We start from the raw sequence: 72,089 nt of genomic DNA, 5'->3' as shown, positions 1-72,089 counted from the left end.
AGATTTATAATCGTCATAACCCGACCACGGGCCTAGTCATGACGGGTATCTCAAACCAATCGAGGACCAGAAACCACCCCATAGCCTGTTCAATCGAGCAAAACCTAAATAGTAACATAGGAGAAGACAACTAGAGAATAGAGATAAAACAGTTAATGTAAGAATAAGATCTAAGAGTCAACAACACCATACAACCCACACATATCCACAAAAGCCTCTAAATAAATTCAAAAATCAAACTAGGTCAGGACATGCTCCCGACCATGATAGTGACAATGAGGATGATAATGTTAATGTGAACTCTTCAATTCTAAATTATGGAAAGAAACCGATAGAATGACCAAGCTTTCCAAAATATGGAAGCTCACCACTTCACCATGAACCAATAGACGGATTAGATCACCTAACTCTACATAGGGTAAATGAAGTATCTTCGGACCCTACATTACTCAATATAGAGATAAAATAAAGCTATTTAGAAATTAAGTCCAAACTCAATGTACATATTCACACGCATGCCTACATACATATATACAAGATGCTGTGACAAGGAACAAGGTTTAGCATGATATTTAAAACCATTAGCCGGGATTGTGTAGCTCTAAGCGTCCTAAAACACCCATGGGCTATATGGGTCTGGCTCCCCCCACTGAAAGGGCCCCAGTGTGTGTTAGCCACACAAATTGGAGAAATCCAAGGAAGGGCCAGGGAATTTATGACCCCAACCATTCCCAACATATATATATACATATATATATATACATACATATATATATATACATACATATACATATACATACATACATACATATATATATATACATACATACATATATATATACATACATACATATATACATACATACATACATATACACACACACACACATACACACACACATATATATATATAAAGTATGAATAATGCACATGGCTACCAAGGCTCCCACGTCGACAAATGTGGTTTATAGTATTAGCCTCCCCTGGGACCTCCCCCTTCTACGTCCAGCTACACAACCCTTTTTAAGCCCAATTTAAGAATTTACACATAACCCATCCATTTAACCAAGGAGTCATCCATTTAGGCATTTATCGAATGTTATCGTCATACTAATTAATTATGCTTGCAACCCAATTCCATTATGCCAAACCAAACCAATTAGCCATATGACTCCAAAGTTCTAATTTTAAATTAGTCCAAGGAGACCAAGGCCTTTCAAAACCATTTTAATCTGTTTAGCCATTAATTCAATATGATAGTTTAGTAAAGTGTGCAAAACTATGTAATTACCCATATTTCAAAGCCAATTATGAAAGTGGGTAGAGGATAGTACCAATTCCAACCATAAACCATAGTTTTGGGGGAATCCATGACCTCTATTCCATTCACCATGCCCATGCACCCAATGAGTTCCAAAATTCACCTATTAAGCATAAACAAATGCATGTAAACCATAAGAATACCATTTAAACAATAATCATCCAAAACTCTCAACCCAAATTTCCAAACCAAACTTTAAAACCGCATGAATACCAAACCATTGCATGCCAAGGTAGAATAAAAGTTTAGGGAAGAGACACATTCCTAAAAGCACCAAGAATTTGGAGAAGAAACCACACTTTGAGCCTTAGATGACCAATCCCTAGAAACCCTAGCTGTGCTCTTGATTTAGGAATTTGAGAGAGAAGATTTGTTTATGATTATGTTAATTGGGTGGAAATAGGGCTAAGGAAAGGTTGTAAGTCATGGGAGTAGTGTACAGGAAGGGAAAAGATAGAATTACCCTTAATGAAAAACGTGCAGGAAAATAACTCTAGTCGCTATGAGTCGGGTAATGACTCGTAGTCACTGGTTAGGAGTAGTCACCACGACTCTTAGTCTGGGAAGTACCCAGGACCACCCGCACTGGTTTGGTCACGAGTCACGCCCTATGACTCAAGACCACACCATACGACTGGTAAGGTCATAGTCGTGATCCGTATAAAAATGTGGGTAATCCTCACTGGTTACGCTATAATTAGCACTATACGACTCGTGAAGAGTCTTTATGATTCATCACCCGAGTCTTAATCTGAGCAATAAGCACAATCACTAAGGAACCCCCTTCCCCCAGGATCATTCATCCGCAAATGAGGATTTAAGGAACCCATTAGCACGATAACAAGAAAGAATGTATACATACCCAAACGACAAATTTAAAAGGCCACAAGAAAGAGAACATAACTAGTTCTCCTCACCCTTAAGCATTTTCATCGAACGAGGGGAATAGGAATGGATATTTCGACTTTATATCCTCCTCTGCTTCCCAAGTAGCTTCTTCTACCTTATGATTCCTCGAAAAGACTTTCATTGAAGCTATATCTTTAGTCCTCAACCTTTGAACTTGCCTATCAAAAATATTGACCAGGACTTCCTCATAAGACAAGAAATCAGAAATACCAATGCCCTCCATAGGGACACCAAAGAAGGATCACCCACACACTTTTTCAACATTAACACATGGAAAACTAGAACAATAGAACCCAAACTCGCATGCAACTCCAATTCGTAGGAAACATTCCCAACACTCCTCAAAGTCTGATTTAGACCAACATAATGAGGACAGAGCTTACCCTTCTTCCCAAACCACATCACTTACTTTATAGGAGAAACTTTCAAGAGCACCCAATAATTAATCAGAAACTCCAACTCTATTCACCTTACATTTGCATAGGACTTTTGGCTATTCTGAGTGGTCTTAAGTCATTCTTTAATTGTCTTCACTTTCTCCATGACTTGATGAACTAAGTCAGGACCAAATAACCTAGTATCACCAACCTCAAATCAACCAATAGGATACCTACACCTCCTACTATAAAGCACCTCGAATAGAGTCATCCCCATACTAGAGTGTTAACTGTTATTATATGAAAACTCAATTAGGGGTAAGTGATTGACCCAACTTCCTCCAAAATCAATCACACATGCCTTCAACATATCCTCTAATATCTCAGTATTCCGTTCTACTTGTCCATTTATTTGAGGGTAGATAATAGTGCTAAGGTTTAACTTAGTCCCCAAACCTTTCTAAAATGAACGTCGAAAGTGAGAAGAAAATTACATACCTTGATCTAAAAGAATGGAAATAGGGGCACCATTCAATCTAACTATCTCCCCAATGAATAACTTAGCATAATCCTCTCCAGAGTAGATAGTCCTTACCGGTAAGAAGTGAGCAGACTTAGTCATCTTATCCACAATGATCCAAATCTAATCATACCAATTACAAGACCGTGGAAGACCCATAACAAAGTACATATTGATTATCTCCCACTTCCACATGTGCAACTCAATCTCCTAAGACATGCCACCCAACCTCAAGTTCTCAATTTTCACTTGCAAACAAACCATACACCTAGCCATAAAGTTAGCCTCATACCTCTTCATATTGTTCCACCAATAGATATCCTTCAAATAATGATACATCTTTGTCAAATCTGGATGAATTGTATACCTCGACACATGAGCCTTAGCCAAAACCCTTTTTTGTAGCCTATCAAAATTAGGAACACACAAACTACCTTGGTACCTCAGGATACCATCACCACCACTTTCAAAGGCAGTAATCTTCTACTGCCCCATATCATCCTTAATATACATAAGAATGGGATCTAAAGCTTGCTTCTTCTTCATCTCAACACTAAGAGATGATTTAACCACTTTGTGAGCAATCACCCCTCCATTCTCAAAGTCCAAAAAGAGTACTCCCAAATTAGTTAACCGATGAATATCCTTCACCAATCCTCGCTTCTCCTTATCCACATAAGATAAATCCCCAAGGACAACCTTTTAAGAGCATCAGCAACTACATTAGCTTTACCTGTATGATAGTGAAGACTCATATTACAGTACTTTAGCAACTCAAGCTATTACCTCTACTGAAGATTTAATTCCTTCTGAGTAAACACATACTGCAAGCTCTTATGGTCTGAATAGATATCTACATAAACCCCATACAAATAATGGAGCCAAATATTTAAGAAAATACCACAATCGTCAACTCTAAATTATGAGTCAAATAATTCCTTTCATGAAACTTTATCTACCTAGAAGCATAGGCCACAACCATGCCATGCTGCATTAAGACACAACCCATCTTTTTAAGCACTTCCACTATTGGGATTGCACATAATATCTTATTTTCGTCCTAAAAAACAACTCCTGGTAAGTGATTAAGAAAATCAAAATTTGAATTCCTCCCACATAGGATGCATTACAATACACCACAAATCCCTTTATAGCCTCAGGTAAGGTCAGAACTGGCACAAAAGTCAACCTATCCTTCAACTTTTCAAAGTTACCCTTACAAGAAATGAACCACAAGAACTTCACCTTTTTCTGAGATAACTTTATCAATGGAGTAGCAATAGAAGAGAAACTCTATATAAACCTCCTATAATACCTAGCCAAGCCCAAAAAGCTCTAAATATTGGTTGGAGTCATGGGTCTTGGCCACCTCTTAATCGCCTCAACTTTCTGTGGATCCAACTTGATCCACTCACTAGAAATAATATGCCCAAGAAAAGTCATAACATTCAACACAATTCAAAGATAATTGAAATGATCCTCCTCACTCTTAGAATACACCAAGATATTATCAATGAAGACTCTAACAAACAAGTCCAAGAATTGCCTAAAAACTCGGCTCATAAGATCCATAAAAGCAACCGGAGCATTAGTCAATCCAAATGACATAACTAAGAACTCGTAGTGACCATATCGAGTTTGGAAAGTAGTCTTGAGTATATCATCCTTCCTATTTTTCAACTAATGATCACCCGAATGAAGGTCAATCTTAGAAAAATATCTAGCTCCCTAAAGCTGGTTAAAAAGATCATCAATCCTAGGAAGAGGATACTTATTCTTAACTATCACCTTATTCAACTGTTGATAATCTATACATATCAGAAGAGATCCATCTTTCTTTCGCACAAAAAGCACAGGGGCACCCCATGGGTAATTATTAGGAGGGATGAAATATTTATCACGAAGATCTTTTCACTGCTTCTTTAGTTCCTTTAACTCAGCCAGAGCCATTCTATACTAAGGAATAGAGATAGTATGGGTATCCAGTAGATGATCAACCCCAAAATCTATCTACCTATTAGGAGAAATACCAGGAAGGTCCTCGAGAAACACATCAGGAAATGCATTGACAACAAAGATATATTACAAGGAGGGAACCTTAAAACTAGAATCTTTAACCCAAACTAAATGATACATACACCCCTTAGAAATCATCCTATGAGCTATAAGATAAAAAATAAACCTCCTTTTAGACACTAAGGACTTTCCTTCCATTTGATTATCGGTTTACTAGGAAATTAGAAACTAAGTTTTCTAGTCCTATAATCCAAAGAAGTGTAGCGCGAATGAAGCTAATCCATTCCCAATATTACATTAAAGTCTACCATATCAAGCTTTACTAAATCCATCAAAATATCCTTAGTAAAAATACACACCATACAACCCCAATAGATCTTTATAGCCTCAATAGAGTCACCCACTAGAGTAGACATAAAAAAGGGTCAAAAAGACTTTCAAAAACTGAAACCAAAATGCACAACCACATATGAGATCACATAAAAAAGGGTGGACTCAAGATCAAGCAGAAAATACACATTATAAGAGAAGTGCTTTAATGTACTAGTGACAATATTAAAAGATGCCTCAGATTCCTAAAAGATGGCAAGAGCACAGAGATAATTTCATCTAGCGCCAGTACTAGAAGTAGTACTCTTTGGTACTGAAGCTGAAAAAGTGGCAACCGAAATTGTATTTTCCCTAATGGCTACCTTAGCTGCAAGGCGATCCTACTGTATGTGACCAAGATGACCATAATTAAAGCACCAATTTATCCCCTTATCACAATAACCTAAGTGCAACTAACTGTAAAATTTACTAGAAGGGTATGATGGGCCTGACTAAGATCCACTATCCTGAGACTTGGAACCCTATGCCTTAGGGCCACACATCTAAAAATAAGGATCACTGGACGACTTTAGAAAAGGAGTACTAGCTAAAGAGTATAAACCAAAATTTTCCTAGGTCTTTTTCTTGATCCACTATCTACCATCTCTCTCACTAGCTTATTGACCTCCATCCTATTCTGAATGCCTAAACTTCTTATTTTGCTTCTCTCCAATCTTTGCCTATTTTCTCTTTTCATCCTCTACCTATTGCATATAAACCACAAGTATGGAGTTGTCCATGTCATTGTTAAACATTTCAGCCCAACACTCTAAGACTAAGTCTCAAGATAACCTAGAAGCAAACTTCCTTATCCTGGATCTCATGCCAGATACTAACTTCAGAGCATGGAGAGACAACTGATGGAATTTCAAGGCGTATTTCTTCACACTCATCTTACCATGACTCAGATTTACAATCTCAATTACCTTATCCTTCTTTAACTTCTGAGAATAGAAATGTTTAAGGAATGTACCAGAGAATTTCTCTGACATAGCCTACTTAGTATCCTCTCCCTTCAACTACTCCCAGTCTTTGTACTACTAATATGCCACATCTTTTAACTAATATACAATAAGATCCACACCCTCTACATTAGTAGCATGCATCACTCTAAAAATATTTTCCATCTCATCAATAAATCTTTGAGGATCTTCCTCAGCTATAAATCTAGTAAAGGTTAGGGGATTTAATCTCATAAACTGGCCAACTCCAGTAACCTCGAAAATAGGAGCAACAAAACTAACATAATGCGACTGATGAGACTGAGAGGTCACTAACTAAGTAATCAAATAAATAGGCCAATAGAACTCCATATTAGAGATGTCACCTTGGGGCGCTAGGTTATAAGCATTATCAATCTAGAAAGCCCGAGAAGGACTAGTGGGAACCAGTGTAACTCCATCAGGGGTAGTATAATTAGGAGTAGGGACCCTAGACCAGTTCTGTACTCCATACACAGGGTGAGTTCCGTCCATAGTGCCTTTAGGTAGGACAAAAGGTTTGATATAGTTTCTATGAACATTAGATCTTTGAGAAGGCATGATCTGAAACACGAGTAAACCAGAGTTAGGGAAATTTAAGGCATCAAACTCTATAACCTAACATAGAACACAAGAAAGTGAAATATTCCTAAATTCCTTGTAGCCTTTCCCTTATAAGTGTTGAGCTCTACGTACCCCTAAAGGAGACTCTACTTGACATGGCTTTATAGACAGCTAACGACCCTAAACTTGGCTTTGGCATCAAGCTATACCCAGATTCTTACAACCCATCCCCAAGCATAGTCATAATGGGATCTCAAGCCCATCGAGGATCGAAGACCCACCCTATAGCTTGTTAAACTAAGCAAAATCAAATAGTAACAAAGTAGAAGACAACTAGAGAATAAAGATAAAATAGTTAATGTAACTTAAGAATAAGCTCTAAGAGTCAACTACACCATCCAACCAACACATGTCCATAAAAGCCTCTAAACCAATCTAAATATCAGGCTAGGTTGGGACATGCCCAGACCATGATAGTGATAGTGACAATGATAATGTTAATATGAATTCTTCTATTCTAAAATATGGAAATACCAAGCTTTTCAAAATATGAAAGCTCACCACTTATCCATAAACCAATTAATGAATCAAATCACCTAACACTGCACATAGGTAAAGCAAATATCTTTAGACCCTACATTATTAAACAATGTAGTCTTAGAATAGTTAGTGGGGTGAGAGCTATCATGTAACTCAAGATAGGGATAAGATAATGTCCATTTCAAAATCAAGTCTAAACTCAACGTATATGTTCACATACATGCATATATTGATATATACAAGATGCTGGGATAGGGAACAGGGTTTATTATAATATTTAAAACTATTTGGCTGGATTGTGTAGCTTTAACCATCCTAAATATACCCATAGGCTACAAGGGTCTGGCTTTCCCAATCAGAAGGGCCCTAATACGTGTTAGGTATGTGAACTAGAAAAATCTAAGAAAGGGACATGGAATCCATAACCCCAGCCATTCCCAATATATATATCAATTGTGAACTATAAACATGGCCACCAAGGATCCCACACCAAAAAATGTGGTTTATAGTATCGATCCCCCCAGGACCTTCACCTTCTACAGTGAGATACATAACCCCTTTTAATCCCAATTAAAACATTTAGACATAATCCACCCATTTAACTAAGGAGTTATCCATTTGGGCGTTTACCGAATGGAATTGTCATGCCAATTAATTATGTTTGCAAGCCAATTATGCCAAATCAAATAAAGTTAGCTACAGTACTATAAAGTTCTAATTTTAAATTAGTCCATGGCCAACAAGGTCTTTCAAAACCATTTTTATACATTTATCCATTAATGCAATGCAATAGTTTAATATAAGTGTGCAAAACTATGTAATTGCCCTATTTTCAAAACTAATTATGTAGGTGGGTTAAGGTTAATACTAATTCCAAACCATAAACCATAAATTTAGGGGAATCCAGGACACCCATCCCATTCACAATGCCCATGTACTCGATGAATTCCAAAATCTATCCATAAAGCATAAACGAATGCATGTAAACCATAATAAAACCATTTAAACAATAATCATCCAAAACTCTCAACCTAAATTCCAAAACCAAACATTAAAACCATATGAATACCAAATAATGGAATTTCAAGGTAAAATACAAGTTTAGGAAAGAGATACCTGCCTGAAAATACCAAGAATTTAAAGAAGAAATCTACTTTCAATCCTAGATGACCAATCCCTAGAAACCCTAGCCTTGCTCTTAATTGGGGAATTTGAGAGAGAAGATTTGTTTATGATTATGTTAATTTGGTGGAAACAGGCTAAGGAAAGGTTTTAAGTCACGAGAATAGTGTAAGGAAGGGAAAAGACCAAATTACCCTAAATAAAAATATGCAAGAAAATTACTTCCAGTCGCTATGGGTCAGGTATCGACTCATTGTCACTGGCCATAAGTTATCACCATAGCTCATAGTATGGGCAGTACCCAGGACCACCCCACTGGTTTGGTCATGAGTCATACCCTACGACTTGTGACTATACCATATGATTGGTAGGGTTGTAGTCATAATCCAAATAGAAACCTGGTCAATCCTTATTAGTTAAGCTATGATTAGCACTATACGACTTGTGAGGAGTCTTTATGAATCGTTATCCAAGTTGTAACCTGAGTAGTAAGCACAATTATTGAGAAAAATTTAGAGTCCAAAATCTAGGGTATTACAATAATGATTGTTATGTGCCTTGGTATAGGGTTCATGATTATGTGACTACCTATATAGGTGATTATTTTTTGTAGTAGATAGAGTGGACCAGAATTATTATTTTTCCTAGGGGTGTAACATTTGGGTTTGAGTACTATTTACTTTGGAATATTGGCTTTTTATGGACCTATATTGGTACTTGTTGATTTTATTTTGGTACCACCTATTCTTTATACTGGTGTATCTATTGTCATTTTTTGTGTTGATTGACTCTTGTTTGATTGATGGATAGACTAGCATTATCCAAATAAAATTTTATTTCTCACAATTCTTATTTGTTGGCTTAGGAGCTAGTTCAGTTGGATGGTTTCTCTCTTGTAAAGAGGTGAGGTTAGTAACTTTTATCTTTTTATGGCAAGTTAGGTCAATTGTTGAGTGGCATATGAATGGGTAGGTTGAATTTCCTTGGTTTTGTTATAGTTCTAGAGTTGATAATTTAGTTTTATGGCCTATATCTAAGTTTGAGGTCTAAGGCTTGACTTCGAGTTTGATGAGATTTTAGCTTTGGTTATTATTTTTTTATGGTCCTTTTTTGAGATTAGCCAGATTGGGATATGATATTTTGATTTGTATATTTCAGTGCCCGATATTCATCTGATGGTTGATGTCGAAAGGCTTTAGGAATTTCTTTTAGATTAGTTGGGTTCATCTTTTGGTGATAGTTTGATCTTGGTTTTAGTTTGGAGTCAAACACTCTGTTCTTAATGTGATATGGTTATTGTTCTAGTGGATATATAAAAAGTGGAAATAGGTGATCTTTCCTATGATTAATTTTTATGTTGGCAGATTGGGTATTCATTGCTGAGATGGGGTATTGGATTGACTAGTTTTGGCTAAGATTGAATTTCTCTAAGCTACTAGATTTTTGGTTATCTATAGTACCACTTACAGTCTTGATGAGTTTGTGGTTATGCTTTAATGATTCATGCTTTCTACCAGATATAGATTTGATGGCCTTTAGCCTGTGGTTTATCCTCTATTGTGATTTTATTCTTTAACTGTATTTCAATTTTGGCTCTGGTAGGAACTAGTAAGAATATGCTTGATATTTGATAGTAAGATCAATTTGGGTAATTGGTCTTAGTTCAAACTTGTTAGCTTTAATTTTGGATTTGGTGCCTTAGAATAGTGGCTTGAAGGTTATGATATATTTAGAGTATGAATGCTTACCCATCTACAGGATTGGTTTGGATAGTTATGATTGAGCGGTTCAGCCTTGGTGTTGAGATTTCAGCTGAGAGTTGTACAACTGGGGTGCAACCTTTATTTTTAGACTCAGTTGGGGTTTCACTTATAGGATGGCTAAGCCTACTTTTATCTACCGATTTGGACTTCTTCACTTTGGAGGAATTATGTTTGATAGGTGTTCAAATGATATTCCATTGGTATAATGTTAGTTTTCTCTACTCTTGGTCTTGATTCTCAATTTCTATAAGAATTTTGAATTATCTACTCAACAGGAGTAGTATGCTTAGGATGGTTTCATCCTCAGTTAGTGGAACATCTTGCAGCGGATCATTTAGTGGTGAGTGTTTATGCTTTAGACTCTCGACTATTAGTTTCAAGAGTCATATAGATTGGTTAGAAACTTTTTCATTGATTGCAGACATTGGTCATCACTATTTGTGCGCCCAAGTAGCACCCTTTGGGCTTATCTTATGCTTGCCATTAAGCATTTTTGGTAGATCAACTTTTTTTCCTTGAGTTTAGTATGATGGGATTGCACGGACAGGACTCAGGTGACCTTCTTTTTGGTTCAGAGTGGTTAGCAAGTTTTGGAAAGGCAAAAAATGTTATATTTGGATATATGAACTAGTTTCATGATTTATTCCTTGGAATGCCTTTGGCTTGGATGAGTTTTTGCTTAGTTATGTTGGTATCATTGTGGTATCAGTGTGTTATGGTTTGGTATTTGTGTGGATTAGCTATTCTGGGTTTATTTGGAGGTCAGTTGGTTGTTGAGGTTGAGTTTTGGTAGTTTGAGAAGTAAAGTAAAGGATGTTTGATGAAAAGTCATACCTATGGCAAAATCCCTTGGTAGTATTGTCTCCTTATGAAGGTTATCTAGGTAGTTGTTCTTGGATCATGTGGGCCAGTACCCCATCCCTTTGAGCGTTTACATTCTTTCTATCCATTGACTTTCGTAGATAAAAGTCCTTTTAGTAATGGATATTGTACTGAACCACTAGTTCATTTGTTCAATTTAGATCTATTTTTTGAATTTCGAGCCTTTCAACAATGGCTATAGGCCATTTATGACATTCTTGAACTATTGGTTCAGTTATCGAATAGTTTATTTAGGTTTTAGCTCATTTTCTTATTAAGGAATTGGTCTTGGACTAAAACTCCTAGTAAACAACCCCGAATAAGAATTTGGTCAGTTCCATCAGTTCTGGAACATTGATTGTAGGCTAGGGGCCTTTGGTTCAGGTCCCAAGGTATCCAAACTTGTTTTGGGATATTGGGTGGATAATATGAAAAATGGAACTATAGGTGTGGGCCCTATATTTAGTTGAAATGATCTTACAAAAAAGTTTTAATGGAACCATTGAGTCTGAAATATCAAATTTTGTATAGTAGCATAGTTCATTTGTGCACATGGGATTCCAAATGAATCCCAAGCATCAGTTGAAGACCATTTTGGATGTTGCAAAGTCTAGTGCCTGATATCTAGTATGATCGCTTTAGCAATCATGGAGATGCTTAAGTGGCACACACTTTCACGTCCATGAGCCATTTTAGTGGACCTAACCATTTGGCTGAGGTCTGCTTTTGTAGTAAGGCACCACTTAAGTGGGCACCATTTTAGCGGTTAGTAGTGCGCTTTAGCGGTACCTGCAACCCTGGTGCATGACCACTTTATCTAGCTTGTACTGCTTAAGCAACAGTCGCATAAGAGGACTAGAATTGCTTTAGCAACAACTGGGGAATGTTAAATGCCCTTTCTTTACCCAATTTTCCTCGTCGTTTCTCTACCATTTTTACACCATTTTGGGAGTTTGAAGAGAGACAAGAGTGGGGAACCATCCATTGAAGCTAAGGTAAGGTAGCCTAGTATTCCTTAGTCATTTCCAGATAATTTTCTCATCAATTCAATCCTTTTTTGTTGTAAATTCTTAGAAATTAGATCTTTAAACCTTAGGAACTAATTTAAACCTCAATTTATACATCATTTGTGCTTAACTCTTGAGCAAACATTCATTTTCCTTTGATGGACCTCGTGATGGATTCAATTTTGGATTCTATTTGCGGGCCCCATTAGGATCATTCTTGACTCAATCCTTTATATATCAATATGGATCTCATTTTACTTTTGATGATGTGCAGCTTAGTATTTTGATAGTTGTATCATTTCAGGATTATAGAGCAAAGGTGGACGATTTATGGATGATTTATGACTTGTGGTTCAGCATCAAAGTAGGCATCGGTCTATTCTTTTTCTCGAGATAGTGTATGATATTTATTGCATGCTAGGTAAGCATTTTAGGATATTATTATAGGCAGAACACCATGACTTAGTCTAATTTTGGAGTTAGGGATAGAAGGGTGAATAGAACCTTAGGATAAAATACTTGTTATGACTGTACAATCATATTACCCTAGGTTATTAGCATGATAAGTGTAGTTAATGCTAAGTACCATTTAGTATAAGGTTTACTACTTGGTTTGGTGGATTATCATAGTTTCTCGAATTATGGTATTGATATTATGCTAGTTATGTACTATTGGACTGGAGGCTATTGTTATAATACCAGTTGGACTCCAAGTGAGTATTCTACCTTCACAAAGCATGTGGTGTTAGTCTATGGACGCTTAGATTCTTATGATTTTATTTTTTGGATATTGGTGATGGAATGTATAGATGATGGCACATTCATAGTCACTAAGTGATACAATTTCAATTAAATTCTTGGTTTTGCTACTATTTTCCTAAAAAGGGATTTATTCCCGCTATTCACTTTTAAAATTTATTTCTTTCATAACGTGAATCGCACCACGTTAATGGATGATTTATGATTTTTTGGAACTAAAGATTGTGTTTTATAAATTTGACCGAGATAGATTCTGGTCCATGATTTTACCACTAATTTTTACTTTGATCGTGAGAGATTTTGACCCTTTATACTGTTTTATGATGATTTAGTCTCGGAGTTGACCTCAGGCAATGGATTTATAGACTTACACTCCGTTAGTCACGATTCGAGTTTGTGCATTTATTATATATACATCTCTCCGATACTATACAGAGTAGACTGATGATATAATGCTTATTAGAAATCTGGGATTGAGACTAGTCAGTGTATATGGGCACTCTCGAATACCCTAGGGTCCCTTTTGTCTGTGAGCATTTGTGCCGGAGGAGAGGTCACCGTAAGTACTTCTTTAGCGAGCCATCGAGCTGAAGGATGTGTGTACACTGGGTTACTTTATGACACTTGGATTGGTTATGGTATTATGAATTTAATTTTTATTCATTCATGCATGCGCAATGACTATCACCAGTATATTTTTGGTTTCTATATCTATCATCTTTATGGGGGGTTGCATAGGTATAGGTTATGAGCATTATTTTCTATGTGTTGTGTTCTGATCAAACCTTCCAATTTATGGGACCTGATTAAGGCATGGTTAGTTCATGGCAGGTTGATTATGGGTTGGTTCTGATAGTTGAGGTATGATTATTATTCCTTTCACTTTTATGGTTATTATATTACAAATAGTAATCTCATGGTTAGACATTGTGACTATAGGCCTAAATCATTCTAGTATTAGCTTAACTACTTGATTAGGATTCCTTGAGATGCTAGATTGATTACCTTAGATTGTTACCTTTGAGTTAGACTTGTATACCTATATATATACATATATCTAGCTATGATATTACTATATATCCATATATTTCGTTGTTTGTTCATATTGGATATGTCTTTCTTAGCATTGTATTGTACTAAATATCCTTCTTCTACTCTTTATTTGAATATTGGTTAGTGATATATGATATAGTTCTTTAGTTCCTAAATATAGTTAGAGTAGGATAGTTTATCCTCTTTGCCTTTTCATTGGGTTTAGCATCCTAGATAGTTGCCTGTAGTTTATATTTCTTTTTGTATGTGGTTTATATTTGGATTATCGTTGGATCTTAGTTGGAAGTTGCATACTGAGTACCACGTGATTGGAACTCATACTACACTTCTAACCTGCAGATCATAGTATGGGTTCTCACCATTTTTGTGTGCATCGTGCACAATAGTTATGGATCAGAGTTGAAGGTGAACTCCTAGCTTTCAGAGTACTACTATTCTTCCTCTTGTGGTTTAGACTGATCTCTATATTTTACTCAGAGATGGGTTGTATTTATATATTTATTCAATATTGAACTTTGTACTCTTGTTGTATTAGAAGCTCTTGTACTGATTTCACCATGTTCTACTACTGTCTTATATATATATATAAATTTTATTCTGCTATCTTCATTCATTTATCTTGATAGTCCATTACTAAAAGTTTTGGTTTATGGGTTGGATTATCTACTGGTGGGTTATTTTCATGACCCGAGACTGCTCACTAGTTGTGACATGGTGCTTAGAGTCACAAGTGAGCCAAATCTAACCTATAGCCTGACATAACACCAAGAAAATTGAAGAAGTGACAAAATATTGGGAGGAAGCAAAACTAAGATAATCTGGTAATAATGATAAAAGAATCATTAATGAATATGAACATCAAAACTAGAACAGTCTGACAAAAACCACATGTTGAAATATAACTAACAGTCTTTCTGAAAGGCTATACTCATATGAGTTGTTGGGACATGCACCCAACTAACTCCAACTGACTGAAACTAAAAGAATACCTAAAATAAATACTGATAACTAGTCCTCGAATGCTGAGGACTCACCAAACACTATTACAGAATGTAGTGCTGAACCGTACTAAGCGCGATCTAGATTCTAAGCATCAAAATCTATATTAGAACACAATATAGCACAGGAAAAGTATACGAATACTACTTTGAATGTACTGAGTATTTGAGATGGGAAAAACTAACTAGTATAAGCTGAACATGAATGCATGAAACATGGTAAACTGAATGCAAGACCAAGTATAAAAATGCACTGAATGAAAACTAAATAACTGAATACAAGGTCATGCAAAATCTGAAACTAAAACATAAATTAAGGACTGTGAGAGCGAACATTAACTGACATACCCCAATCTAATCAGTTAGGGTCTAACCTATAACCCCAGTTGGATGGGTATTCAGTACCTTGAAAAGGGTACAGACACTAGCAGGCATGGATCTACTAAATTGATGTCCCAAAGGACTAAGGTGCCAGTTCTCAACTAGATGTCCCAAAGGACTAAGGTGCCAGTCCTCAACTAGCGGGTGACCTCTTATAACCTACGGTGACATTGTAGTTCTGGAACTTAGGGACTTCTACTAAAGGTCTCAGTCCTAATTGACTGTTGAGCATTCATCCTTGCATTTACTCAATAAAAAAAATACTACTCGCAACTGAATGACACTGAAAATTGAATTGCTCATTATAATTACATTCTAAAAATATCAATAATGGATAATCTGAAGTACTCAAAGACATGTAAACTGATATATGCATAAATCCCTAGGTATAAGGTTTTCATAACCCTCCAGCTCTAACTAATGCAAGTAAACATGATAGTATTAAAAACCGATCATAATAGGGAGTTTCATAACTAAAGCCCCAAAATCAACAATTTAATAATATAGAGACATATCATGGTTTTGAGTATGGAGAGATGCTTAAACTTTTGGGGAAGTACATGTTCATGGTAAAATTACAAGAATTGACTGAAATTCTAAGAAAATTCATACTTGACATGGAACCCTAAACTTAAAGGGTGAAAAACTTTAGAGTTAAGGAAATCTTTGGGACTCAATGGGTGGAAGGAACCCATTGATAAAATTCCACATACCTGGAGATGGAATCTTGGATAAACTCTTTAGCATTTGTGCTTGAAGTTGAGGAACCCTAACTTTTCTCTTGGATAAAAAATCGCTCTTTATCTATTGTCCCTCTATGTGTTTGATTATATTTTGAGTTTATGAGGGATTTGGGGAAGTTTAGCCTTATATTCCAACCTTAAAAAGCCTAAATGACGTAGCTTTAAGGTAAAGAATGGGATAAGACCAAAAAGCCCTTCTTAAAATGTTCAAAATTTTTTGGGAAATAGTCATAACGACTTAGGTTATTTCTTGCTAGGTCTGATCATAAGTAGTGGCCTGAGTTATTAAATGAGGACCTAAGCCTTGGGTCCTTACTGTTATGAAAATTAGTCCTCTTCTGATGAATCATTTAGTCTGACCACGAGTTATCATGAAGGGTCATTGTCAAGGGGCTGAATTCCTGGTCCCTTTACTCCCATGAAAATGATTCTTCACTATGACTCATTATGTACCGACAATGAGGTATTGTCATTGGCAGTTTGACAACCCCTCAATTAATTTGACATAACTTGTTGCTATGATATCAAATTAAGGTGAGACTGATAGTGTTGGAAAGCTAGTTCTATTATATATCTCTTGGAAGGGGGGAGGTATTGAGGTCAAAACTCAAGTTATTAAAATATCTCCCTCTTAGGACCATTCATCCCTAAATGAAATTGACTAAGCGAATGCACTAGAGGAAAAGCTATAATCTTACACTAAACTCCTACGAGCTAAACCACGGAATGATAATTAAATCTATAAGTGATCTATGAACTCTGACAAGATCATGGTATGACATAAAAATAGCTAGATGGCCCGAGATAGAAAAGAAAGAATTAATTAATTAAGAAAACTATTACCTCAAGTTGGGACTGAGTTCGAATAGAAAAAGTAGGGGTACTTGGGTTATTATATCTGCCTCTGCTTCCTAGGTAGATCCCTCAACTGACTAATTTCTCAAAAGCACCTTTACCAAAGCGACCTCTTTATTTCTCAGCCTATAAATCTGACAATCAAGCATCCCAACTGGGCCTCTTCATATGGGTGACTATCTTTCATGCCCACACTCTGTAAAGGAACTACTGATGCCTGATCAGAAATGTATTTCTTTTACAAAGAGACACGTAAAATTTGATGGACTAATGCTAAATCTATAAGAAATTCCAACTTATAGGCTACCTTACCATAATGGCTCAAAATATTATAAAGACCTACATAGCGGGGACTGAGCTTTCCCTTACTACCAAATTTCTTTACCCCTTTCATGGAAGAAACCTTCATAAAGAAAAATTCACTAATCTCGAACTCAAGATCCTTTCTTCTCACATTTGCATAAGTTTTTTGACCACTCTAAGAAATTTTCAACCTTTCTCTAATCAACTAAAATTTGTACATCACTTCATATACTGAATCTGGCCCTATTAAAGCTGCTTCACAAACCTCAAACCAACCAATAGGAGATATATTAGTCCTACCATAAAATGCTTTAAACGGGGCCATTTGAATATTGGAGTGATAACTGTTATTGTAAGAAAACTCAATCATCGGCAAGTGATCATCCTAACTACCTTTGAAATCAATCACACATGCTCTTAATATGTCCTCTAAGGTTTTGATGGTCCTTTCTGTCTGGCTATCTGTCTATGGGTGTAAAGCAATACTTAGATCAAGTTGGGCACCAAGGCCCTTCTGAAAGTTCTTCTAAAATAATGAAGTAAACTGGATGCCTTTGTCTGAAATAATGGTCAAAGGAACTCTATGAAATTTAACAAACTCCCTAAGATAAAGCTTAGCATATCTTCATATAAATTTGATGTGTTAACTGGCAAGAAGTGGGCTGACTTAGTCATTTTGTCCATGATAACCCAGATAGAATCATGCTGTCGATGAGTACAAGGCAACCCTGTAATGAAATCCATATTCACCACTCCTCAATCCAAGTAGGAATATTGAATTCCTGAAGCATACCACTAGGTATTCAATGCTCAACCTTAAGCTGTTGGAAATTTGGACACTTAGCCATGAATTCTATAAGATCCTTCTTCATGCCATTCCACCAATAGACTTCTCACAAATCACAGTACATCTTGGTGTCTTCTAGGTAAATGAAATATTGAGAACCGTGAGATTTTTATAACATCCTTTATCTTAAGTCATTCATATTTAGAACACATAATTTTCCTTGACAATAAAGAACACCATCTCCCCCTTAGGAGAAAACCGTAACTTTCTGACTTTGAAATGCTTTCTTTAACCTAAGCAAAATAAGATTTCTAATTTTCTTTTCCTTCACTTCAGCAACCAACAAAGATTCTGAACCATTCTGAACCAAGACTTTACCTTCGATTAAGTCAACCAACTGAACTCCCAGCCTAGCAAGCTGATGAACCTTACAAACTAACTCTTTGTTATTATCCTCAATATAAGCAATAGTCCCCATAGACAATATGTTAAGAGCATCATCCACAACATTGGCCTTACTTGGTAAAACCCCCTAGGTTTGTCCCTTGAAAATTTTTGAGCGTTGACTCATTGCCTTGATTAAAACTCACCTCATTAGTCATATGGTGTTTTGACGGGTTAGGTGACCCTAGTCGTAAGGTATCCAATAAATGGTGTTTGAGTTTTCAGCCTGGTTACGACCTAGGGACATGAGTTGTAAGGACTCGTGATGGTTCATTAGGATATGGTATAACCAAATCAGTAAGTTTGTGGCTTGATTTTGCTCCGAGTATAAGTGTCTCACTAAGAACCGTAAGTATATGTTATGAGTTGTTAGGATAAATCATAGGATGTCCAGTGTCTAACCTATTTGAGTTTTGTGTTGCCTATATTAAGACCCTATGAGTCTTAAGGTCTGGTTATGAGTAATCTAGTTGAGTTGTAAGGTTGATGGTCTATGGGTGTCTTGGTAACTATGTTGGTTACGACACGTGATGACAAGTTGTAAGGAGGGGTTATGAGTCAATGGTTGGCTAGTAGTCAAGGTTGATATTTTTCCATCTTTTAAGTTAAGGGCATTATGGGTATTTCCCTTTTTACCCAACTTGAAATCCACGTCTTATGACCTATTTAGGGTATCATTACCCCTCATAAAGAACATCAAATACTCTAAAAAACTATCTAATCCTAAAGGTCAAGAACACCTAGGGTTTTCAAGAGAGTAATCAATTGGGGCTTCCAACGATGATTTCAATTGGGGCTTCCAACGATGATTTTTATCCGTACTTCTTGGTGTTTAATGCATGTTACTTTTCCCTCATTGTGAATTTTGTAAAAGCATGTGATTTAAAGTTTTGTTCATGATATATTGAAGTTTAGTTTTGAACTATGGGTTGAGGGGTTTTAGTATGAATTTCTTAAGTGTTTCTTCCATGATTTTTATGAAGTTATTGTACTTAAATTGATGGTTGGTAAATGCATTGGGGTGCTGGATGGAAATCTGGGTACAAAGGAATCCCTAAATCATATTGTTTGGTATGGAAACGTGTAATAATCTCAACCCACTTGCATAATTGATTTTGCTTTGTGCATTGTCACTTGGCTTAACTAATTTCTTGAAACTAATGCATGGTATAAATGGTTAAATGGTTAAGGATGGTTTTGAAAGCCTTATGGGGTACACGAGAATCCCCCAAGTGATTTTATGATGAAAACCTTGCGGGGTATAAAGGAATCCCCGAAGTGACTTTAATAATGGAGTTTGTGGGGTACATGGGAATATCGTAAGTATTGGCTAATACGTTTCTTACAAGCTATAGTCGATATGACAATATCACTTAATAATGCCTTAATAATTGACTCCTTAAATTGGTGGATTCGTTATGTGTTAAATGTTTTAATTGGGAAATAATGGGGGTTGTGATAGCTATCCGTGAAGGTGTGAGTCCAAAGGATGGACACCGACAATTTATGTTTGCAGACATGAGGATTGGTCTTGATGACCATGTTCTTGCGGGGTTGGCACAGCCTGAACTAGGTCTTGGTTGTGTCAGGTATCTCAAGTCCAACAAGGACTGAAGATCACCCCTAATACCCAAACTATTGACCACCTTACACCCCATGTCGGATGAAATCCTAACATATAACAAGATAAGAGAATATGAATTTAAAGATATTATGATAAGTCTATAACCAAAATCAACCACCAACAACCAAACAAGAAACCAATACCGCCCATGTCCACAGTAGTCCACAAAGCCTCTAATCAAAACTAAAGAATATCCAGTGGAGACATGCCCCCGACTATATCCAAAACCAAGACCAAAAGAAATAGTAAAGACATAAAGAAATACATAGCATGAAATGGGGTCTTTCCAAGTATGGGAGGTCACCACTTTAGTCTGACTTAAAAGATGTGTCCGAATCACCTAGTCATTGTGCAGAAAGAGTGGAAGTATGGACGATTCTTGCATCGCATGGGGATGCAAAATCCGAAGACGGTTAGCAAGGTGAATGCTAGCAAGTAACTTAGGGATAAAGATAAAGTAATGTCATTATTCAAAAACCAAGTCAAACAAATGCACATAACCATATGCAAATATTTATATATGAGTACATATATGTATATATGTATAAATATATATACATATAAATTTATATATATGCGTATATATATGCATATATATATATATATAGTAGTTATAGGTTTAATCCAAAAACGGGTCCAAAACACAACCTTTGACACCCTTCTGGCCAACAGGCCTTTCAACTGGACCTCCGGCATGAGCCTTGAATAAAAATCTATTACTACAGGTTTACGTATTACTACCTTAATATCATTAGATGATTTAGTTCTTATTTGAACATCTTATGCCATATGATACTGATTAGCTTAGTTTGTTATAGTCCAACACTAAGTATTTAGCCTATCATTAGGCTAAGAACAAGTAAACGAGTATATGCATATATTTGTGTGTATATATATATATATAAATATATATACACACCCCATGTCGGGAAAGGGAACAAGTCTTAGTATGTACTTTAAATCCTTAACCTGGATTATGAAGCTTTACCATCATAATCCACCCATGGGCTATATGGGTCTAATGTTACTCCTTGGATGGGCCACAGTGCGATTTAGTCGTACGAACCAAAGATACCATAGGTGGCCGGGGATTCCCTTGTACCCTTCACCCTCTATGATACATATGTATGTATATATACTTGGGGGATTCCCTCGTACCCTACAAGTACATGGTCATCATGACCAATCCTCATGTCGGCAAACATGAGTTTCTAGTGTCAACCTTCTGGACTCACACCTTCAAGGCTAGCTATCACAACCACTATTATTGCCCAATTAAAACATTTAACACATAACCAAACCCCCAATTCCAGGAGTCAATTATTAAGGTATTAATAAGTGGTACCATCATACTAACTATAGCTTGCAAGCAACATCACTAGCCAACATTTAGGGGATTCCCATGTATCTTGCACACTCCACTATTAAAATCACTTGTAGGATTCCCGTGTACCCAATAATATTTTCATTATAAAATCACTTGGGGGATTCCCGTGTACCCCGTAAGGTATATGTATATATGTATATATATATATAAATATATATACACACACACGCCATGCCAGAAAATGGAACAAGGCTTAGCATGTACTTTAAATCCTTAACCTAGGTTATGATGCTTTTCCATCATAATCCACCCATGGGCTAGATGGGTCCAGTGTTACCCATAGGATGGGCTGTAGTGCGTGTTAGTCACACGAACCGAAGATACAATAGGTGGCTGGGGATTCTCTTGTACCCTTCGCCCTCTATGATACATATATGCGTATATATACATGGGGTATTCTCTTGTACCCCACAAGTACATGGTCATCATGACCAATCCTCATAATGGAAAATATGAGTTTCTAGTGTCAACCTTCTGGACTCACACCTTCACGGCAAGCTATCACAACCACCATTATTTCCCAATTATAACATTTAACATATAACTAAATCCCTAATTCCAGGAGTCAATTTTTAAGGCATTATTAAGTGGTATCATCATACAAACTATAGCTTGCATGCAATGTCATTAGCCAACAGTTAGGGGATTCCCATGTATCTTTCAGACTCAACTATTAAAATCACTTGGAGGATTCCCGTATACCCCATAAGATTTTCATTATAAAATCACTTGGGGGATTCCCATGTACTATATGTATATTTGTGTGTATAAATATATATATAAATATATATATACACACACACCATTCCTGGAAAGGGAACAAGGCTTGGCATGTACTTTAAATCCTTAACCTAGGTTGTGAAGATTTACTATCATAATCCACCCACAGGCTATATGGATAAAATTTTACCCCCTGGATGGGACACAATGCGTGTTAGTTGCACAAACAGAAGATCCCATAGGTGGACGGGGATTCCCTTGTACCTTTCGCTCTCTATGATACATATGTAAATATATATACTTGTGGGATTCCCTTGTACCCCACAAGTACATAGTCATCAAGACCAATCCTCATGTCGGCAAACATGAGTTTCTAGTGTCAACCTTCTGGACTTACACCTTTACGGCCAGCTATCACAACTTTCATTATTGCCCAATTAAAACATTTAACACATAACCAAACCCTCAATTTCAGGATTCAATTATTAAGGCATTATTAAGTCATATAATCACACCAACTATAGATTGCAAGCAATGTCATTAGCCAACAGTTAGGGGATTCCCATGTATCTCGCAGACTCCACTATTAAAATCACTAGGAGGATTCCCGTGTACCCCACAAGATTTTCATTATAAAATCACTTGGGGGATTCCCATGTACCTCATAAGGTATATATATATGTGTATATATATATATAAATATATATATACACACACCATACCGGGAAAGGAAACAAGGCTTAGCATGTACTTTAAATCCTTAACTTAGGTTGTGAAGCATTACTGTCATAATCTACCAACGGGCTATATGGGTCCAGTATTACCCACTGGATGGGTCGCAGTACATGTTAGTCGCATGGACCGAAGATACTGGCCGGGGATTCCCTTGTACCCTTCGCCCTCTATGATACATATGCACGTATATATACTTGGGGAATTCCCTTGTACCCCACAAGTACATTGTCATCAAGACCAATCCTCATGTCGGCAAACATAAGTTTTCAGTTTCAACCTTCTGGACTCACACCTTCATGGCTAGCTATCACAACCACCATTATTGCCTAATTAAAACATTTAACACATAACCAAAGCCTCAATTCCAGGAGTTAATTATTAAGGAATTATTAATTGGTATCATCATACCAACTATAGCTTGAAAGAAATGTCATTAACCTACAGTTAGGAGATTTCCATGAACCTCGTAGACTCCACTATTAAAATCACTTAGAGGATTCCCATGTACCCCATAAGATTTTTATTATAAAATCACTTTAGGGTATTCTCGTATACCCCATAAGGTATATATATGTGTGTGTGTGTATATATATATATAAATATATATAAATATATATATTCACACACCATGCCGAGAAAGGAAATCAGGCTTAGCATGTACTTTAAATCCTTAACCTGGGTTGTGAAGCATTATTGTCATAATCTACCAACGAGCTATATGGGTCAGTATTACCCACTGGATGGGCCGTAGTGGGTGTTAGTCGCACGAACCGAAGATACCATAGGTGGCTGGGGATTCCCTTGTACCCTTCACCCTCTATGATACATATGTACGTTTATATACTTGGGGGATTCCCTTGTACCCCACAAGTACATGGTCATCAAGACCAATCCTCATGTCAGCAAACATGAGTTTCCAGTGTCAACCTTCTGGACTCATACCTTCACGGCTAGCTATCACAACCACCATTATTGCCTTATTAAAACATTTAACACATAACCAAACCCCCAATTCCAGGAGGTAATTATTAAGGCATTATTAAGTGGTATCATCATACCAACTATAGCTTGCAAGCAATGTCATTACCTATAGTTAGGGGATTTCCATGTACCTCGCAGACTCCACTATTAAAATCACTTAGAGGATTCTCGTGTACCTCACAAGATTTTAATTATAAAATCACTTGGGGGATTCCTGTGTACCCTGTAAGGTTTTCATAAATTATTGACTTGGGGATTCCCGTGTACCCATAAGGTTTTCATAAATTATTCACTTGGGGGATTCCCACGTACCCCATAGGGTTTTCAAAACCATCCTTAACTATTTAACCATTATATCATGTATTATTTTAAAAAAGGGGAATAAATCAAACCAAACACTTTGACGATTCCATTGTACCCCTAATTCGAATTCCCACCTTTCTTACAACTATATACTAATTTGACAATGCATGGTTAGGGTTATAACCAATTCAAAAGTTACAAGTTTAGAGAAAATTACCATTCTCAAGTTCAACCACCATATCCATGAATCAATATCTTCAAAACCATATTTAAAACATGTAATACTAGAATTAAACCATGTGAAAACATTATTCAACAATAAGAATTCAAAACCCCCAACCATTATTCCAAAACCATAACAATATCATGAAAGCCATACATTTAAACATGTGCTTTAAGTAAAATAAAAATGAGGGGAGAGTAACATACCTTAAACACCAAGAATGACACAACCAAAAATCGGGCCTTGTCGTGTGGGCATCTCAATACCAACAAGGAACGGAGATCGGCGTGTCAACCCAACTTAACCATCACATTAATGCATAAGTGTCGAATGAACTCTGAAAATATAACAAGGTAGTGGAAATAAAATAATAATCATAACTTAAGACTGTCTAATCATTCCATTCACATTCACATAAAACATTTAACTTACCCAAGTCCATAGTCATCCACAATCCCTTTACAAAATCCAAAGTCAATAATATGTTGGGAAAATCTCCCCACAATAGCCAAAACCAAATCCAAAATAAGTCTATGACATAAGATAAAAAGACCATGAAGTGTGTGCCTTCCAAAGTATGGAAGCTCACCACTTCAATGTCAATACTCGAATCGCCCAAACACCTGATCACTATGTAGAAAGAGAAGAAGAAGCTCCGGCGCCTATGTCGCATGGGGACACATCATCCAGAGATGGTTAGAAATTAGAGCCCTAGCATGTAACTCAAGGATAAGGATAAAATAGTGTCATTATTCAATACCAAGTCAAACCATCATAGGCCACCACATTTATACACATTGACATGTAGATATATATATGGATACTTTAAGTGTCTAAAAGATAATAAGGCCATAGCATATATTTCAAAGAACCTAATTGTGAACCATGAAGTAGAGGACTCTAACCTTACACTCACTTAGGTTATATCAAGTAAGAGGACTCTAAACCTAAGCCATATTATTATGCACGGGGAATCTAACCACAAGTTTTTTGTTAGACAAGCGGACTCTAACCATAAGCAATTTTGTATGAAAATTGGACTCTAACCACAAGCCATCTTATCAAGCATATGGACTCTAACCATAAGCCATCTTATTGCGTATGCGAATTACAACCACAAGCGTTTGTGTCCATTACTAGTCGATCTAGGGACTCTAACCCATTGTCAATTCATTCACATCAACACCATTCACATTTGGGGACTCTAACCCACTTAGCCAGTTTAAGCCATCAAGGCTACAATTCAACACAATACATGACCACAAGATCTTCATGAACCATATATCACTCAATCACTTTTAAAGGTTAGTCTTAGTTTCAATCACAATTCCAGTCAAATTTTGGTCATCAAGGCCTTTATCAAATCATTCATTCTTCATTAGCATTCTTACACTAAGCTTTTGTTCAAACACAATTCAATTTCATGCTTAGGGACTCAAACCCTTTCTATCCAATAAAACCACCGAGGGTACCATTTAACTCATTACATGGCCAACAAGGCCTTTATAAGATCATTTTACCAAACACTCTTACTCATTAATCCATTAACTTAGTTCAAACCACCATTAGCATATAACTATTTATTTCTCTTAGATATTTTTACAAACACCTTGAGGGCATATCTTTTCCAAAACCAAAATCAAAATAAAAGTCATCAAGCTTAGGGTTACTCATGAACCATTTGTTAAACCACAATCAAAATGCACCTACATGTGCAAACCCTCACCAAAAACATGAATAAACACAAGTTTAAAAAACCAGTAAACAATATTCATCAATATGCATCAAAGACCTCAATATTTGGTTTCAAAACACCATTTACCGTCCATAATCAATGTTTAAAACACATACTATTTGAGAAATAACAATGAGAGAAGAGTCACATGCCTTATAAAATATGATTAACAGAAATATTTTTGACCCCCTTAGCCTTTAGATGGACACTCTTGAAACCCTAGCCTCCAATCTTGTTAAAGAAATTTTGAAAGTGTTTTGGAATGTTTTCAAACTTGTATATGTGAATAATAAAAGGCTAAATAAGGTTATAAGTCATGGGTCATAAGGGTTTAGGGGTGGGAAAAGTCTAAAATGTCCTTATCTTAAAATATAAAAGGTGAACCCAGGAGGGTACAACTTACCTTACTCAACCGTACCCTAGGGTATGAGTTGTACACTAACTTGTACCCTAGGCCTCACTATGGACCTCTAAACTGCCCAACATATGACTCCACATGCATAGCTCATACTCTAAGGTACGAGTGGTACCATGCAAACCACACCCAAGACAATGTCCACTAGATTAAGCTTAACACATCATACGACTTGGCATCTTATGACTCGTGCATTACCATATGACTTGGGTGAGGATAAACCATACCTTCAATAGAATGTAACCTCTACTACAGTGCCTAACATATGAGTAAGAGGACACAAAGTCATATCCTAGGGTATGAATAGTACCCTTGAGTCGTACCTTGCCTAGAAACTTCAAATAGGGGAATTTTTCTAGGGGTTCAAAGCCAAGGTGTTTTAATTCTCCCCACTAGGATCATTTGTCCTCAAATGAAGGGTAAGGTAAGCACAAGCAGGAGTTAACATATCGTAGTACCTCAAGATAACCTTAAACCAACTTAAAAAACAAAGACATACCACAAGTTAAGACACATGCTATGATCATTATCAGTCAACTATTCATTCAATTAACTTAGGGACTCGAACCCATTGTCTATCATCATGCTTGCTCAATTCAAAGTTTAGGGACTTGAACCCATTGCCTATCAAAGACATAAATTAAGTTAAGAATATTAACACATACCTTAAGCATGAGTTTCCAAAATAGAAAACAAATGTGGATACTTGGACTTATGTCCTCTTTCGCCTACGAAGTAGCTTTCTTGGACTTTTGGTTCCTCCATAGAACCTTCACCGAAGCCAGCTCTTTCATTCACAAATGGCAAACTTGTCTATCCAAGATCTTCACTGGGACCTCCTCATAGGACAAATAGTTCGAAACACCAACATCCTCTAAGGGAACAACTAATGAAGGATCACTTATATATTTTCACAACAAAAAGACATGGAACACCAGATGAATAGAGCTCAAACAAGGAGGCAACTCCAATTCATAGGCAATATTACTAACCCTCATCAAAATCAAATACGGACCAACATACCAGGGACTCAACTTTTCTGTCTTGCTAAACTGCATTACCCACTTTATGGGAGACACCTTTAAGAATACCCAATCAATGACATTGAGATCCAACTCTCCATGCCTCATACCCACATAGTATTTTTGACAACTTTGAGCAGTTTTCAATCTATCATGAATCACTTTTACCTTCTCTAAGGCTTGGTGAATCAAATTAGGGCCAAATAACTTACCCTCACCAACCTCATACCACCCCATATAAGATTGACATCTTCTACCATACAACACCTCAAAGGGAGCCATACAAATGCTAGAGTGGTAATTATTATTATAAGAAAACTTAATCAAAGGAAAATAATCATACCAACTACCACCATAATCAATCACACAAGCATAGAATATATCTTCCAATATCTGAATGGTCCTCTCTATTTATCCATCCGTCTCGGGTGGAAACCAGTGCTAAGGTACACCTTAGTCTCCAAATCTTTCTGAAGTGACTTCCAAAAATATAATCAGAATGGAGTACCATGATCCAAAATAATAGAAACTAAAGCACTGTTAAACTTTACAATCTTTGCCTGATACAACTTTGCATAATCCTCCACTGAATAACTAGCCTGTACCGGCAAGAAATAAGTAGACTTGGTCATTCTATGCACAATGATAGAAATTGAATCACATTGCTTTTGAGACCAGGAAAGACCGATGATAAAATCCATATTAATTATCTCCTACTTATATTCGGGCAACTCAATCTCTTGGTACAAACTTTCAGGTCTCAAGTGCTTAACTTTCACTTGTTGATGCATCATACACTTAGGCACATAGCTTGCCATATTCCATTTCATATTATTCCACTGATAGAACTCCTTAAGGTCATTGCACTCTTCGTAGAACTGATATGAATTGTATACCAATATCCATGAGCTTCTGCCAAAATTCTTTCCCTCAAATCATCGACGTCGGGAGCACATAGCCTACCTTGTACCTCAAGACACCATCATCACCAATCACGAAGTTAAAAACCTTTTGTTGAACAACATTACTCTTTATCTTCATCAAATTGAGGTCCAACATTTGCTTTTCCTTTATCTTAACCACAAAAGATGACTGTGATACCGAATGCACGAATACACCACTATCCTTCAAGTTCATAAGATCAACTCCAAGACTATCTAATTAGTGAATGACCTTTACAAAATCCCACTTATCCTAATCAACATGAGCCAAACTCCCCATGGATAACCTGCTAACACCATCAACAAAACATTAGCTTTACCTGGATGGTAGTAGAAACTTATATCATAGTCCTTCAGCAACTCAAGCCATCTCCTTTGCTTGAGATTTAACTCCTTCTATGTAAACACATATTGTAGGCTCTTACGATTAGAAGATATGTCCAAACACATATTGTTGGCTCTTATGATCAGAAAATATGTCCACATGAACCCCATAGAGATAGTGACACCAAATCTTTAATGTAAATACCACCGCTAATAACTCCAAGCCTTGAGTAGGGTAATTCTTTTCATGAACTTTCATATTGCCTATAAGTATAGGCCATTACCCTACCATGCTGCATTAACACATAACTAAGCCCAATACGAGAAGCTTCACAATACACTACAAAACCTTTATTACCCTCGGGCAAGGTCAAAACTGGAGTCGAAGTTAATTTATCCTTCAACTTCTCAAAACTACCCTCACACATATTCGACCATAAGAACTTGACCTTCTTATGGGTCAACTTAGTAAAGGGGGCAGTTACTGTTGAAAAAATCTCCACAAATCTCCTATAGTAACCGGCTATACCCAAGAAGCTTCGAATACTAGTTGGAGTCGTAGGTCTAGTCCACTTCTTAACCATGATAGGCTTATATAGATCCACCATGATCCCTTTACTTGAGATAACATGACCAAGAAAAGTCACATCCTTCAAACAAAACTCATACTTAGAGAACTTGGCATGTAAACGATGATCCTTCAAGGTTTACAACATAGCATAGAGGTGATTGAAATAATCCACGTCACTCTTAGAATAAACCAAGATGTGATCAATGAAGACTATGACAAATGAATCTAGAATGGGTGAAAGACCATATTCATTAAATTCCTGAATGCCACCGGGGCATTAGTCAACCCAAAAAACAAAACTAGGAACTCATAGTGACTATATCAGGTCTTGAAGGCCGTCTTAGGGATATCCACTTCCCTAATATTAAACTGATGATAACCTAACCTAAGATCAATCTTAGAGAAATACTTCGCACCATAAAGTGGATCAAATAAATCATCGATCCTAGGATTAGGATATTTATTATTTATGGTTACCTTGTTCAATTGACAATAATCAATTGACACTCGAAAGGAACCATCCTTCTTACGCACAACCAATATAGGATCACCCTAATAAGACACACTAGGATAGATAAAACCTTTATCTAAGAGATCCTTCAATTGATCCTTAAGCTCCTTCAACTCAGCCGGAGCCATTCTGTAAGGAGAAATAGAAATTGGATAAGTGTCTAGTACAAGATCAACCCCAAAATCAATTTTACTATTAGGAGGAATACCAGAATAATCATTGGGAAAGACCTCGAGAAACTCATCAACCACATAAACAGATTCTAGAGAAGGACCTTATGAGTTAGAATCATTAACTTGGACCAAATAATACAAATACCCATTAGAAAATAACTTTTAGGCTCTAAGATATGAGATGAACCTCCCCTTAGGCACTACAGAATCCCCTTACTGTCTCATTAGGGAATCTAAACATGACCTTACAGGTCTGACAATCTAAGGAAGCATAGTACAAATGCAACTAATTTATCCATAAAATATCATCAAAATCAACCATGTCTAACTCTATCAAGTCTACCAGTGTTTCTTTGTTACCAACAACTACCATCCCTTCTATAGACTCTTTTAATAACCATAGAGTCTCCTATATGAGTAAAAATAGAATAAGGAAGCAACAACTACTATGGTCTAAAAATAGAATGCACAACCACAAATAGGGTCATATAAGAAAGAGAGGACCCTGGATCAACAAACACTACACATCACAGGAGAAAAGTCTCAACATAACCGTAATAACATCTGATGGTGCCTTAGACTCCTGGCGAGTTACAAGGTCATATAAGTAATTTTTCCAATTATCGATACCATAAGCAAAAGATAAAGCAGAACTCTTTGGTGTAGGAGCAGGTGAAGTAGCAATAGGGGCCCTGTTAGCCCAAGAATCCACTAGAGAGAGGCACTCCGACTATATATTCCCAATCTGACCATATCTAAAACATCTATTCCTTCCCTTCTTACACTGTCCATGATAATGTTGATTATTGAATCTACAAGAAGGGTGGATGGAGATGACTGTGCCCCACTAGTCTAAGATTGGACACCCTGTGCCCTAGAAGCATTACCACTCTAAAAATGTCTGTCTCCTGACAACCTTAGGTAGGGAGAACTATCTATGGAATAGGAGTTAGGACTCACCTGACTATTTCTCTTGGTCCACTTACCACTAAAATATTGGCCTCAACTTTGTTCAGAAAACTGAGACCTCTTTCTCTGCCTCTCATCAATATCAAGTTGTTTTTTTTCCCTACTTTCACTTGTGTTATATGTACACAACTAATCTAGAGATATCCATGTCTTTGATCAACAAAGCTTCCTTACTCTCAAGGACTAACTCACGAGACAATCCTGAGGCAAAATTCCTTATCTAAGCCCTCATATCCAACCCTATCTCTAGAGCATACCTACATAATTAGTAAAACTTCATGGTATACTTCTTGACTAACATTTTTCCTTGCTATAATTAACAAACTCCTCTACCTTTGCTTCCCTTAACTTTAGAGGAAAGAAGTGGTCCAAAAAAGTATTTGTGAAATCCTTCCATAAAGATGACTCATCAATATCACCCCTTGTTCGTTCCCACTCCTCGTACCATTAGTACGCCACGTCCTTCAACTAATAGGATACAAACTCCACCTCTTCCACATTTATGGCATGCATGACACTAAAGATTTTTTCCATCTTATCTAGAAAACCTTGGGTATATTTCTCCACCTTAACACCAATAAAGGTCGAAGAACTCAACCTCATAAACTGGCTAACCCTTGTGGCCTCAGAAGATAGAGTAGTAGATGCACCAGGCTCAACCAGAAAAGCTTCCAACTGAGCAATCATATGAATTGACTGATAAAATTCAACATTCAACATGTCAGCTTGAGGGACCATAGGAGGACTAGAGAGAATCGGTGGAACTCCTGCACCATCAAGAACTAGACCCCTAGACTGAGTATGGACTCTAAAAGTAGAGCGAGTCCCATCAATATCATCCCCAGTTGGGACAAAAGAGATTCCATGTGCTTTACATTTTGAAGGAGGCATGATCTAAATAACAAGCAAACAAAATCAGAGGAATCGAAGACCTTAGGATCTATAGAGTGAACTAAGACAACAAGAAAGTGAAACATTCCTAAATGCCTTGTAGCCTCTCTTTTGTAAGTGTGTCGCATACACATCTACAAAAGAGACTCTACTTAACACGACTTTGTAGAAACCCAACTGACCATGAACCTAGGCTCTGATACTAACTTGACACGACCCAAAACTGGTTCTTATCGTGTGGTCATCTTAAGCCTAACAAAGACCGACGAGGTTTCCATTAACCCAACCTTACTATCACATTAGTCCATAAGGGTCAGATGAACTCCAAACATATAATAAGATAGTGGAAACAAACTAATAATAATAACTTAAGAATGTCTAATCATTCTATTCATATCAATATACAATATTCAACCTACCCAAGTCCACATTCATCCATAAAGCCTCTACAAAATCTGAAGTCAATAATATGTCGGGACAAACCCCTGAAAATAGCCAAACCAAATCCAAAATAAATCTATAACAAAAGATAAGAAGACCATGAAATATGTCCCTTATGAAGTATGAAAGCTCACCATTTTAATGTCAATACTTGAACCGCTTGAACACCTGATCATTGTTAAGGAAGAGAAAAAAAACTCCGACCTCTGTGTCATGTGGGGACACAATATTTACAGATGGTTAGAAATTAGAGCACTAGAATGTAACTTAAAGGTAAGGATAAAATAGTGTCATTATTCAATACCAAGTCAAACCATCATAGGTCACCACATTTATACACATACATATACATATACATATATATACATATACATATATATATATATATATATATATATAGATACATCAAGTGTGAAAAAGATAACAAGGCCATAGCATGCATTTCAAAGCACCCAATCGTGAACTATGAAGTGGAGAACTCTAACCTTCCACTCACTTAGATTATATCAAGTAAGAGGACCCTAACCATAAACTGTCTTATTATGCAAGTGGCCTCTAACCACAAATTTCATATTACACAAGTGGACTCAAACCACAAGCCATTGTGTGTGATAAGTGGACTCTAACCATAAGCCATCTTATCAAGCAAGTGGATTCTAACCACAAGCCATCTTATTGTGCAAGTAGACTCTATCGACATGCTTTTGTTTCCATTACTAGTCAACATTGGTACTCTAACCCTCTATCCATGCATTCACATCTACACTCTTCATATTTAGGGAATCTAACTCACTTAGCCAATTCAAGATATAAAGGCTTTAAGCACCATACATGACCACAAGGTTTTCATGAACCATATATCACTCAATCACTTTAATAGGATAATGTCTTAGTTTAAATCATCATTCAAGTCAAATTATGGTCATCAAGACCTTTATCAACTCATTCATTCTTCATTAGCATTCTTACACCAAAATTTTGTTCAAACACAATTCAATTTCATGCTTAGGAACTCAAGCCCTTTGTACCCAATTAAACCACCAAGGTACTATTTAACTCATTACATGGCCAACAAGGCCTTTAAAAGATTATTAACAAATACTATCTCATTAAGCCGTTGCCTTAGTTCAAACCACCATTAATATGTAACTAGTTATTTCTCTTAAACCATTTCACAAACACATTGAGGGCATACCTTTTTCAAGACCAAAATCAAAGTAAAAATCATCAAGCTTAGGGTTACTCATGAAACATTTGTTAAACCATAGTAAAAAATCATCCATATGTTCAAACCCTTAAAAAAATATATATAAATACAAATTTAAACAAGAGTAAACAATATTCATCATTATGCATCAAAATCCTCAACATTTGGTTTCAATACTACCATTTACCTTCCAGAATAAATGTTTAAAACACAAAATATTTGAGAAATAACAACGAGGAAGAGTCACATACTTATACAAGATGATTCACAAAAAGATTTTTGACCCCCTTAGCCTTTAGATGGAAACTCTTAAAACCATAGCCTCCAATCTTGTTGAAGAAGTTCTGAGAGTGTTTTCGAATGTTTTTAATCTTTTAAATATGAATAATTAAGTGACAAATAAGTTTATAACTCATGGGTCATAAGGGTTTAGGGGTGGGAAAAGTTTATAATGTCCTCAACTTAAAAGATGAAAAGTGAACCAAGGAGGGTATGACTCACCTTACTTAACTATACCCTAGGGTACGAGTGGTACCCTAAATCGTACCCTAGGTCTCACCATGGACCCCTAAAATGCCAAAAATATGACTCCATATGCATAAATCATACCCTAAGGTACAAGTGATACTATATAAATCGTACCCAAGAAAGTGTCCACTAGATCAAGCTTAACACATCACACGACTTGACATCTTATGACTCATACATTATAATACAACTTGTTTGAGGCTAAACTATACTTTGGATAGAATGTAACCCTACTACACTGCCTAATATATGAGTAAAAGGACACCAAGTCATATCCTTGGGTAAGTCTAGTACCCATTAGTCATACCTTGCCCAGAAACTTTATCTAAGGGAAATTTTCTAGGGGTTCAAAGCCAAGGTATTTTAATAAAGTATGGAGAGAATTCAACCTTGAAAGACCTAATTAATTAACTTGATAAAACCATAGTTTGACTTACTTGAGGGAATAGAAAGAGACTTTTGGAGTGTTTGAGAAGTTATTTAGATATGTATTTGAGTTCTAATAAAACTCTAAAGTGGTTATAAGATGTGGGTTTTAGTTTAGGTAAAAGGATAAATGTCCAGAATGCCCTTAACTTTAAAGCTGGAAAAATATCATTTTTGACTACGAGTCAACCTTCAACTTATAACCCATCCTTAAGACTTATGACCATGAGTCATAACCAATACAGTGACTAGGACCCTACAAGATGACCTTATAACTCCACCAACCCATTCGTTATGAGACCTTACGACTCATTTGGTCAAGTTGTAATCAACACAAAACCCAAATTAAGACTTACATTGGACACCCTATGATTACACTTAATGAGTTAGAACATATCCTCATAGATTTTAGTGATCCACTCATACTCAGAGCACAATCAATCCATAAACTTACTTGATTTGGTTACGACCCATCCTAATAACTCATTATGAGACCTTACAACTCTGTAACACCTCAATTTTCTAAACTGGAATGCTACACGGTGCTCATGACCCTGAAGGACCACAAGCTAACCCATGACTGATATCTGTACTTGTTTACTACATAATATATCATAAAATATGGAAACATAAACATGAAAGGCCATAAGGTTCAAACTGAATAAACGTCTAATAACAAAATGTCTGAAAAAGGTATAACAATACCAAAATAAGTCATAAATACTAAAAATAATAAGATCTGAATATCTAATCTAATATCTAGTCTAAAAGCCTCTAATTGAACTTAATAAGGAGTCGAACAAACATGTCTCCAACTAACTCCATCTAGCAACTAAAAAGTAAATATAGCAATAATCATATCATTCTCGAATGAGAAGGACTCACTGCAAACTCTAAACACTGGAATGCTACTGCTAATCTAGAGCTCGTGCCTCTGAACCTGTGGTGTAATATAAGAGAAAACACCATAGCGCAAATGCGTCAGTAAGTTTGAATGTACTAAGTATATGAGTGAGGTAGGCTAAATTCAAAGGGTTATATGCATGGATAATGCTGACTAATATAAACATGAGAATATATACATACATACATAACTATAACTAAACTCATGGAGATACTGAATACTGAGTCTGAATACTGACAACATGAGTGTACCAATGTTGAGATACTGAATAGATGAACGACCATTTCTGACAGTTCAAATTATAAAAAACTAGTCTAGTTGACTGTGTCTGACAGTTCTAAAGTTGAATGCTGATATCATAAATTCTGTTAACTGATATGACTGATACATGAGTTAAAAAAACTGATATAATTAATATAACTTTGATGATCGGCCTAACCGATATAACTAATACTGAGCGACTGTATCTGACTATCTAAGTTCTATGGAACTATCTGAGTTCTATTTTATATAGAGTAACTGAATTTGAGATTAGTCCTATCTAGCAGGAAATCTTTAAATATGATGATTCTGTTTAACTATAGTTGAGATCAGTCCTGTCTAATAGGTGATCTTGAAGTCTATTTATAATGATAAGGATTGATTGTCTCTAACAGTACTGAATCTGCACTATTAAACTGAGTTGACTGTATCTGACAGTCCTAAATCTGTAACTGAAACTATAGGATGTATTCATCTAACCAACATACCCCAATCTAAGTTAACTGGGGTCCAATCTCTGCCATGACTAGAAGGGTGTCAGTATCACCCCACCAGTAAAGACATCTATTATGGAGTCAGTCCTAATCTAGTAGGTGACTCTTGGGATCAGTCCTATACATATAAATGTGCTAATGGGTGACCCCTGAGTATGTCATTCCTATCTAATGGGTGATATCTCGTACCTACACTATCTATGTAGTTCTGGAGCTTAGGGATTGCTTCAAAGGATCTTAGTCCTAATCTAGCAGGTGAGTCCCCATCCCTAGGCTCACTCGGTACTAAATCCTACTCTCATCTGAAAGACACTGAACTAAATAAATGGGCTGAACTGAATAATTGAACTGAACTGATTAGCTGAACTGATACTAGTGGTATTGTTTAGCGGAGCTAAACTAAGTTTACTGGATTCCTATGACTGACGGAATGTACTAAGTTTTGAGGGCTGGTTAAGAGTACTGAAGTTACTGAGATTGACTTTGAATACTTGGTTTTCTTGCTCCCGCTTCCTCATTTGCGCTCATCAAGCCAACTTTGCTCTTTGGGAGGTGAAAGAGCGGTTGAAGCTTCTTTCTTAACAACAATAAAGAAAGAGATGATTTGGAGAAGAATTTATTTCTCTCCGAGTAGTGAAGTGCCATATCCGTCAGAGAGGGATTTACCGGTCGTTAAGATAGAGTTGGTGTCGGTAGCACTGAGGTTACAGATATTACTGAGTACTGAGATCATCGAGATTACTAAACTACTGAGACTACTAAGATTTCTGAGTTTTTCTGAGTCACATGATTGACTGAATTCTATAGATCATGGCTTAACTGAGAGTATCATGATAACATGACATGGCTCTAGGCACACAACTATATTTTTTAGGTATGAATACCCCCAGGACTTGATAAAAGAAAACTGACACACATGACTGACTTGAGTACGTGACCAATATCAACAACCCATAATATCATAAATTGGGGAATTCCATGAAGTGCATGGATATCATACATTTTGTATATAAGTAGGATTTGCAAGTAAGCATGGAATAATCTCATAAGACTAGTTCATGAACATCCCAACAATATTTACAAGACATAATATCAACATGAAAATCATTGTAATATGGGGGCATATCATGAATCCTTCACTTAGTCACAATTTAGCTATAATGCATGATTTCTAGTCTCTTATGTATTTTATCAAACACCTTATATGTAAAACTTAGGCATAGGTGTAAATCACACTATTACTCATCATAAATAATCAAACTTACATATTCTCAACACATATGATGTCATAGATTCATAATAACACATAAAGATTCTATCTTGGCATCATTCAACACATAACATGATCAATAATCCATTCATAACGTGAAAACCATGATATATAGTTTTAGAAAAGGGTTCTTGAACTTCATGGACAAAAGGAGTCCATGAATGAACACACGCATACCTTAAAAAGGAAACCTTGATAATTTGCTAGAGAGTTCTTAGATTGGGAAACTTAATTCTTGATTATGTTGGAAAAAGTCTTGAATCTTGCTTCTGAGAGATGAGTTTGATAGAAACCCTAATCTTATGGTTAAGAGTGTAGTGAGGGTTTTTGAGATACTTAACTGAAGAAAAATGGGAAAAATTACACCTCTTTAGTGTTATAAGTCATGGAAGGTGAAGGAAATAACCAAAATACCCTTGCAAAAACTCCCTTGAATTGCTGGAAAAATATACTTGACGCCATCCGTGATAGGCCGTCAGGTCTGTGATAGGACGTCACAAATGGTCATCACAAAAGGGGTCCAAATTATTGATTTTGTGCCTAGTGCTGATGACGTTGTCATAAATGTCATCAAAAAGGTCATAAAAAATGTGATAGCCCGTCAGAAACATCGTCACCATTTTCCAGCTTGATATGCTGGAATAAAATAGGGAAAACTTTTTGCTCTGATATCAGATTTAGGCAAAATTGGTATAGTTGGAAATATAATTCAAAGAGCTTTTATTTGATATATAGTAAACCACCCAGTTCGTCATATACAACGAGTTATGGTCAAATGAAGTTGACCCAAGTTTTGACGCTCACTAAAACTTGAACGATAGGAAAGCTTTCAACTTGTACTTGAGTTAAAGGACCTTTATGATCTAAATTCATGCTCAAATAGATTCCCACACTACATAATTGATTAACACATTTAATTTATATAGGATTTGAGGCTTTTGAAACATCCACGCATAGGAATGACAGATTTTCATTCTAGTCCAAAGTGTGGGGTATTACAATTCATACCCCCAAATCATACCTAGGATAGTAACTCCAACACCACTCTCTGGACAATTTAATACTAGGGTTACCTGACTCGTCAAGGCAACCTATGACTCATAGGGTGAATCATATTTAAGGTAGTGAGCTCAAAGCTCAAGAAATTTTTAGGGGACAAAATTTGAGGTATTTAAGGGGTATAAGGGAATCCCCTAAGCCTATACATGCATATATGTATCATGGAGGGTAAAGGGTATAAGGGAATCCTCGACCATGTATGATATTTCCAATTCATGCAGCTAACAGGCATTGGGGCCTATTCAGGGGGTAACATTGGACCCATATAGCCCGTAGGTAAAATTATGACTGTAAAGCTACACAATCCAAGTTAAATGTTTTAAAGTTTATACTAAACCTTATTCCCTGTCCTGTTATAGTGTATAAATATATTTATATATTTGCATATGATTATATGCATTGGTTTGACTTGGTTTATATTAATGGAATTACTTTATCGTTATCCCTGAGTAACATGCTAGCATTTACCCTGCTAACCATCTTACAATACTATATCCCCATACAATGCAGGAACTAGCCATACTTCTACTCCTCTTGCTTAGTAATATGGTAATTTGGGGACAACTTTAGTGTCAGGCTGAAGTGGTGAGCTTCCATACTCTAGAAGACCCTATTTTGAGTTATGGATTTCCTTAAGTCTTTATTACTCCTCTTGGTTTTGGTTTGGCTATGGTGGTGGTGGTGAATGTAAAGACTGGATATTATTTTGTTTTGACTAGAGGTTTTGTTGGACTATATGGGCATCAATGGTGTTGGTATCGATGTTGGTATTGGTATTAGTTGGTCATTTGGTTATGGATGGTTGGTTTTAGTTATAAACATGTTATAATTTCTTTCATTTTATATTTTTTATATTTTTATATGTTTAAAATTTATTCAACACAGGGTGTAAGGTGATCAATGGTTTGGGTAGTGAGGGTGGTTTTCGGTCCTGGTTGGACTTGAGATAGCCAACATGGACAGGCCCTGCTTCGAGTTGTGTCAAGATAGTATTAGAGCGCTAGGTTTATGGTCAATCGGGTGTCCATAAATACGTATTGAGTAGAGTCTCTTTTAAGAGTTTGTAGTGTGCCACACCCAAAGGGAGAGGCTCCGAGGCATTTAGGAATGTTTCTCTTTCTTGTGTTTTATTTTTAGGCTGTATAATCTAAGGTCATAAAATCTTCTCTAATTCCTATTTGTTTTTTTTTAGATAATGGCTTCTAGATGATCTGAAGCTCCTGGAAACTCCCTTGTCCTACTCAAATACAGTGTTGATGAGACACACCGTCCTTATGGGGTCCAAACTTAATCTAGGGGTCCAATTCCTTATTGCCCTTCTAGAGTTCCACCGATCCCCTATAGTTCTTCTTGAGCTCTTCAAGCTGATGTGATAAATGTTGAGTCTTGTCAGTCTATTCATATGTTGGCTCAGTTTGTAGCTTCTTAGTCTGAGCATGGTGCTTTTGTTACTCTATCTTTAATACCACGAGTGTCGGCCAGTTTATAAGGTTGATTTCTCCAACTTTTACTGGTGTTAAGGTTGAGAAGGTCCTCAAAATTTCCTTGATGAGATAGAAAAGATCTTTTATTTGATGTATGCCACTAATGTAGAGGGCATAGATTTTGTCGCCTACCAATTAAAAGATATGACATAACAGTGGTACGAGGAATGAAAATAGTCAAGGGGAGAAGATGCTGAGTCATCCCTATGAGATAATTTTTCTAGTGATTTCTTGGGCCATTTCTTTACTCAGGAGCTGAGAGAGGTAAAGGCAAAAGAGTTTATTAACCTGAAGCAAGACAAGATATTAGTAAAGTAGTATGCCTTGAAGTTTCACCAGTTATCTTAGTATGCTTCAGAGTTATTATCTAGAATAAGGGCTAGGATGAGAAAGTTCTCTTCTGAGTTATCTCGAGAATATATTTTGGAGAGTAAGGCTTCCTTGTTAAACAAGGACATGGATATCTCCATATTGGTTGTGTACATACAATACATGGAGGAAGAAAAGAAGAAATAGACAGAGATAGGGGAGAGGTAGAGAAAGAAGTTAAGATTTTCTGATCAGAGTGGAGGTCAATAATAGGGTGGCGGGATAATGAAAAGTGTTCTAAGAGGAGGTGGGAAAATTATAGGTCCTACTCGACTCCTAGTGATCCCTACCTAAAATTTTTTAGTGACAATCATTTTCAGGGTATCGATAGTTCTAGGGTACAGGGTTCCCAATCTCAGGATAGTAGGGCCCAATCATCTCCATCATATCTTCCCTGGAGATTTTATAGTCGATTGCATTAGGGTTTCTATGATGTGGGAAGGGAAAAGTGATTCAAGTATGGTTATCCAGGCATATCTTAGAAACTGTCTCATGGGCAAAGTTACTTCTAGGGAAAACAGGTTTCCTGTTGCCTTTTCATCAACTCTGGTAACAAAGAGTGTCCTATTTGGCTCCAACACTAGTTGAAACTATCTCTATACTCTCATTAACTGTCAGGAGTCTAAGGTATCACCTGATGTTATTACTGGTATGTTGAAACCCTTTTCTCATGATGTGTACTTTTTACTTGATCTAGGGTACACATTTTCTTTTATGACCCCATTGGCTGTGCATTTTGGTTGTAGTCCTGAATATATTTTGGACACCTTTTTTATTTCTACCCTGATGGGTGAATCTGTGGTGGCTAAATGAGTCTATAGGGGTTGTGTGGTATTTGTGAGTGGTAGAGAGATTTTGGTGGATCTGGTAGAGTTAGACATGGTTGATTTTGATGTCATATTAGAGATGGATTTGTTGCACTCATGCTATGCTTGTCTAGACTGTTAGACCTATAAGACCATCTTTAAATCCCCTAATAAGCTATTTATTAAGTGGGAAGGTGGTTCTTTAGTGCCTAAGGAAAGGTTCATATCATATCTTAGAGCTCAAATATTAATCATCATAAGGTGCCTTTATCATTTGGTCCAGGTTAAAGATTCTAAATCGGAGAGTCCTTTTAATGAATTTCTTGAGGTCTTCCTTGATGAACTTTCTAGTGTCCCACCTAATATAGAGATTGATTTTGGAATTGATCTTGTTTCGAAACTCGTCCTATCTTTATTCCCTGTATATAATGGCTCCAACTGAGTTAAAGAAGCTTAAGGAAAAACTAAAAAATCTTTTAGAACTTCATCCATTCTAGTGTGTCCTCGTGGGGTCCACCTATTCTTCATACATAAGAGAATAGTTCCCTTTAGATCTGTATTAATTATCAATAATTGAATAAGCTGATGGTAAATAATAAGTACCCTCTTCTAAGGATAGATGATTTGTTTGATCAACTTCAAGGGGCTAAGTTTTTCTCTAAGATCGGTAAAGTTTTTCTCCAAGATTGATCTTTGGTTTGGGTATCATCAGTTAAAGATTATGGAGGGGAATATCCCTTAAAATATTTTCTGTACCCGATATAGGCATTCAAGTTCTTGGTTATATATTTTGGGTTGATTAATTTCCCATACGATATTTATGGACTTGATGAATAGGGTCTTCCATTAGTTTCTAGATTTGTTCATTATTTTATTCATAGACGATATTCTAGTGTATTCTAAGAGTAAGGTGGATTATGCCAATCACCTCTATATTGTATTATAAACCCTAAAAGATCAGCAATTGTATGCTGAGTTTGAAAAATATAAATTCTAATTAAACACTGTTACTTTTCTGGGTCATGTCATTTCTAGTGAATGGATCATGGGGGATCTGAAGGAGGTTTTTGGAAAGTTTCTTGACTATAGCTATCCTGTTGACTAAGTTTACCTAGAAGAAGATGAAGTTCTTGTGGTCTGATGCTTGTGAGGGTAGTTTTAAGAAGCTGAAAGATAAGTTGAGTTTAGCTCTAGTTTTGACCTTGCTCGAGGGTAATGGTGGATTCATGGTTTATTGCGATGCCTCGTGTATGGGACTTGGTTGCAATGTAGCATAGCAAAGTGATAGCTTATGCCTCTATACAGTTGTAGGTGTATAAGAAGAGTTACTCGACTCATAACTTGGAGTTGTTGGCTTTGGTGTTTGAGTTAAAAATCTAGCATCACTATATATATGAAGTGCATGTGGATATCTTTTCAGATTATAAGATCCTACAATATGTTTTCACCCAAAAATCACTTAATCTCAGGCAGAGGAGATGGTTTGGGATGCTCAAAGATTATGACACGAGACTTCATTATCACCTAGGTAAACCTAATGTAGTTACCGATGCTCTTAATAAGTTATCCATGGTGAAAGATATTCACCATTTAGCTAATTGTGGAGTTTGTCTCTTGGACTCTGAAGATGATGGTGTGTTTTTGCAAAAGGTAGTGCAATCATATCTTGGTACTGAAATAAAGAAGAAGTAGGTATTGGACCCTATCTTGATGAAGATTAAGGAAGATGTAGGTCAAAAAACGGTATTGGTTTTTGAGATTGATGAATATGGTATTTCGAGGTACCAAGGCATAGATGGGTTATGAGAGAGGATCTTGGCTGAGGCTCACGAGTCACAATATACTATTTATCCTGGTTTAATAAAAATGTATCATGACCTTAAGAAGTTTTATTGGTAGAATAATATAAAGTGGGATGTGGCTAATTTTGTGGCTAAGTGCCTGGTGTGTCAGCAAGTAAAGCACTTTAGGCCGGAGGATTGTATTAGGAAATTCAGTTACCTATTTGGAAGTGAGATGTGATTAATATGGATTTCATTACTGGTCTTCCTTGATCTCAGAATCATTTTGATTCAATTTGGATCATCATGAGTAGAATGACAAAGTCTGCTTACTTTTTGCCAGTAAGGAGTAATTTTTCGACAGAGAATTATGCAATGTTGTACCTCCAAGAGATTTTGAAGTTGCATTAGGTGCCTATTTCTATTTTGGATTGTAGTCCACAACTTTCTTCATACCTTTTCCATTGGTTTCAGAAAACTTTGTGAACTATAGTGAGCCTTAGTACTGCTTTCCACCCACAGTTAGATGGGCAAGCAGAATGCGCTATTTAGATAATAGAGGATATGCTTTAGGCTTGTGTGATTGACTATAGCGGTAGTTGGGTTGATCATTTACCTCTTGTAGAGTTTGCATATAATAGTAGCTACCACTCTAGTATTGGGATGGTTCTATTTGAGGCTTTGTATGGTAGGAGGTGTGGATCTTCTATCGAGTGTTTGAGGTTGGTGTGGTAGAAATAATTTGCCCGAATTTGGTTTGCCAAGCCACATAGAAGGTAAAGGTAATTCAAGATAGAATTAAGACCGTCCAAAGTCTCTAAAAGTCCTGTGCGGATGTGAGGCATAAAGAGAGTTTGAGGTTGAGGATAGGGTGTTCTTAAAAGTTTCTCGTATATAGGGAGTAATATGGTTTGGGAAGAAGAGGAAGCTCAGTTCCTAATATGTTGGTCCGTACTTGGTCTTAAGGAGGGTTGGTAGTGTTGCATATGAGTTGGAGTTGCCCTCTACTTTAAGCTTCATTCACTCGGTGTTCCATGTTTTGATATTGAGAATGTGCGTGGATAATCCTTTGATAGTTGCTCCCTTATAGGAGGTAGGTATTTTAGACTCCTTGTCTTATGAGAAGGTCTCAGTTAAAATTGTGGATCGGCATTTTCATCGGTTGTGGACAAAGGATGTAGCTTTGGTAAAGGTTCTATTTAGGAACCACAAGGTTGAAGAGGCTACTTGGGAAGCTGAAGAGGACATGAAGTCCAGGTATCCATTCCTATTCCCTATTCTGGAAAATCGTGTTTAAGGTATGTGTTGTTCTAAACATCTTTGTTTTCTGTCTTTATTAAAGAAAGAATGTGAATTCCTTAGTATTCTATTTTCTGTCTTAAAGGTAAGAGTAGTGATGTTTAGGGTCTAATCGTTCTATTAAATCCCTTTTCCAATCATTCGAGGATGAGTGATCTAAGTGGGGAAGAGTTGAAACACCTCAAATTTTTGCCCTTGAAAATTTCTTGAGCTTTGAGCTCTTTTCCTTCATTATGAATCACCCCACGATTTGTATGGTGTCTTGACGAGTTAGGTGACCTTAGTTGTAAGGTGTCCAGTGAATGGTGTTTGAGTTTTTTCCTAGTTATGACTTTGGAAAATGAGTCGTAAGGACTTGCTATGAGTTGTTAGGACAAGACGTAGTCAAATCAGTAAGTTTGTGGCTTGATTTTGCTCTGAGTACGAGTGACTCACTAAGAGCAATGAGGATATGTTTCGAGTGATTAGAAGAAATCATAGGATGTCCATTGTCTAACCAATTTGAGTTCTGTGTTGCCTACAACTGGACCCTACGAGTCATAAAGTCTGGTTATGTGTAATCTAGTTGAGTCGTAAGGTGACAGTGTATGGGAGTCTTGGTCACTGTCTTTGTTATGACTCGTGGTCATGAGTCGTAAGGCGGGGTTACTATCAATGGTTGAATCGTAGTCAAGGATGACTTTTTTCTAGCTTTTAAGTTAAGGGCATTTTGGACATTTTCATTTTTGACCAAATTAAAACCCATGTCTTAAGACCTCTTTAGGGTATCATTATCCCTCATAAAGCACATCAAATAGACTCTCAAACACTCTCTAATCCTAAAGATCAAGAACACTTAGGGTTTTCAAGATATTAATCAATTGAGGCTTCCAATGGTAATTTATCTCTGTACTTCTTGGTGTTTAAGGCATGCTACTCTTCCCTTATTGTGAATTTTGTAAAAAAATGTGATTTAAAGTTTTGTTCATTAGATATTGAAATATGAGTTGAGGGCTTTAATATAAACTTCTTAAGTGTTTCTTCTATGATTTTTATGAAGCTATTGTACTTAAATTGATGGTTGGTAAATGCATTGGGGTGCATGGGAATTGTGGATGGAAATACGGGTACAAAGGAATCCCCAAATCAAATTGTTTGGTTTGGAAATTGATAATAATCTCAATCCACTTGCATAATTGATTTTGGATTTTGCATTATCACTCGACTTAACTCATTTCTTGAAACCAACGCATGGTATAAATGGTTAAATGGTTAAGGATGGTTCTGAAAACCTCGTGGCGTACAAGGGAATCCCCAAATTGATTTTATTATGAAAACCTTCCGGGGTACATAGGAATCCCCCAAGAGACTTTAATAATGGAGTCTGCAGGCTAATGACATTGCTTACAAGCTATAGTCGGTATGGCGATATCACTTAATAATGCCTTTATAATTGACTCCTGGAATTGGGGGATTGGTTATGTATTAAATGTTTTAATTGGGAAATAATAGGGGTTGTGATAGCTAACTGTGAAGGTGTACGTCCAAAGAATGGACCCTGGGAACTTGTGTTTGCCGATATGAGGGTTGGTCTTGTGACCATGTGCTTGCAGCATATAAGGGAATTCCCTAAGCCTATACACATATATGTATCATAAATGGCGAAGGGTATAAGGTAATCCCTAGCCATCTACAATATCTCTAGTTCGTGCGGCTAACATGCACTAGGGCCCATTCAGGGGGTAACACTGAACCCATATAGCCCGTGGGTAGACTTATGATGGTAAAGCTTCACAATCAAGGTTAAATGTTTTAAAGCTCATGCTAAACTTTGTTCCCTGTCCCGGCATGGTATATATATGTATTTGCATTTGGTTATGTGCATTGGCTTGGTTTTGTTAGATTAATGAAATTATCTTATCTTTATCCCTAAGTTACATGCTAGTGTTGACCCTGCAAACCATCTTCGGACACTGTATCCCCATACAATGTAGGAATTAACCATACTTCCACTCCCTTTACTAATTGATGTGGTGATCTGGGGACAACTTTTGAGGTAGACTAAGGTGGTGAGTTTCCATACTCTGGAAAACCCCATTTCATGCAATGAATTTCTTTATGTCTTTATTCTTCTTCTTGGTTTTAGTTTGGCTATGGTCAGGGGCATGTCCTGACTGTATATTCTTTGGTTTTGATTAGAGGCTTTGTCGAACTACTATAGGCATGGGCGATATCGGTATTAGTGTCGGTATTGGTATTGGAACTGGCATTGGTATTGGTTGGTCATTTGGTTGTGTATGGTTGGTTTTGTTGATAATCTTATTATAATGTCTTTAATTTGATATTCTATTATCTTGTTATATATTGGGAATTTATCTGACACGGGGTGTAAGGTGGTCAATGGTTTAGGTAGTGGGGCTGATCTCTGGTCCTGGTTGGACTTGAGATACCTGACATGAGCATGCCCTACTTTGGTTCGTGTCAACCAGGTGGTACAAGATACTTATATCATAATCCTTCAACAACTCTAGCGACTTTCTTTGATGCAGATTGATGTTGGGTGAATTTATGCACTCTAGTGTTACTATTCTAGCTTGTTTAGTCTTGTTCTGAGGATAACTTGAGTGCTTAATGTGTTAATTATGATAAAAATAAGAATATAAGTTTTCAAGGACGTGTTTACCATGGTTTAAAGTGTTTTCCAACAAGTTTGTGCTTAAATGAGTCATTTAGAGTTCAATAGAGAAAACTAGTCTTACTAGCTTGAGCTAGGTGCTTGTCTAGTAGATCCCATTGGATTCTATTATATTTAAAGAGTTCTCTATAATTTAAATGTATAATTATGACTGGAATAACTTGTTAGTAATGTGCTAAGTTCAATTTGATTTTGTTAAGAATTGGAACAAAAAGTAGAAGATCATTGCAAACTAGCCTTATCTTAGCTCTTGTTTTGATTAATCGTCATGCATATTGTGTTGTTATTGTCTCTAATTCGTGTGGTGTTATTATTTAGGAAGCTTTGTGATCTGAATATGGTGATATATTTCTGATATAAAAGCTGGAAATCCATGGGGAATACACCACAAGTCAAGGGATGTATGGTTCTTATTTCTTTATAAAATATGGAATTTGAATTAGCGTCTAGGACAGGGATGTACTTAGATGCCTTACTTGATTCTTACGTAGGATTGATAGCTTAAGGAAATTAACTGGATTATTACATCCTCGCTGAATGATGAAGTTGTAATTTCCATATTAGGTAAATAGTTAGAGCCCGGGAGACCATGATCATGCAATTAACCCTAGGAGTCAACAACCAAGATAAGCAAGTTAATGAATGAAGTTCAATAACATAGTATGATTGTTCGAAGTGCTTTAACCCTAGGCTTTCTCCTATTGGTTGTCTCAAGTACTTTATTTTACGCATTGATTACTTTACTTGTAATTTACAATTTCCAAACTCTTTTTGGTTACTCTTGCATCAATTAAATCTAAACCGTGAACTGAAATCGAATAGTTGTTAAACCAAGTCCCTGTGGGATCGATACTTGGCTTCTTGAAGGTCACTTTACTACTTGGTAGACCACATACACTTACGTGTGCACTGGAGCGCTGTCAAGTTTTTGGTGCCATTATCGGGGACTTGTAATTTGGCAACTGTTTATTTTAGTTTTATTTTTAGATTTCTTTGGCATTTTTACACTTGGTCTTGGTGTTTTCTTTGTAGAAAATAGGTACCAAATGTAGGAAGATGGCCAAGGCTTGAGAATTGGTTGAACCAAGCCCTGAACTAGAGAAACTCTTCCATCAATGAAGGAGAGATGCAATCTTTCTCCCCCGAATTCCTCAAATCCAAGAAGTCCAAGAGAACCCTTCTTCTATAGCTGAACAACAAGCAGCCCGAAGGGCAGTCAGGGAAGTGACAGTCCCACTTTTGACGAACTTGACTTCCCAAATTCAAAGACAGGCTGCTTAGGGGAATTTTGAGTTAAAGCACAATATGGTACAGCTTCTAATCAGTAGTGGACAATTTGCAGGGCTTACACACAATGATCCACAAGTCCACTTGTAGAATTTCACTGAGCTTATTGATACATTCATTCTGACTGGTGTGACTACAGATTATGTGAGGCTGACACTTTTTCCCTATTCACTACTGGGGAAAGACAAAAGGTGGTTGAATGCATATCCCGCAAATTCAATTACATTATGGGATGGATTAGCCTGAAAGTTCCTCATCAGATTCTTTCCATATGGAAAGACTGCGAGACTTTGCAGTAAGATAGTGAGCATCAAACAGAAGCTGAATGATAATCTATATCATGCTTTGGAGTGCTTCAAGGCTATTCTTTGGGACTGTCTATATCACCAATAGTCTAATGATGTACTTTCTCATACTTTTGTAGAAGAACTTAATCAAAATACAAAGATTTTGCTATATTCAACTGAAGGTGGTCAAGCCCTGGAATTGACTTATGATAAGCTGTACACCTTATTAAACCGATTAGCATAAGGAAATCCTAAATGGCTTTTAGATGCTATAAGTTCCACAAAAAGACTTGCAGGGGTATTAGAGGTTGACCAATTCACTTCCATATCTGCTCAGGTCTCTACATTACAAAATCAAATAAGCAGTCTGAAGTTGGGAGTAACACAACCTACAACCACCGTCAATGCAATCCAACAAGCTGCAAGTTGGTGTGAAGTTTTGGTAATAGTGTCCATTTAGCAGCCATGCGTGCTTCAAATCTAGAATCGGTGATGTATGTAGGAAATGCTCAAAGGCTAAATTATGGTAATGCCTACAATATGAATGGTAAACTCAGCCATGGAACGCATAACAAGAATAATTTTAGCAACCATAGGCATAAGGGAATCAATCAAATAACAACTTGGAAGAGATGATGAAGTAGGTTCTAGCTAATCAGACAAAGTTGAGTGCGGACCTGAAAAGTCATCAAGCAAAATTAAAGAATCAACAAGTGGCCCAGAGAAGCTTAGAATTGTATTTGGGGTAGTTTCAACAAGAATTAAATACAAGAGCTCAGGTTGGTTTTCCATAGATACAGATAATCCAAAATAGGTCATGGCAATCACTTTGAGGAGTGGTAAAGAGCTTTATAGAGAACCTCCAAAGATAACTAAGGAGGTAGATACAGATTTGACTCCCCAATAGGTAAAGGAAAATGTTGCTAAAAATTTGAGAAAGTCTGAGTAATTGATAGAAAAAGCTACCGCCGAAGTGAAAAAAATCCCATAACTACCCTTCCTACAGAAGTATATGAAGGCAAAGGAGGATGTGTATTTTTAGAAGTTCTTTGACATGTTCAGAGAATTACATATTAACATTTCTCTTTTAGGTATTTTGTAGGGTATTCCCAGGTACGCTACCAAGTATGCTAAGTACTTGATGGATGTTGCTAATAAGGTTAAATTATAGGATGTGGAGGCAATAACACTCACTAAGGAGTGTAGTTGGTGGTAACACAGAAAATCCTTAAAAATTGATAGATTTGGGAAAGTTTACTCTTTTCATTCAAATTGGGAGTAGTAGAGTGGTCCACACATTGAGTAATTTAGGAGCCAGTGTAAATGTGATACCCCTCTCTTTGTTTGAAACATTGGGCTTGGGAAAGCCTAGATCGAGCTCCGTGATAGTACAGTTGGCTGATGGGAGCATATCCTATCTGAAAGAAATTATTGAGGATGTCCTCATAAAGGTTGGCAAATTTGTTATTTCTGCTGACTTTATTATATTAGATTTCTAGACAAACGAATAGGTACCAATCATCTTGGGGCATCCATTCTTAGAAACTGGAGGAACTTTGATTTATGTTAGAGAAGGCATGCTCAAAATGAGGTTGGACGATGAAGAGGCAGAATTTAGAGTTTACAAATCACCCACCACATTGTCTAATTATAAAGATTTATGCATGATTAATATTATTAAAGGGGATAAGTGTGGGGTTGTTAGTCTGCCAAAGATCTCTTCGGACTACCTCATTGAGCACCCTAAGCCAAAACCTACTTCCCAACATGATGATGATTGATGAGCCTAAGAAGGCTAAAGTTGAAAAATATTTTGACCTTGGGATTTTACACCCAAGAGGTTAAAAACGAATTAGAAGATGGCCTTCAAGTGTGAGGAAAAAGATGGATGAATTTGGTTGAGTTGAGCTGGGTCATGCCAGAACACTGAATAAGGAGCTGCTTGGGAGGCAACCCAAGTTAAGTAGGTATGTTTTATTTTCAACTTTTAGCTTTTACTTCATGTAGTTCTTGTTTTTTGTTGAGTCACAGGTTAATGGGAAGTCTGAGTACCGAAAACTTGATCTAAGGAGCATAGTGACGCTAAGGTTGACAGATACAAAGATTTTACTAGCTAGGCCTAGAGGCCTCAAGGATTATTTCTATCTCTTACTTTAAAAGTTCACTTTGATAATAAAGTATATTTTAAGTGTAGGGTGGGGAAATTCACTATTTTAAGCTCAATTTAAAATTTGTTAGGTTAGGAATGAGTGAGATACTCTTGTTGGTGCTAATTTTTATTTCATGGTGCAAGTGTTTTGTTTGGTAAAATCATGTTTATTATGACAATGAAAACTTTTTAGACTCCTAGGCTCATGTTTATGACTCTTGTAATTGTTGACTTAAAATTGAATTAATGCTACTGTTTGGTTAAGAGTCTATGATAATTCTATGTGAGTTGAGCATGTTCCATGTGCGTGAGAGTTTGTAGTATATTCCTTGTTGCATGTGATGTCTAGAACTTACCCTATGTGTGTGCAAAGCAAAATAAAGAATGTGAGTTTAGGAGATAATATAGACATTTCTTTGATAGCCTTGTTTTATACCTTCTATTTGACCTACCCTTTGTGTGTAATCCTAGTAAGCCCCGTTAAGCCTTTAGATTTTTTCTTGGTAATCTCATATGTAGACTAATACCTTCTTTGATAGACCTTAACTTGATCCAATGCTCCTAGGAGCTTTAATTAAAAATTAATTGAGTAAGGAGTTTTGCGAAATAAGAGGGAAAAGGTGAATTTGATGCCCTAAGGTAATAGTTATTGGTGTTGATAATTGATGTGTGGTGGATGGGTGTGATAGACATTAATCTAGAAATATTACCATGGTTTTAAAAAAGAAAAAGAAAAAAAATTGATTCATGTAGTAATAAACAACACTTTCACCATGTGTTTTGTGAAAAAGCTTAAAAGAGATGGGGAAAAACAAAAGATAGGGGTGGATGGAAAAAGTGTAATTTTTTTGTTGGATATTGGCTTTAAATGTATGATATAGTGTATTAAAGCGCTTAGAGAGGTTAGTCACTAGTCTGAAAATAGTTCCTACCCGTCCCTTATCCTATATTATAACCCGAAAAAGACCTATTTGATCCTAAGTTCATCATTCTGATATTAGTGGAGCACTACACTAAGGGAAATCTTATTATTCATTATGTGTAACTTTTCAATTCCTTGTGAGAGTGAGCGTAATTTGATTCTTGTACCCATATTGTTATGAGACGCTTATATGTGAGTGATTATAGGTAAATCTCTTATTGTGAGGGGTTCATGTTTGATGAATTTGGGTGATATATATGATGCCATTTATTGAATTATAAGCATGAGTTTTCCAATTAGGTGAGTTAATTCTTAAGGCTAGGATGTTTCAAAGTAGAATTCTTGAGCTTTCAATTGTGTACATAACATGCTTAGCGAAGAAACTTGCATTTCGTGTAGTCACTATAGTACTAGCTTGAGTGTCTTGCATATATTAGTTGTGTAGAGTCTCCTCAACTTATGATGCTTAGAGTGAAGTTTTTTTTGAGGACGAATAAGGCTTTAAGTGTGGGGTGGTGATGTTGGGTGTATTTATGTACTCTAGTGTTACTATTCTAGCTTGTTTAGTCTTGTTCTGAGGATAAATTGAGTTCTTAATGTTTTAATTATGATAAAAAGAGGCATATAAGTGTTCAAGGACGTGTTTACAAAGATTCAAAGGGTTTTCCAACAAGTTTGTGCGTAAATGAGTCATTTAGAGTTCAACCGAGGAAACTAGTCTTATTAGCTTGAGCTAGGTGCTTGTCTAATCGATCCCATTGGATTATATTATGTTTAAAGAGTTCTTTATGGTTTAAATCTGTAATTATAAGTGGAATAAATTTTTGGTTATGTTCTAACTTCAATTTGATTAAGTAAAGAGTTGGAAAATAAAGTGGAAGACCATTGCAAGCTAGCCTTATCTTAGCTCTTGTTTTGATTAATCGTCATGGATATTGTGTTGTTGTTGTCAATAATTCGTGTGGTATGATTATGTATGAAGAATTGTGATCTGAATATGGTGATATATTGATGATATAAAAGCTGTAAATCCATATGGAATACACCACAAGTCAAGGGATGAAAGATTGGATGATCAACACTTAACCAAATTTGTGGAAGCAACTTCCAATGTGTTGAGGCAATGAGCTCACGGTGCCTTGGATGGAGTGGCACTCTACATCAGGCGGCGCCTTGGATGGATCAGTGCAACACCTAGGGAGGCGCCCCCTCTAGGCCCGTGCTCAATTGCAGGCTTGGCTAACTATATATACACCCATTGTACATGTTTTTTACACATCGTTGGAGATATTTTGGAGATAGAGGGCTGCTACAACTTCATATTTTAGGTTTTTATTATTTTAATTTTGTTCATTCATTTTCTTAGTTTTTAATTACAATCTTGTGATTATGATTATGACTATGCGTGGCTAAATACCCTCATTCTGGGGTTAAAGCCAAGAACATGAGTAATATTATTTTGAATTGATTTCATTTAATTTTGCTTATCGTTATTAGTTGTCTGTTTATTATTGATTTAATTATTTGATACATTGATGACCCATAAAATACATCTATTGTTGATGTTTTGATCTCGGGAGAGGGAATAGGGCTATCGAACATGGGAGTAAACAAAGTATGGTTCTTATTTCTTTATAAAATAAGGAATTTGAATTAGCATCTAGGACAAGGATGTAATTAGATGCCTTACTTGATTAATACGTAGGATGATAGCTTAAAGAACTTAATTGGATAATTACATCCCTACTCAACAATGTAGCTGTAATGTCCAAATTAGGTAAATGGTTAGAGGTCGGGAGACCATGATCATGCAATTAATCCTAGGAGTCAACAACCAAGATAAACAAGTTAACTAATGAAGTTCAATAACATAGTATGATTTTTTGAAGTGCTTTAACCCTGGGATTTCTCTTATTGATTGTCTTAAGTACTTTATTTTACACATTAATTACTTGTAATTTATAATTTCCAAACTCTTTTTGGTTACTCTTGCATCAATTAAATCTAATATATGAACTGAAATCGAATCATTATTAAACCAAGTCCGTGTGGGATCGATACTTAGAATCTTAAAGGCCACTTTACTACTTGGAATACCACATATACTTCCGTGAGAGCTTGTGCACTGTCATAGATTTAGATATTTCAACTTAACATATACTAAAAACTATTATGATCAGTGAACACATCAACATGAACACCATAAAGGTAATGCCTCTAAATTTTTAAGGCAAACACGACTACTGCCAACTGAAGGTCATGAGTTGGGTATTTATTCTCATGAGGCTTGAGTTTTCTAGAGACATATTCTACAACCTTTCCCCACTGCATCGACACACAACCAAGACCAACTCTGAAAGCATCATAATAAAGTACAAAGCCATCGGAACCCTTTGGTAGAGTTGAAATTGGAGTGGAAGTGAGTCAAGTCTCAACTCCTGAAAACTCTTATCACAAGGATCAAATCATAGGAATTTGAATTTCTTCTAAGTCAATCTGGACATGGGAGAACAACAGAGGAATATCCTTACACAAACCATCTATAGTAACCAACTAAACCCAAGAAACTCCTGATATTTGATGGAGAGATGGGTCTGGGCTAGTTCCTTACTACTTTGATATTTTGAGGATCAACTCAAATGCCTACATCAAAAATAATATGACAAAGGAATTCTATTGATTTCAACCAGAATTTACACTTGGTAAACTTAGTAAATAGCTGGATCTTTAAGAGTATTCAAGATAATCCTTAAATGGTCTGTGTGTTCACCCTCACTCCAAGAATAGACAAAGATGTCATCTATGAAGACTATAACTAAAATTTCCAAGAAATTCTTGAATATCCTATTCATCAAGTCCATAAAAGATGTAGGAGAATTTGTTAGTCCAAAAGACATAACAACAAATTCATAGTGACCATATTTAGTTCTGAAGGATATTTTGGGAATGTCATAATCTCTGACTCTGAGTTGATGATAGCTAGATCTGAGGTAAAAACTGGCACCCTGAAGTTGGTTGAACAAGTCATCAATACTGGCGATGGGATACTTATTCTTGACTGTGACTTTGTTTAACTGATGATAGTCAATGTATAATTTGAGAGAATCATCTTTCTTGTGCACGAAAAGAACTGGAGCACCCCACAGAGAGATAAAAGGCCTAATAAAACCCTTGTATAAGAGATCTTTAAATTGTTCCTCTAGTTCCTTAAGTTCAACTGGTGCCATTCTATAACATGGAATTGAGATAGGCGGAGATCTATTCTAAAGACAATTTCTTGATTGGGAGAAACTCTGGGAAGATCTTCAAGAAACACTTTTGGAAATTCATTTACTGCAGGAACTGACTCAAGACTCAGGATTTTGGACCTTGAGTCCTTGACTCGTAAATTATGATAGATGCACCCTTTGGGAACTATTTTTCTTGCACCAGTTCTGGACCTCTTATTCTTCCTTTTCTTCTCCTTGATTTTCTCCCCCTCAATTTATTGAGCATGGAACATCAATCTAGAGATGTCCATCTCCTTAACCAACATGGACATTATACACTCCTTAACTACATCCTCAAAAACACTTGACACAAACTTACTCATTCAGGACCTAGAGTCAGCAACCATAGTCGGAGCATTCCTTGCCAACTGAATAAACTTGAGTGGATACTCCTTCACACTCATACAACCCTACTTCTAATTTATGAACTTTTGCACTTCGAATTCTCTCAACTCACATAGGAAGAACATATAAAAAAATATAGCAACAAACTCATCACACTTTACAGTCCCTCCTTCAACTGCTTGAACCAGGTATGTGCTACTCCTTGCAATTGATAAGAAACCAAATCAACACTATCATTTTAAGTGTCACCCACAATTTTAGTTTCCTTCTAAATACTATCCAAGAACTCTTATGGATCCTCTTTAGGATTAGACGCAAAGAACCTTGGAGGATTTATCTAAGTGAAGTCACAGACTCTAGTCACTGGCATATTCATAGCCGCGTTAGCTAGGGCAAGCATCTAATTGTTATTCTGAGCTATCATTGAATGGGCTAATGTTGTGAAAATAGCCCTAAATTCAGTATGAGAGACCTGCTCATTGATGAGTGGTGGATTTACCATTCATTTACACTCAACATTCATGCTTAATACTATGATTTGAATGTCTAAGTGAGACATTTTTGTGGTTAAATGCACCAATTACCATATTTTATAGGTATACAAGTGCTGAAAAAAAAAAGAAGCAACCTTGAGCTAAAAAGGATAAAAAAGGGAATAAAAGTGCAAGAGTTGGACAAGCTGAAGCAGGAGCAGGATCAGGCCCTCAGTTACCATAATTGTGTGTTGAGGGCCGCGATCGTGGTTAGTCAAGTTAGTCAACCAACGATGATCATGATCCATCCTCTATGACGGCAGTAGGTACGATCATGATAAAGCCTCTATGATGGCGTGAGTGCAGAAAATAACCCAAGGGCAAAAATTTCATTAGTCAAACTGACCCCAAATCCCTTTTAAGGCTCAAAAAACTATCTATCAAAAATCATCCATCATTCTATAACCCTACCTCCCATTCTTTGCTTAGGGTTTTGTAATCTCTTAGATCTTAGAGCTTAAATTTATATTAATTTGAGACAAGATTAAATTAGAGGAGTTTTAAAGTGTAGATTTGGCTTTATCTATTGAAGATTCATTTGAGTTTAAAGTATGGTTTGTCCTCTCTTTATTTTCTTATGAATGTATTTTATGGACATCTTGGTATATTTGTTTTCATTATCCTTATATTGTACTAGATCTACCTCTTGGGATTATGATATATTAGTGTGTAAATATATAAGGTATTTTATTTATTTGTGTATATTTTAGTTTGTTGATGATGGGTTCTATTATTTCTTTATTAAATTGGTTAGGATTTGTGGGTTAAAGCCCCAAATTTCCAAATGGATTTGATAGATGAAAATCCCAAGCTCTTGAAAGCTTAAACCATACTTGAAAGAGGGGTTTCGGTGAACTTTAGGAACCTTCATCATCCTTTAAAGAGGGATGTGGGAACCAGAGCAATAGTAAATAATTTATGGGTTTGTCTTGCCTATTTTTCACTATCTTAGACATAAGGGTGATTAGGAGGTTTACTATACCATGAGTATCACCCTAGAAATAGGGATACCCAATTGAGGTATTAGTTGGCTTTAATTGACAAACTCGTTAGGTACTAAAAAAGGTCAATGAGTGACATCTTTGAGGTTTTGTTGAAAAACTAGCCTCAAAGACATTAAACCATCCTACCATAGCATCAGCGATTAGAATTTGCATTGAATTATCATGGTCCTATGCATATCTTGCCCCTAGGAAAGCATAGTCCCAAGATCCATTTTAATTAATTATACTCAAATTATTCTTACTCTTGAATTAGTCCCCTAGAATACCAAGAATTAATTTCACAATAGAAAACATCTAAAACCCCCAACCATCTTGTACTCTAGGTTTGAACCCTAGCAAGAACCTTTTATTTAGAATTTACTCAATCTTCACTCACATTATTCCTCGTGGATTCGATCCCGACTCTTAGTTGGGCAACTATATTGAAAATGACCACCTTGCACTTAATTGATATGTAAGTTGAGCGTTATAAAAAAATAGGGCCATTGCCGAGGAACAATATGTCGTATTGAGTTAGTTTGAAATTCTAGCCTACTTTCTTGGATTCAAACTTGTAAATATTTGGTTGTTATTTTCTTTTATTTATTTTGTAGGTGAGTTTTATTTTTGTTTACTTGTTGATATGGCATCTTGGGACAAATATGATTTTGGCAGTTGAAAATTCCATATGGATGATCCATGTCCATACTGTTATAGACCCCACTTTCTGTGAGATTGTAGATACGCTCCCTGGAAAGAGATGTGTGCACCATCTCGATCCTATTGGGAGTATGATAGTTCTTTGTGTGATGATCGGGATGGACATTGGAGTGATTGTCCAAATGACCTTTACCTTGCTGGTTCTTCTTATGAGATTGATAGGTCTTATGATGCATTAAAGGAAGAACAACGTGACACATACAATGGTGTTGAAGCAATGCTTCAACTTATCTTGGATCGGGTAGAGACAAAGGGGGATAGCATACATTACATGCACCAAGCATGGGGGCATGTAAAGAGAAAATCTGAAGATAGAAGAAGTGCGTATAGAGGCTAATTTTTTCAATACCATGGGTATACTCACTCTTCCTAATAAGCTCAATGTTGAAGAATCCTTAATGATTTCCCGACTAGCCTAACAACATATTGTTGAAGATGCCAAAATCAAGGAGATAGTACTAGAGTAAAAAGAAGAAGCCAAGCAAATATCTTATGATGACTCTAGTTTATTTCAAGATGAGGATGATACTAGGACTGTGATCCCAGAATTACAGGATAGACCTCATTCAAACAATTTTTCAGCATTGTGCTTGATGGATGTGATGAGGACCCATCTACCTACGCAAATGATGGATTATGGGAAAATGACCAATATCCCTATATTTTGGATTTTGTCATTCCAAAAGAACACATGAAATCCCCTCCATCAAATGTCGAGAAACTCAACGTCCGATGTTCAAATAATGGGCTATTGATGTTCCCACCATTACCCAAAGAGCCAAACTAAAAATTTGATGCAAAATTGGGTTAAGGGTTCAAATCTTCAAAGTGGTGTGATAGAGGTAGTATCGTGATGCCCTTGCCTTGATCCCAAGTACCTTGAAGATACATTGATCAAAAGTTGGGGCACCGTTTCAAGTCTTCCAAGTGGAGACATAAATGAAAATTGAATAATGTCGAGCCGTGACAATAAATAAGGTGCTTGATGGAAGGCAACCATCATTTTCATGGTTACACCATTTATTTTTGAATATGTCACGAAATTTTGATGTTTTGTAGGTTCTTTGGGTAGGTTGGAAGCCAAACATAAACTCCAAGTCTCTACGCCTAAAATCAACATAGGACTTTTGGCGACTTTGGATAGCCTTAAGCCTATCACGAATCACTTTCACCTTCTCCATAGCCTGGTAAACAAAGTCGGGGCCAAACATGCCCTCCTCACAAAGCTTAAACCAACTAATAGGAGATCTACACCTCCTACCATACAATGCCTCAAAAGGGGACATACCAATACTTAAATGATAGATATTGTTGTTAGCAAACTCCACTAAAGGTAAATGCTCAACCCAATTACCACCATAATAAATCACACAAGATCGACGTATAGCTTTCAATGTTTGAATAGTTATCTTCACTTGCCCATCTATCTGCGGGTGGAAAGCAGTACTCAGACTAACCTTAGTCCCCAAATTTTTTTGAAAAGATCACCATAAGTGAGATGTAAACTATATTCCACGATTAGAAATAGTCAAAATAGGCACCCCATGCAACATCACAATCTCCTGAAGATTAGCTTTGCATAATCCTCCACCGAGAAGGTAGTCCATACTGGAAAAAAGTGTGCAAACTTAGCCATCCTATCCACTAAGAACCAAACCGAATCATATTAATTCCAAGACCGAGGAAGATTAGTATTGAAGTCCATATTGATCACTTTCCATTTTCACTCGGGAAAATCAATTTCTTGATATAACTCTCTTGGCCTCAAATGCTCAACCTTAACCTATTGACACACCATTCACTTGGCCACAAAATCATCCACTTCCCTCTTCATGACATTCCACCAATAGTTCTAATTGAGATCATGATACATCTTAGTTAAGCTGGGGTGAACAACATAGTGAGACTTATGTGCCTCAGCCAAAATCCTTTGTAAATCCTTTGTCGCAACCTATCGACATCAGAACACACAGCTTTCCTTAGTACCATAAAGTATTATCACCACTGATCTCAAACACCATTACATTTTGCCTACCAACATGACTCTTGATTTTCATCAAGATAGGATCTAACACTTGATTTTTCTTAATCTCCGCTCCAAGAGATGATGAAACTACTTCTTGCACTATCACACCACTAATATTGGAGTCCAAGAGGTGAACTCTAAGATTATCCAAGTGGTGAATATCCTTTACCAATTCCTACTTTCCATCCTCCATATGAGCCAAAATCCTCATGGATAACCTAGTAAGAGCATCAGCAACCATATTAGCCTTACCTGGGTGATAGTGTAGAATCATATCATAGTCCTTCTGAAGCACAAACCATCTCCTCTACCTAAGATTAAGGTCCTTCTGAGTGAACACCTACTGTAGACTCTTATGATCAGAAAAGATATCCACGTGAACACCATACAAATAATGCTACCATATTTTCAAAACAAGCACCACATCCAACATCTCTAAATCATGAGTAGGATAATTCTTCTCATGCACTTTCAACTGCTTGGAAGCATAGGCAATCACCTTCCTATGCTACATCAACACACAACCAAGCCCTACCCAAGATGCATCACAATAAAGCACGAACCCATCATTGCCTTTCAAACAAGTCAGAATTGGAGGCGAAGTTAACTTATCCTTTAACTTCTCAAAACTCCCTTCACAAGCACTCGATCAAGAAAACTTGACCTTCTTCTGAGTCAACTTAGTCAAAGAAGCAGCTATCGATGAAAAGCTTTTCACAAACCGCCTATAATACCTAGCTAAACCCAAAAAGCTCCGAATGTCAAATGGAGTAGTGTGTCTAGCCACAAATTTACCATAACAACCTTTTGCATATCCACCGTGATTCCCTCACTATAAATAATATAACCTAAGAAAGTTACAACGTTAAACCAAAACTCAAACTTGGAGAACTTAGCACACAACTATTGTTCATTTAAGGTCTACAACACCATACAGAGGTGATTATCATGATCCACCTCACTCTTTGAATAAACTAGAATGTCATCGATAAATACAATAATGTTGAGATCCAAATACTGATAAAAAACCCTGTTTATCAGATCCATAAATGCAGCCAGAGTATTAGTCAACCCAAATGGCATTACCAAAAACTCAAAGTCCCTTTGCCGAGTATGAAAAGCCTTCTTATGGATATCCACCTCCCTAATCTTTAGATGATGATACCCAGACCGAAGATCTATCTTAGAAAAGAAGTTGACACCTTGAAACTGATCAAACAGATCATCTATCCATGGAAAAGGATGCTTATTCTTGATCGTCCACTTGTTCAACTACCTATAGTCGATGCATATTCGAAGGGAACCATCCTTCTTATGCAAAAACAACACTAGTGCACCCCATAGAGATACACTAGGATGAATAAACCTCTTATCTAAAAGATCTTTATGTTTTTCCTAGAGTTCCCTCAACTCAGTTGGAGCCATTCTGTATGGAGAAATATAAATTAGGCGAGTTTCCAGAACTAAGTCAATACCAAACTATATTTCCCTATCCAAAGGAACACCAGGAAGAGCATCCAAAAAGACTTCTGGAAACTCATTAACTGATGAAACTGACTAAAAAGAAGGACCTTTCGAGTTAGAATCTTTAACCTATACCAAGTGGTAAAGAAAACCTTTAGAGATTAACATCCAAGATCTAAGATCAGAAATCAATATCCCCGTAGGAGCTAAAAAATAGCCCTCCCATTCTATAACCGATTCATTAGGGAACCTAAAGATAACCCTATGGGTCCAACAATCAAAGGACACGTGCCTAGTATGTAACCAATCCATCCCTAGAATGACATCGAATTCCACCATACCCAACTCAAATAGATCCACCAAGGTATGCTTGCCAGCAACATATACCCCCTATAGACTCTTTTAGCAGTAACTGAGTCACCTACAGGGTAGAAATAGAAAACGGATCCAAAATAACTTTTGAATCAAAACTAAAATATACAACCATATAATGAGTAACATAGGAGAATATATGTAATGCGAGAAAAGCTGTAACATACCAGTAACGACGTCAGGTGATGCCTCAGATTCCTGTCGGGATACCAAAGCATACAACCTATTCTGGCCAACACTAAAACCAAGAGCAGTAATAGAACTATATGCCACTAAACCAGGTGTAGGAGCAAAAGACAAAGCCACATGAATCATATTCACCCCCGTAGCAACCTTATTAAATAGAAAATACCTGAGACAATAGCCTGCCTAGCCACACTTAAAGCATTTGTCCCATTCTTAATCATATAACCCCAATGAGGACGACCACAAAATCAAAAAGAAAAGTATGAAAAAACTGACTGACTTCTATTTTCCTGAGATTAGTCACCCTGAACCAAGAAATTATCACCACCTTGATAATGCCTGTTGCCCGACTGGTAAGGAGAACTATAAGAAGTGTAGGAACCAGAACTCCCAAACTTTTTTTATCCATTTACCACCATCCAGACCACCCTGAGACTGAGCACCTCCCTGGTTAGAAAACCTTCTTCTGTTACCCTACTAATCTTCGAACTCTACCTGCTTACTCTTCTTATCCTGTATGTACCGCATATGAATAGTCAATCTAGAAATGTTCATATCTTTAATCATCATGGTAGTTTTTTCTCTAAAATCAAATCCACCCAGAAGCAAACTTTCTTATTCTTGTCCGTATGTCAACTACTAAATCAAAGGCAGGCCTTGACAATTAGTTAAACATAAAGGAATTTTCCTTAGCAGACAACCTCCCTTGCTTGAGGTTCTCAAACTCCTCTATCTTTGCTTTTCTTAACTCTTGGGGAAAGAACTGATCTAAGAAAGCCTTAGAAAAAGTATCCCACAAGACTGATTCTTTCACATCACTCCTATCCCTGTCCTACTCTCTATACCACTGGTATGCAACTTTTTTGAGATGATAAGGTAAAAAGTTTGGCCCCTCAACATTGGTAGACTGCATCATTTGAAATATCTTTTCCATTTCATCCAAGAAGGCCTGTGGATCCTGTTTCACCTTTACTCCAGAAAAAGTAGAAGGACCCATTTTCATATATTGGCCTACCCTTGTAGCCTCAGTAGACAAAGCACTAGTTGCACCACGCTCAGCCTAAGTAGAGACTATTTGAGCAATAATATAATGAGAGTAATGGTATTCCATATTAGTCACCTTACCTTGAGGAGGACTAGTAGCAACCAATAAAGCTCCAAAACTATCATAGATAGGACCATAAGATCGAAGATAAACACCAGAAGTAGGATGCGCCCCTTCATCATTACCCCAAATGGGATAAAAGAATTTTTTTGTGTTCTAGATCTACGAGGCATGATCTAATAGACGAACAAACAAGGATTAGAGAAGATTCCAGGACTGAGACTCTAAGCTTGAAAATATATACCAAGAAAGTGAGACATTCCTAAATGCCTTGTAGACTCTTATTTGTGAGTGTGGCATGCTACACATCCTTAAAAGATACTGTACTCGACATGACTTTGTGGAATCATAATTGACCAATAACCTAGGCTCTGATACAAACTTAACGTGACCTGACCAGCAGCCTTATCGTAATAGGTATTCCAAGTCTGACCGGGATCGGAGATCAATCCTATAACCCAACCCAACCTCCAGCCGCCTGCCGGAGTTGGATAAATTTTAAGCATGTAACAAGATAGTGTAATAGCTCATTTAAAGACTCTGGGATAGGATCACAACCGTGACCAACCCAGTCGAGTCTAGCCATCCTATACCAATAATCCAACCATACCAAACCAATACCTAAACAAGGTCCACAAACTAGGCCATAACTAAAGATGTACTAAAATATTGTATAACTAATCCCAAGATAAAATATAATAGATCAACCAATAACATAATCCAATGATGTCATCCCTCTGGCTTATTCCAATACCAAGGTTGGCAGTAATACCAATCCCTCCCATTCTAACCCATAGTAGTACCACAAAGCCTCTATCCAAAAGAGTGATAAAATTTAGCTGGGATAAGCCCCCAACCATGGCCAAAACCAATATCCAAAATAAAATCAAGTGTCTAAAATATCCATAACATGAAATGGAGCCTTTCAAAAGGATGGAAGCTCACCGTTTTAGTCCAAATACTAATCCCCGAGTCAATCACTATGTAATAGGAGTAGAACAACCGGTTCTTGCTAGGATAGGTATACAGCCGCCAGTAGACGGGCTAGCAGGTGAATGCTAGCATGATATCAGGATAAGGATAAAATAATGCCATTTATAAAACCAAGTAAAACCATTCATATGCACATAAATATACATATATATATATATAACCATGTCAAAAAAGGGTATCAGGTTTAGCATTTCTTTAAAATGTTTACCTGGGTTGTGTAGATTTGCCGTCCTAAACCACCTACGGGCTATATGGGTTCAGGGCCCTAGTACGTAAAGTTGCACAACTAGGAAAAAAAACCTAGGATGACGAGTACATCCCCTAAAATATAGTGTGACATTATGCATACAGTCACCAAGACCAACCTCACATTAGCAAATATGAGTTTTCAATTTTGGTCCCCCTCGAGACCTCTACCTTCCACGGCTTTGCTACACATACTACCATTATTGACCAATTAAAACCATTACCAAGAAACTAACCAATCCATTTACCATTTATTAACTAAGGACATTTAGTGGTGGTATCATCATACCGACCATACTTGCAAGTACTATCTATGGCCAACCATATATAAGTTTAAGGGGACTTCCAATTGCCCTTTCATTTACTATATTAAGCCACTTAGGGGATTCTATGTACCGCACAAGCATAACCATTTAGCCATTTACCTTACCAAGATGTTTAACCATGCATAATTCCTTTACGAAGTTTTAAAACAAGAAAGTGTTCCATTAAAAGTACTCAATGCAATAAAAACATTATTATAGGTATTTTGTCAAACACATTAGGGGAATAATATAAACAAAACCAATTCCAATTACCATGAAACATTCCCATGCAATCCAATTATCCAAAACCACCATTAATGCACATAAATAATAATTAAAACCATGGTAAAACAATAACCAACCATTTAATATCAAAACCCCTAATTTGTATTTGAAAAAAAATTATACAATCAATGAAGTCATGAAAACATTCATAAAAACCATGCTTCTAGTTAGAATTAACAATGAGGGAAGAGAACATGACTTAAACAAAGATGATGATGGAAAGAAATTACTAAACCAAGCCCCAAATTAATCCTCTAGTTGAAACCCTAACTTCCCTTGCCCAAAATTATTTGAGGAAATTATTGAGTGTTTAGAAGCATTTCTAAGTGTTAATGAATGAAATAATAGAGTAACTAACCTCCCAAGTAGGTTAGAAGTCATGGGACCTTATTAGGATAAGTGGGGAAATATGTAGAATACCCCCACTTAAGTTGCAAAAAATCCCATCCTAGGGGTACGACTGACACTCACGAGTCGTACCCTCCAATACGAGTGGTACCCTCTACTCGTATCCTAGCCTCAACCTTTGAATCCAATACTGTCCAGAATAGAAATCATCTAACCAAGTTATATCCAACGCATACGATCTGTACCCTTTGTTTATTTAAACCTAAGTAAGATTTAGACACTGTCCACTATACGAGTCCTGGTTATGACTCGTACCCTAGCTTACGGCTCATGGTGAGCCACTCGTGCTCAGATCCAACCAAAGTAACAAAGTATAAGATTAAGAAGGAACCAAATGACCCATACCCACCAATATGACTCATACCCTTAAGTTGTATCCATTCCAATAACCAAAATCCATCACACCAGCCAACACTAGTCAGCCTATGACTGGACCTTACCATCCTACCCCACCATACGGCTTATACCCATGAGTCGTATTAGGTCCAGGGACCAGAATTCTAGGAAAATTTCAAAGGTACAGAAACTAGGGTATTTCAAAGCCTCTTGTATCTCCACACAAGCACCTCTATGAATGCTCGAGTAAATTAATCCTGTAAAAAATAAGTTGATCTAATTGATTTACCCTCTAGAAATGTCCTTCATGACTGTCTAGATTAGACTAAAGAACTTACAAGAAGTAAAGTATCCTCCATAAGAATCCATCACCCCCAACTTGTACAACCTCCCATGGCAATAAAGTAAGAATATAAAAGCATCAAACCTAGGATATCCATCAAAATAAGGTGGATCTATGCTCCAGAACTTTGTATATCTAATTTGTCCTTCCATGGTCTTAAAGAATAAAGTCACTACATAGAATACCCCATAAAACCTAGTGTTGGGACTTAGTCATTTCCAAGACCCCTAAATTTTGATGATTTTATTTTTGACCTTCCATACCTTAGAACATTTATTTTTAAGTTGATTCATGATCGGGGTAGTTAAAAGTACATCTCATGTGAGTTTTTGAATTTTTGGACGAGCATAAGGGCATGTTTTCAGAACCAAGGCAGTAGCACCACTAGGATTAGTCCATGCCATACCCCCCAGTGCACCGCTCCAAAGCTCATATCTCATCCCCCAGTGCACTGCTCTAAAGCCCACGTTGCTTGCTCCTGTATGGTGCTCACAGCCCGCGTTGCCCCTTTCTTTTTTTACCATCTTTTGTTCCTCATAACTTTAAGGGAATTTAGGTCATTTCCCCTTTACCAACTTGTCCATAACATGAAATTTAGGTTCCCAAAGAGAATTATTTCTTCTTTTTATCAAAAATTCTCTGAAAGAAGCATCCCTTCCCTTAAGAACAAACCCTAATTCTTTCACAAGAAATCAAGGAATTCAAGCTTCAAACCTCAAGAAATTCCCAAGAATCTTTATAAATTCACCCAGTGAGCAATGTGTGATGTTCATCCATGGGTTTCTTCCACCCATGGAATCCAAGAACCTTTTTTGGAGTTTTAAATTATGAGTTTCAAAAGTTTGATTTGAACTAATTCCATGAATCTCTTGTTAATTAAATTAAAAGTTATGGTTACAAGTATTTTCAAGTAGAATGAACCATATAACATTTGAGTATTGGAATTTCCATGTCATGTTCAATTGGTTTCAAGATGAATCCTCAAGTTATGAGTTTAGCCATAAAATAATATTGTTTCTTCATGTTTAAGATAAACTCATGTTTAAGTATATCGTTTTCACATGTTTTAATGAGATGTCATTTTTGGGTCTTTGAAACATAATCATGTATTACTAAATTTCAAGTTTAATATAGCATACTCATGTTCATTTAGTGCTGGTGGGTAATGAACCTGGTACCTATGTGTTTTACATGAATTTAGCTTTTCAAGTACTCAGATAGTTAATTAATGATCTTATCAGTGTATTTACATGTTTATGATCATGATGAGAACTATCAATTATGTAATAATGTTCTACTAGTTCAGTCCATTCCAGTATCAGTGTCACCTCAGTTGGGAGTAGGATTTAGCACTGAGCGAACTCAGGGATGAGTGCTCACCTGACAGTAAAGGGTGTGACCCTTAGTAGCAATCCCTGAGTTACAGAAATATGTAGCCATCATAGGTTAGAGATATCTACCTGCCAGTTAAGGGTTGTCCAAGTGTCTACCTGCCAGTTAAGGGTTGCCTAAGTGTCTACCTGCCAGTTGAGGGTGAGACATATCTCTTTAGATTACCTGCCAATTGAGGGTGACTCCTTACTCCTTTGAGATGCCAGCTTAGTGGATCCACACAGCCAGTGTTAGTACTCGTGGCACAGTACTGACACCTTTCGAACTGAAGTTATAGATTGGACCCCGATTAGGTCAGATTAGGACATGTTGGTTAGATAATACCTTCCACAGTCTCAGAATAGAATTCTAGTGTATTCTTAGTTCAGGTTTTCTTGACTATGTGTACAGACTTTCAGTTATTCAGTTATACAGTTTACAGTCTTTAAGATTTCAGACTTATTTTAGATTATAGATTTATGCTTGGTTTTGCATTCTCAGATGTTATAGTTTTCATGCATTCATATTTATTTATCTCATGTTATTTAGTTAGTCCTAATTTCATATGCAAAGTACCCCATGTATATCATCCTATCCCCATCTGATATACTAATACATTCAAAGTACTGACTGCATACTCTTCTTTGCGCTATGATGTCTTAATTCATAGGTTTGGATGCTCAATTTATCGATCATAATTAGACAACTCAGCGTAATCCAGTAATCATAGTGGTGAGTCCTCATCCATCGAGGACATGCTTATGATTATTTAGTTATTTCAGTATTTCATTCTATTTAGTTAGTCAGAGTTAGTTGGGGGAATGCCCTATCAACTTCTCAATCTGTTTAGAGGCTTTCAGACATTAAGACAATTAGTTAGACAATCAGTCAGTTATCTCAGTATTACTAGATGTTTTAGTTAAGGAGTTGATTTTGAGTATTTTATTAGTTGTTTGGACATACTTTGATGCGTTTTGTAGTATTCAGATTTCAGTACTTATGTCAGTTTATTTTTCCGCTCATGTATTTTGTTACTATTTATTCAGTGCTCACAGTAGGTACCATCTCATGGGTTAGCTTGTGGTCACTTGTAACCATAAGCACAGTTGTCACGACAAGGGGGTAGCCTTGGTTCGTGACACTACATGTGGAGCAATCCCTCTTAATAACTCATTAACATAAGGAGAGCCAGTAGTCTTCATATTTGCATAGATTATAAAGCCCTGAATTAGCACGATGAACCAAAATAAGAGCCACGATCTGAAAAAACCCAACACTCAAGCCAAATAATCATCAATCATAGGTATGGTCACATGTGGTATCTGTATTAGCCTCAAGCCCTCTAACACTCAATACATACCATCACTAACAACCCTATAACCTAAGGAGATAACTCCAACCTAACCGTTAGGTAGTCTGGTCATCCTAATCTAACCTCTGCCTCAAACCCTACTTTTTGTACACACCAAAGGCACGGTCTCTAAGTCTCTAGCCACAAAAAAATATGTGCTCACCATCTGTAAGAGAGTGAATAAAAAGTTTTTGAGTTAAACAAAGGTCCAAACACCCAAAACAGAATGAAGGAATAAAAGTACCCTAAGATACTATAGCCTCAAGAAAGATAACAAATGTCTCTGCATCAATCTGCAAGACTCTACTAGACTTGGCTTCTGCTAATGAGACCAATGAATTTGGTTATGTACTAATTTTTCATAACCCAAAATGGCATATGATAACACTTGTTAAACCCTCTAGATAAGCGACCTTAACTCAACCCAAAGAACAAGAGTTAAAGGGAGTTCAAGAGCAAAAATAAAAGAAATAAAAATATCCCTAATATATGTACATAAGGCAAGTCTCAAAAATGTATCACAGGTCTGGTTGTCATTTATACAGGCCTCTATATAGATTCAACTAATAATAATAATCATTGAAAAAGTATTAGATGTGAAATAAGACTTCAGACATAAATAGAGAGATCAAAGATGAGCTATATCAGCCTCTACAGCGATCTCTACAATGTCAACTCTGACAAAACGCCAACTACCATCTACCAATCAAACCAATATCTACATGGACTGTAGAAACAAGAAAAAGGAAACCATGTGTACTCAACAAACATCATCAATAACAGAACCTGTTCCACAATGATGGTTAGAACCACTATCCTAACTACCTAAGGTTCCCCAATAATCTATGTCCCATAATTACTTTCTTTCATTAAATATAGGTAACACAACACAATAGTCAACATATTCACTAAAAATAAGGTAGGCACGCTAACCTAGGTAAGTCAATACTATTCATTCAATGATCATTCTATAAGGAAAGTCATTTATAAAGAAGGCTTACTAATAAGATATATTAGGCTTTGTTAACTAAAATTATCCAAGTAATATCGGATAAAAGCAAGGAGAGATGCAAACATATAAATATGTGTATGTGTGTGTGTCATACTACCAATAGGTCTACATATCTATCTCTCCTATCAAGCCTCAGCCATACCCCATGACTCAAATATTCCAACCTCAAAATTAGTACAAGATAATATAAGGCAATGTAATGAAATGAGAGAATTCTCTACCATGATATCATAAAGAAGATTCTATGACGGAAATGAAATATAAAAGTGAATACAAATATAATATCAAAGAAAAACAAGGAATGTAATACAATGCAAATAATGCAATGTGATGGAATGATGATGATTGGATGATGAAGAATGGTAAAAGTCATCGTATGACTTTCTGTTTACACCCACCGACCTCGCAGCAACCAGGTAGGACCCATGGGCGATTCACAACCTATATACTCTATCTTATATCTCAATCTTAATCTTAATATAAATCCAAACTCTACTCTTTGGCTCATGTTCTCCAAGAGAGTTTTCATAAAACTGTCTTATTTTGTTTCAAAATAGTGTTTCCTTGTGGTACCAAGGTCTCATGAATATGCATGTGCGATATGGGGATGTAATTCTCAAAATCAATCAGTATAAAGATAAAAAATCCATTCAATGCATGTATACGTGATCTTAGAATCGACTCAATGTATCAATAATTCATGTTTACAGTTTCCACTTGGCACTACCAGAATAAATAGTCGTGTTGTCATCGATCATTTCAAACCCTTACTCGAGCATCTGTATAATGATAATACAATTAAATGCTCAAATAAGTCCTACAATGTCAAGTAAATCCTCCACTCTAGTGACACAATGATAGATAGGGAATTCTAATGAGTAGATAAGGTCTATGATGAAAAGTTAAGCTCCTAATAGGGTAACATAATAAATAATAAGGAATGTAATGCACAAACATGACCAATAATATCAATTCAAACCCCCACCTGAGCATTATAAAGATATCCTTTTAAATCTAAGAGAAATATGCATATATGCCCCCCTCAATCACACAATCACATGTAGTTACTCAAGTTCATAAATATGTTCACATAAGCCCCACATGAGCAACACAAAATTAGCAACAATCCTAATAATAATAATATATCATGAAACTACCTAAACCTAGAATGTTTCATATAGTAAGTCTTATCAACTTTTACAAGTTTGTGTATACTCTAAGTGTTTACTAAATCTCAAAAATTCGATAACAAGGTAAGAATAACCTACTATATTCTAGAAAGTAAATAAGTTTACTAGCTCATAAAATAGGTAATCCCTATCAATTATTCAAGAACTCCAAGTTATCCATTTATAATCCATCCTAGAGGTACTTACAAGTAGCAAAACTAATTAGAATAGGCATTTATCGAAGTACAATCCATCAAAGACTCCAACGCCAGTGGAGATGCTCACCATATCATCTAAGTGGGATCCAATCTAAAATGAAATATTATAAGACATAAAAACAGGTATACAACACATAAACACTTTGGAAAAAGTCAAGGTACATCTCCACTTGCCTTAAATGAAGATTTGCAAGTTTGAGCATTGTCCAAAGCTCAACCGGAAGCTTAAATCCCTCGAATCAACACCAACACGTCCAATCTACTCAAAAATTACATCTTTAAGTCAAAAGAAAGGTAATGATACCCATATTGGCCCTATTTAAGATGGGTTCAAAATGGGTTTGAAAAATAAGTCCAACAATGCAAGGGCTAAAATTGAAATCTTATTTAAGAAAAATTCTCCCTATATCAAAAGGAGTCTATAGTTGAAACATATGCAAAATTATGTAAAAATTTGGCCTCAAATCGAAGAAAAACTCATGTAACATTTACAGGGAATAACCCCAAAACACATTAAAATAATGAATTTAAAATTTTTTGAAGATGGAATCTATGGAAAATGATGGAACAAATATTTAGGAACTTACCATAAATAAAATCATGAAAACCTCTTTGAAATCACCTTAATTCAAGCTTTAGAAGTCAAAAACAGGAGAAAATATGATTTTGGGCCAAAATAGGGATTTTTAATCTGTCTAGGTCATTGCCTTTTGCAAAGCCACTGTAACACCCCAAAATCTAATTCTGAGATATCCCACGGTGCTCAAGACTATGAGTAGCCTTAAGTTAACCCTGTCTGCCTTCTACTAAATCTGAATCTTATAATAATGGAAATATAGACATATAATCATGCTAAATGCAGAAATCTATCTGTAAAAGCTATGAATAATCTGAATATAATCTCTAAAAACCAAATACTATCAGTCTGAATCGTAACTAGCAGTCTGACAAGACTCTACTACTAATAACTAGAGAGCCAATGGGACAAACCCCACCTAACTCTAACCGTTTGGAAAGAATGCTAAAGCATTTAAACTAATAAGCTGAAATATCTGAATAATTAAGTCCCCAAATTATGAGGACTCACCAACTGTCAGATGTAGATGGAGATGCTCTAACTACTCACGCTACAGATACTGAGCATCCAAATCTACATTAAGAGATAATGTAGCACATATACATATATGTGGATCAGTACTTTCAG

The sequence above is a fragment of the Capsicum annuum genome, chromosome 4 (genome assembly GCF_002878395.1).
Source record: "Capsicum annuum cultivar UCD-10X-F1 chromosome 4, UCD10Xv1.1, whole genome shotgun sequence".
NCBI lineage: Eukaryota > Viridiplantae > Streptophyta > Magnoliopsida > Solanales > Solanaceae > Capsicum > Capsicum annuum.
Note: the sequence above shows the minus strand (reverse complement) of the source record.